This window comes from Schistocerca serialis, chromosome 4, assembly GCF_023864345.2.
Source record: "Schistocerca serialis cubense isolate TAMUIC-IGC-003099 chromosome 4, iqSchSeri2.2, whole genome shotgun sequence".
Taxonomy (NCBI): Eukaryota; Metazoa; Arthropoda; class Insecta; order Orthoptera; family Acrididae; genus Schistocerca; species Schistocerca serialis.
In genome coordinates this window covers 706,476,528-706,548,616 of record NC_064641.1, presented here as the reverse complement: position 1 = coordinate 706,548,616, position 72,089 = coordinate 706,476,528, and the positions used below count along the sequence as shown (strand labels likewise).

At 46.8% G+C, this 72,089-nt stretch overlaps 3 non-coding genes across 3 annotated transcripts; 1 reads left to right on the top strand and 2 right to left on the bottom strand.

The window, feature by feature from the left end:
• Positions 1-38,129: 38,129 nt before the first annotated feature.
• Positions 38,130-38,201, bottom strand: Trnaa-cgc (transfer RNA alanine (anticodon CGC)). The gene has a single exon. It is a non-coding gene; the product is annotated as a tRNA-Ala (tRNA).
• A 16,570-nt stretch (positions 38,202-54,771) lies between these two features.
• On the bottom strand, positions 54,772-54,843 carry Trnaa-cgc (transfer RNA alanine (anticodon CGC)). Its single transcript has one exon. It is a non-coding gene; the product is annotated as a tRNA-Ala (tRNA).
• A 120-nt stretch (positions 54,844-54,963) lies between these two features.
• Positions 54,964-55,035, top strand: Trnaw-cca (transfer RNA tryptophan (anticodon CCA)). Its single transcript has one exon. It is a non-coding gene; the product is annotated as a tRNA-Trp (tRNA).
• The last annotated feature ends 17,054 nt before the right edge of the window (positions 55,036-72,089 follow it).

Genomic DNA, 72,089 nt, shown 5'->3' with positions numbered 1-72,089 from the left:
TTGCCTTAGTCACACAAGCCAGAGATTTTGACACAGTAGAAAACCAGCTTACTGTTGCTCTCAAGGACCTATCTGAGTACTACAGAGTCAATAACTTAAGACCGAACCCTGCTAAAACTCAAGTTTGTGCTTTCCACTTACGCAATCGAGAGGCCTATAGAAAACTTACAGTGTTTTGGGAAGATCAAGAGCTTGAACATTGTTTCTACCCCAAATATCTGGGTGTCACCTTAGATCGAACGTTGACCTACAGAAAACACTGCACTAACACCAAGCAGAAAGTTGCTGCTCGTAACAACATCCTGCGGAAGCTCACTGGCAGCGTTTGGGGTGCAGATCCCAAACTACTAAGAACATCAGCCTTGGCCTTGTGTTATTCCGCAGCTGAATACGCATGTCCTGTATGGTACAAGTCATCTCATGCAAAGCAGGTTGATGTGGCCCTGAACGAAACCTGCAGGACAGTAACGGGATGCCTCAAAGCTACACCTATTGATAAACTCCATAAACTAGCAGGTATTGCTCCTCCAGACATAAGGCGTGAAGTCGCAGCCAAACTTGAGAGACATAAAGCAGATCATAACACCGATCACCTGCTACATGGATACCAGCTACCAATTAGTAGACTCAAATCTAGGAGGAGCTTCATGAGAACTACTACACCCCTCACCGGTCGGACTGGAGCAGCCAGACTATCTCAGTGGACAGCAAAATCTGACAGTAACGATTGGATGACTCCTTCTGAGACCCTTCCTCCTGGTGGAAATCAAGTCTGGACAGTGTGGAAGTCTCTAAATCGGCTCAGGAGTGGCGTCGGACGAACTAAGGACAATCTGTTTAAATGGGGCTTCATGAAGGAATCTTCCACCTTGTGTGACTGCGGAGAAGAACAGACAACCAAACATTTAATTAACTGTCCTAGATGTCCTGTATCATGTTCCACACAAGAGCTTGTTGATGTTTCAGACAATGCTGCTGCCGTTGCACAATTTTGGGCTAATACCGTTTAGTTTGTTCTTTTATGATTTGACCTGATTTGTTATATTGTATATATTGTAAATATTGTTGTAATGTTTTTGACTCGAAATAAATAAATAAATCGCTAATATCTAACCGAGAGGTAATGATTACGCAATATTTTGCTCGATTGGACGTGTTTAGCAAGTGTGAGTATAATATTTTTGGTTAAGTTATCGGAATAGAAAGATCGTGAAAGGGGTATAGCTCAGTCAGTTCCGCTTGAGACGTGGTAGAGTGAGGATCTTTCCGCGCGCTCCTAGTCGGTAGCATTTGTTTAAATCTTGTACGTTCTGTTCGTGATCTATATTTCTTCCGTGTGGTCTTGTCTGCGATTCGTTGTGTGCATCCGTGGGCGTCTGCTTCTCTTCAGCAATTAGCCCTTGGGGCTAATTCGTGTCTTGGTCCGCATGTTTCCCATGAAAAACACGCTGAAATTTGAATTTGACAAATAAACCCGATCTGTTCAACCGACTTCTCTCGATGTGCATGCTTGGATAGTGGATACTGCTGGAATGACGAGTGAGCAAGTAGATACCACCTACTGTGAGGTAGAACAGTATTGCTTTTTCGTTAAGCTGTAAAATCCTGTAATTATGGAACGGCTGGTTTTCAAATATGCCGGAGGTGTTGAATTCCGGCATCGAGATGGGACGGTGAATACAGTTCATATTTCCAGTGCATAAGTAGACTACAAAAATGTCCGTATTTTTAATCTACCGCCCGAGGTTGAAAACTCTTTTCTTAAAAGAAACGCTGCAATATGGTGATGTGAGGAATATTCGGCTTGAACGGTGGCCCACCCAGCATAACTTGCAGTAAAATGATGGCATCCGTACCGTCGAAATGCACGTTAAATTAAATATTCCCTGGCACATTGTGGTTAGTGGCTCTCGGGTGCAAGTAACACATTCCGGCCGAGTGTCTACCTGCTATATGTGTAATGCGAGTGGGCACTTGCGACAAGATTGTCCGAAACGTGTAACAGTACTCAAAACCACCTTCCAGCAACGCAAAAAGTTAACTTTAGCAGATGTGGTTGCTGACAATCCCTTAGTAGCCCTGACGCGTTCCGCTCCCGCTGTAACCGAAACTGGGAAGGGTCTCACTGTTGCTCCCGACTTCCAACTTCACCCCCCCCCCCCACGCCCTCCCCCCCCCCCCACCCCACTGCCTCACAATCCGGACATGTATCAGAACCCCTCCAAAGGTGTCGTACCGACCGCCACAAATACGAGACGCAAGACGTGCGACGGAAACGACACCGATGAACACGCACCTGAACCAGATCCGATTGTCAAGCCCGATCTGGTGACACCCATGACTGACGTCCAACTGCCTAGTGACACCATCCTGAATCCCACCTGCGTCAGTCACAGTTCACAATCCGCACAGCGTCTTGTCCAGTGTCCGACATCTTCGACCCTCAGTGCCATGAACCCAGCCAACCAGTACCAGTACCAGACCAGACCAGACCAGACCAGGCGTCAGTCGTAAACAGTTCCGCCGCGGAAGCGAGTGCTAGTCAACAACTTGTTGCATGGCAACGTCCGCTCGATGGCAAGCGTAACAACGATGATACTGTACATCCACCGTCTGCCGATGCCAGTGTTAGTAAACAATCTGAATACGATGATGTACACAAACTTACTCATTCTTTGAGTAAACATAGCGACACATCGGATGCACAACGCGATGGAGCGCGTGTTACAGACGCTGTGCGCGAGGCCACGAAAAGGGAAGCGGGTCCAGGTCTTCCATCGCCCCCCTGTGGCAGAAAAGGCGACTTCCGCGGCGCGGACTAAAAAGAAGGTAAATGTGCCGCGCTACAAGAATCGAAGCAAAGATCGCAACGACGACAACAACACAAACCAGGACATTTATTCCCCGTTCGAGACGACCGAGGACTGGTATAACGATAATGAAGGCCCATTCAGTTTAAAATAAGTTTCGTCCTTGCATGCTCCAAGCATATAAACTGCTGACTGTCAATGTTATTAAACTGAAATCTGAACTGAAACCTGTTTCGCTACGACAATTCGTCCGAGTCCGAGGCGGATATTTTATTATTGCTGGAAGTTGCCATCTCTAAAATTATCATCCCCGGCTTTCAATCTATCGGAAATGTTGCCCATGAACTGAATACAGCCATAGCGACATTGGTTCGGGAAGACATCCCTGTAGCCGACGTTGAAAAACTAGAATCCGGCCGTGGTATTTGTTGCAGTATCTTTGATGTTGCGGTAGTAAATGCGTATGCTCCCTCCGGGAGTAGTCCCAAAGCGGCAAGGACTGAATTTTTCAAGACTGATTGTGTATTTACTTCGAAAGGACCCGCCTAACGTCCTGATAGGAGGAGATTTTAATTCTGTTGTGCACCAGAAAGATCAGCGATCACACTGTAACTACTGTAAGGAGCTAAATGATCTTATTAAGCACACTCGGGTTAAAGATACGTGGGAATTATTTCACCCCACTGTTGTTAAATTTACATTTTTTACTCCCACTTCCAGTAGCCGTCTCTACAGATTTCATGTCTCGTCGCCCATGAGTGATCGCACGACTGCCGCTGACGTCATCCCTGCCGCCTTTACAGACCACTGCGCCTACGCTGTGCCGTTAAATTTAGATAAACAGACCACGAGAAGGTACAGAGGGGAAAGGATGCTCAATGTTCCTCACCTTCGAGATGCAGAGCTCGAAGATGTCATCAGAAACACGTGGACCTTTTTTTACGCTTTGTACACAGGCACAGGACTAAAATAGAATGGTGGACTCACGTAGCTAAACCAAAACTGCGGCAGTGCTGCACCTGCTCCAACGGCGGGGCAAGGAGGTGTCCTTCTGCTGGGTGCCTGGTCATGTAGGAATATGGGGCAATGAGCAGGCCGATCGGACTGCCAAGGAAGCCTGCAGAGAGCGGGATGTGGTCCAGGGTCATATTCCCTTGCAGTCTGTCCTTTCTGCACTCCACAAGAAGTGCATGGAGTTGTGGGAGGAAGAATGGCTGGCGGTGACGGCCAATAAACTGCGGTTGGTAAAGTCAACAACTCGGCTGTGGCGTTCCTCCAGCCGGTTGTTCAGGCGGGAAGAAGTGACCCTCACACGTCTTCGGATTGGGCACCGTCCTCTCACACACAGCTTTCTATTACGGTGGGAGGATCCCCCGTTTTGTGATGCTTGTGGTGTGCACGTCTCTGTCCGCCACATTTTAACAGGCTGCATTTTATACCGCGATGCAAAGGCAGAAGCACAAGTTGATGGGGGGTCTGCTCTGTGTTTTAGCTAATGAGGAGACGTGTGTGTCTAGGGATTTAAAGTTTTATGATGTGTCTGGACTCTGGTCTAAACTTTTAGGCTGTAGGTTTTAGTGTATTGCACATTGGCTGGCTCCTCCCTTTTTGATTGCGGTCAGCCAGCCACTTTCATCTGCCATATTGTTTGAGCTCCCTCTACCACTTTCTTCTTGTGTTGGCCATCTTTTACTAGTGACGGCATGCTTCGTCCGAAGTTTCGGTGTGAGTAGGCACATATTTTTCCAACCTTATTACCTGTGTCTGTCTTACTGTTCTGATTATTTTCTTGACACTCGTCTCAATCTGTTGCTGAGTGGGTGCTGAAGACCTTGCCGTCGTGTGCCCATACATCCCTCTCCATCCATCATCATCATCATCATTTCTTACTGTCGCCAGAAAGCGCATTACCAAAAAAGGACCACAGAATTTTATTACACTGTGTTAAGAGAATTAGACGACCAGTCCGACGGAACTCTCACCTCCACAGCCCGAATACGGCAGATTAAAGCAAAACTGCTTAGAATTAACGTCAGGAAATTGAAGGCCTCCGACGTAAGCCCAAAGTGAAGTTTGTTTCCGAAGGAGAGGAGGTGTCATCGTTCCATTTAATCAAACATCGTCACAACCGAGTACGTAATTTCATTGACGCACTAACTGCTGCAAATGGCGATCAGCTCACTGTACAAAAGGATGTCGTGCAGAAATTTTATCGCTATTATGACGAAATGTATACTGCAGATCCCCTTGACAACGACTGAACTCCTTCAGATATTAAGTAGTGACGTAGCCGCTGCCGATAATGATGACCTCTTGGACGATTTCGCTGTTTATGACGTTCTAGACTTAATTACCCACTCTCCAGCGAATAAATCCACTGGGCCGGACACGCTTCCTAAATAATTTTACACGAACTTTTTGTACGTCATTGGCCCGACTCTCACGCATCTGTTTAAAAATTTTGAGGGTGCACCCCTTCCCAGTTGAAATGGAAGAAGGTAAAATAGTCCTTGTATCCAAAAGGAGATATCACCACAGAACTGACAATTTTCGGCCTATCATGCTGTTAAATTTGGACGACAAGACTATAGACCGAGCTCTGAGTCGCCGGATGACTCCTATCGCCATGAAAGTTATCAAACAGCATCAGGCGTGTATCCAGGCCGAACCATCATGGCTACATTGGCAGGAAAACAGGGATGTTACCTCATTCACTGCTGTCACTAATACATCAAGTATCCTCCTCTTCATTGACTTCTCTAAGGCATTTGATAAAGTCAGTCATCAGTACATACTGCTGTTTAAGAGACGGATTAGTCTGAACGACACAGCGGTAAAAGCGGTCCAGAATTTCATTACAGGCATCACGGCCCGAATAGTAATTAATGGGCAACTGACGACACCAATCCACCTGAGGCGAGGGGTACCACAAGGGAATCCTCTTTCACTGCTGCTCTTTGCTTTTTCATTAGGACCCATTCTGAGGAAACTCGACTGTAACTTAATGGGTCTCTCTTTCGGGTGTAAAACTAGCAGTACGGGCATATGCTGATGATGTTTCAATAGCCATACGGATTGTAGATGAAACAAACGGTCAAAAAGGAGCTCGATTTGTGCTGTAAGGCGCCTGGAGCACAACTCACTGCAGAAAAACTCAACTAGTGAACTTGCGAGGTTTGGAGTATGTCATCATTCAATGGGCCCAGAAAGTGGACAAGGTGAGAATTCTTCAAGTAGTCATTGATAAATGCCCATTTAAAATAGCGGCAAAAAACTGGAAGGCGGTCACCAATAGTATTGAGGGTCTGATAGTAAAAAACACTTGGCGAGCTGTCACTCTACTAGAAGAAAAATCAAAATAGCCAACCTTTGTCTCTCTTCCAAAGCATACTATCTGGCGCAAGTATTCCCTATAATTAAACTACAAGCTGGGAAATTGATGCAACTGGTCAACAGATGTGTGTGGAAAGGCGAAGTTCTTTAAGTTGGACTATAAAACACCATATCAAGAACAAACGGTGGTCTGACGCTCGTTGACATCCAACGGAAAGCCACTGCCCATCCAACATACCATCACCGCAAATCTCTTCAGAGTCGTCTGTCCAGAAAGCACACAACCGCGAATAAATGTCAGTAAGATAAACTTCCATTTAAACCATATACGTGAATTTTACATCAACGCCAGTTACGTGGGCAACATTTTCCGCAACGCGTACTTCACAACTGGAGATATCCTACAGAAATGGTGTACAGAGGAATAAACCAGTTGTGGTGAAACTAGATACTCCGTTTATAATTGGAAGATCCTCCCCCCATGAACCATGGACCATGGACCTTGCCGTTAGTGGGGAGGCTTGCGTGCCTCAGCGATACAGATGGCCGTACCGTAGGTGCAACCACAACGGAGGGGTATCTGTTGGGAGGCCAGACAAACATGTGGTTCCTAAAGAGGGGCAGAAGCCTTTTCAGTAGTTGCGGGGGCAACAGTCTGGATGATTGACTGATCTGGCCTTGTAACATTAACCAAAACGGCCTTGCTGTGCTGATACTGCGAACGGCTGAAAGCAAGGGGAAACTACAGCCGTATTTTTTCCCGAGGACATGCAGCTTTACTGTATGATTAAATTATGATGGCGTCCTCTTGGGTAAAATATTCCGGAGGTAAAATAGTCCCCCATTCGGATCTCCGGGCGGGGACTACTCAAGAGAACGTCGTTATCAGGAGAAAGAAAACTGGCGTTCTACGGATCGGAGCGTGGAATGTCAGATCCCTTAATCGGGCAGGTAGGTTAGAAAATTTAAAAAGGGAAATGGATAGGTTAAAGTTAGATATAGTGGGAATTAGTGAAGTTCGGTGGCAGGAGGAACAAGACTTTTGGTCTGGTGATTACAGGGTTATAAATACAAAATCAAATAGGGGTAATGCAGGAGTAGGTTTAATAATGAATAAAAAAACAGGAGTGCGGGTTAGCTACTACAAACAGCATAGTGAACGCATTATTGTGGCCAAGATAGACACAAAGCCCATGCCTACTACTGTAGTACAAGTTTATATGCCAACTAGCTCTGCAGATGATGAAGAAATAGATGAAACGTATGACGAGATAAAACAAATTATTCAGGTAGTGAAGGGAGACGACAATTTAATAGTCATGGGTGACTGGAATTCGTCAGTAGGAAAAGGGAGAGAACATAGGTGAATATGGATTGGGGGGAAGAAATGAAAGAGGAAGCCGCCTTGTAGAATTTTGCACAGAGCATAACTTAATCATAGCTAACACTTCGTTCAAGAATCATAAAAGAAGGTTGTATACCTGGAAGAATCCTGGAGATACTAAAAGGTATCAGATAGATTATACAGGGTGGTCCCGAATTCATGGTACAAACTTTAATGGTAGGTACAGGACATTGTAACAAGGATTTATTGTATAGGAATGTATAGTCGCAGGTGACGCGGTGAGGCGTAAACAGGGGAAAGAGAAATGGAGTGATCGGTTGGTGTCACTGCCGGTAGAGGGCAGTAGATGAACATGATGTATCGCAGTAGGGACAAGCGCCATTCACAATTGTGCTGCCGTAGACGATGGGTGACTTTACGTATGCAGAAAAAGCAGACATGCATTACATGTACGGCCGTGCAAATGGTAACGCCAGAGCTGCGTTACGAATGTATCGCGCGGAGTATCCTAATCGACGAATGCCGGATCATAGAATTTTTCAACGGTTACATCGTCAACTTTGTGAAACAGGTACGTTCGACGTCAACAGACATGACGCTGGTCGATTAAGAGCTGTACGCACTCCAAGACTGGAAGAACGCATCTTGAACATAGTGGCTGATAGACCCGAGTCAAGCACAAGAACTGTTGCGCGTGACGTACATGTGAGTCATCAGACTGTATGCAGAGTGTTAAATGAAAATCGCTTACACCCCTTCCATTTTCAAAAAGTACAAGCATTGAATCCGGCAGATTATCCTCTTCGCGTGAACTTCTGCCAGTGGTTGTTGCAGCAATGTGCGTTGCAGCCGGATTTCGTAGGTCATGTGCTATTTACAGATGAAGCGACATTTTCACGCGAGGGTGTCTTTAATGCGCACAATTCCCATGTGTGGGCAACAGATAATCCACATGCAACGCGTCCACATGCGTATCAACAACGTTTCGGTATTAATGTGTGCGCTGGTATTGTGAACGACTTTTTGATTGGGCCATACTTACTACCCACGCGACTCTGTGGCGAAAGCTATCTTATTTTTCTGCAAGAAGTGTTACCAGAACTGCTGCAAGATGTTCCGCTCGCCATTCGTAACCGCATGTGGTTTCAGCACGATGGAGCGCCAGCACACTTCAGCACTGCTGTACGGAATTACCTGAATGCCACGTTTGGTGCTAGATGGATTGGGCGTGGTGGACCAGTCCCTTGGCCACCCCGATCTCCTGATTTCTCTTGCCTCGATTACTTTTTATGGGGACATCTTAAGAGTCTTGTTTATGAGACTCCAGTTGACTCAGATGAGGATCTCGTTGCTCGCATATCTGTAGCTGCTGCAGGTGTGCGTGAAATACCAGGCATCTTTGAACGTGTACGCCAATCGCTGCACCGACGCTGTCAAGCATGTATCGCTCATGGTGGACGCAATTTTGAACACTTACTGTAAACATGACACTTGTCAACAACGATTTCAATAAAATCTTTCGTTTTCCTTTCGGCCGTTATTTCCCCTGTTTACGCCTCACCGCGTCACCTGGGACTATACATTCCTATACAATATATCCTTGTTACAATGTCCTGCACCTACCATTAAAGTTTGTACCATGAATTCGGGACCACCCTGTATAATGGTAAGACAGAGATTTAGGAATCAGGTTTTAAATTTTAAGACATTTCCAGGGGCAGATGTGCATTCTGACCATAATCTATTGCTTATGAACTGCAGATTGAAACTGAAGAAACTGAAAAAAGGTGGAAATTTAAGGAGATGGGACCTGGATAAACTGAAAGAACCAGAGGTTGTAGAGAGTTTCAGGGAGAGCATAAGGGAACAATTGACAGGAATGGGGGAAAGAAATACAGTAGAAGAAGAATGGGTAGCTCTGAGGGATGAAGTAGTGAAGGCAGCAGACGATCAAGTAGGTAAAAAGACGAGGGCTAATAGAAATCCTTGGGTAACGAAAGAAATATTGAATTTAATTGATGAAATGAGAAAATATAGAAATGCAGTAAATGAAGCAGGCAAAAAGGAATACAAACGTCTCAAAAATGAGATCGAAGGGAAGTGCAAAATGGCTAAGCAGGGATGGCTAGAGGACAAATGTAAGGATATAGAGGCTTGTCTCACTAGGGGTAAGATAGATACTGCCTACAGGAAAATTAAAGAGACCTTTGGAGAGAAGAGAACCACTTGTATGAATATCAAGAGCTCAGATGGCAACCCAGTTCTAAGCAAAGAAGGGAAGGCAGAAAGGTGGAAGGAGTATATAGAGGGTTTATACAAGGGCGATGTACTTGAGGACAATATTATGGAAATGGAAGAGGATGTAGATGAAGACGAAATGGGAGATAAGATACTGCGTGAAGAGTTTGACAAGGCCCCGGGAGTAGACAACATTCCATTAGAACTACTGACGGCCTTGGGAGAGCCAGTCATGACAAAACTCTACCATCTGGTGAGCAAGATGTATGAGACAGGCGAAATACCCTCAGACTTCAAGAAGAATATAATAATTCCAATCCCAAAGAAAGCAGGTGTTGACAGATGTGAAAATTACCGAACTATCAATTTAATAAGTCACAGCTGCAAAATACTAACGCGAATTCTTTACAGACGAATGGAAAAACTGGTCGAAGCGGACCTCGGGGAAGATCAGTTTGGATTCCGTAGAAATGTTGGAACACGTGAGGCAATACTAACCTTACGACTGATCTTAGAAGAAAGATTAAGAAAAGACAAACCTACGTTTCTAGCATTTGTAGACTTGGAGAAAGCTTTTGACAATGTTAACTGGAATACTCTCTTTCAAATTCTGAAGGTGGCAGGGGTAAAATACAGGGAGCGAAAGGCTATTTATAATTTGTACAGGAACCAGATGGCAGTTATAAGAGTCGAGGGGCATGAAAGGGAAGCAGCCGTTGGGAAGGGAGTGAGACAGGGTTGTAGCCTCTCCCCGATGTTATTCAATCTGTATATTGAGCAAGCAGTAAAGGAAACAAAAGAAAAATTCGGAGTAGGTATTAAAATCCATGGAGAAGAAATAAAAACTTTGAGGTTCGCCGATGACATTGTAATTCTGTCAGAGACAGCAAAGGACTTGGAAGAGCAGTTGAACGGAATGGACAGTGTCTTGAAAGGAGGGTATAAGATGAACATCAACAAAAGCAAAACAAGGATAATGGAATGTAGTCAAATTAAATCGGGTGATGCTGAGGGAATTAGATAAGGAAATGAGACACTTAAAGTGGTAAAGGAGTTTTGCTATTTAGGGAGTAAAATAACTGATGATTGTCGAAGTAGAGAGGATATAAAATTTAGACTGGCAATGGCAAGGAAATCGTTTCTCAAGAAGAGAAATTTGTTAACATCGAGTATAGATTTAAATGTCAGGAAGTCGTTTCTGAAAGTAATTGTATGAAATGAAGCCATGTATGGAAGTGAAACATGGACGATAACCAGTTTGGACAAGAAGAGAATAGAAGCTTTCGAAATGTGGTGCTACAGAAGAATGCTGAAGATAAGGTGGGTAGATCACGTAACTAATGAGGAGATATTGAATAGGATTGGGGAGGAGAGAAGTTTGTGGCACAACTTGACTAAAAGAAGGGATCGGTTGGTAGGACATGTTTTGAGGCATCAAGGAATCACAAATTTTGCATTGGAGGCCAGCGTGGAGGGTAAAAATCGTAGAGGGAGACCAAGAGATGAATACACCAAGCAGATTCAGAAGAATGTAGGTTGCAGTAAGTACTGGGAGATGATGAAGCTTGCTCAGGATAGAGTAGCATGGAGAGCTGCATCAAAACAGTCTCAGGACTGAAGACCACAACAACAACAACAACAACAACAACAACAATTGGAAGATCAAATGGTGCAACCTAAGCCTGAACATCCATACCATGGAAGTGGCATCAACATGGTTTCACGTGGTAAATAACACAGTAGCTACTAATGAGAAATTATACAGAATAGGTTTACATCCCATTGATAAATGTCAGAAGGGCGGACTAGTCGACACTCTGCTGCACCGTTTCGCCTGTTGTGGACACCTACATAATTGGAGACGGTAAACGAAAAGCTTGCGCTCCTGTCCAGAAGCTCGGCAGCACGATACACGACAGAAATATTGGTTAAAAGCCAGACCCTAACTTGTACCAAACTTAAACAATAATACTGTGATGTGATTGTTAGCCAATTATGTAAATTACGTCATCACTCTACGTGGAGAAGACAACCTCGTTAATTTTCTCACATATATGCACACCGCATACTGGAGCATGAAACAGGCGGCGAATGTGTAAAATACATTTGGCAACATCGTCGATATTGTCTTCGAGAAGCAAAGCGTCAGCTTACTATGTAAGTCCCAAGACCACCTGATATGGTTTACGTAAGACACGACGTGTACTGAGAAGGAGTGATATACAAAGAAATGTCGTGAGAACTGAAATGGCATTTCAGATGAAGCTTATGTTTCGACGTATCCCTATGTTTTAATTTACATTTCAGTTAGTTCATCACAAGGGTCCACAATTGACTACGTCACAAGAAGAGCAATTTTCGCAGATTGCTTAATTATTATAAGAAAACACAATATCGCCGACCGACATATAGATTTATTCTAGCAACGCTGTGATGGCGATGAAGGCGCCAATCGGTGGGGGACATGGGAGGGGGGGGGGAGGGGGGGACATTGTGGCCAGGCCTCATGTTATTTGACCCCTGACCACTTTGTCCCTACCTGCCTAACACTGAGAAGCGCTTATAGCGCAATGAAGAAACACTCAAGAGCAACTAATTTAGAATGAACCATCTCATGAAGAGGAAAAAAAAAGAAGTGACGCAATTGGTTAGCGCACTGTACTTATAAGGTAGTAGCCTTGAGCAATGCCGGGATTGAGAGTTCGAGCCTCACCTGGTGCCTACTTTTATTTCGTTGCAGCTGTCTCTGAAAGCAACAGGAGGCTAGATTTGTGATTAATCGGAGAAATTTAAAGAATAAAAGAAATTGTAGAGCACTCGACTGCAGATCGAGAAGTCCACGGATCAATCCCGGGTGCCCCCTTCATTTTTCAGTATCTCTAAAATAAATGACGATTGTCGCTCTGAGTTTCAAATACATGTTTGTGAGTCACGGCATACCGAAGGCTTAGGAGCAACATTTCAAATAGGGGGGATCGCAGCCCAGGGTCTCGCAGGTCATGGTCCTCGTTGTGAGGTCGAACTGTACGAAATTGGAGGAAGACTCTTGTACGCTACATTTAATAGAATATGGTGATAATTTAAAGTTATCATGTACTGCTGCACGGAGAAACAAAAATTGGAGGAGGTGGAATTTGAACCGAGGATTTTCTGGATACGAAACAGACACACTGTCACTTTTTTTAAATCTGTGTTCTCGAGCGGAAACGGACCTGCCAGTATCCAGGAAGTGGAGCCAAAGTGAGCAGGAGTCAACCAATCTGAGGCCTGGCCACTATGTCTCCTTCCCTACCTGGCTGCAATTCGTTCCCTCACATTCTGTTAGCTATGGTTGACTTAAGCTGCTTTGTATTAGTATTTTTGTTGTATTTATTTTTATTTTGTTGCGTTGTGCGCTTTGTCGTCTTAGTTTGTTGAACATTAAACAAAATTATTTTCTTATTGAATGGGTTGACGCTTCGATGGTCTTTAGAAATAGCATAAAACAGTTACAAAGAGAAATAAATACTTGTTCCAGTAACAGAAGAAACTTCTGTCTGCATTAAAGATAAAAAATTTACCTAAGTAAATAAGTTACTAGCGAAAAAAGTTCTCCTTGTAAAAAAAAAATAAATAAAATAAAATGATTTCACAAAATTTTGTTGCACGATTAATTACATACAGCTTCTTTCTTTTTTTTCTCCTTGGAATTCACAACACTTTGATCAACTGTTAGGCAGACGATACACACTGAATTCAAACTGTTAATGTTGTCAGCATGCCATACAAAATCTTCCAAAGTATACACATTGTCTGAACGGTAAATGATGACAGCCAAAACAGTTGCAGGATAAAGATTTATTAACATACTTGACCACGGTTTCGGTATATCTAAATATACCTTCATCAGACGTAAAATACACCTGAACAGGAAGACACCTTCATTAGCAAAAAATTATCATCGGAACTGAGAAAGAAAAAGCACTATACTTTAAGTAACTGTAAAATTACCAGAGCATTACAGGCACAAAAACTTTTAGTCACTTGATTACTAGAACTTTTAAAGATTATTTTAACTTTCACGTAGATAGTATTTGGCATGGTGTTAATGAGTGGTTACAGAATCGTAGGAGTGAAATTCAGCTTAGGTACGATTTTAAACTTCAGAAGCTAGAAAATGCTATGTCTAAATCTAATGTTGTTCCTGCACAAAGAACTGTTGATAGTGAACACAAATTTTTTGACAGAGTACTAAATAAAACTTCCATACGCTTTACTCCTCAAGAAAGCGCCATGCTAGCAAGAAGTTTTAAATACAATTTCATGCCTAGTCTTAATGACCCTGAAGTGGTGGATAATTTTATTGTTGACCTTAAAGTTGATCTTGACTCTGTGACTAAAAGTTGTACGTGCCTGTAATACTCTGGTAATATTCCAGTTACTTAAACTATAGTGTTTTTTCTTTCTCAGTTCCAATTCTAAGATTTTGCTAATGAAGATGTCTTCCTGTTCAGGCGTATTTTACTCCTGATGAAGGTATATTTAGATATACCAAAACCGTGGTCAAGAATTTTAATAAATCTTTATCCAGCAACTGTTTTGATTGTCATTATTTACTGTGAAGAATTTCAACAGTTGCTGTTTCAGCCATGTTTAAAATCTTGACATTGTCTGAGCTTGGAAATAATATCTTCCTTTCCTTGCCTTTGAAATATTAGTTTCAACATTCTGCCATAATCGCTTTTGTGGTCTCTTCTTATATATGATTTAGAGAATTCAGGTACCATGTACAATTTGTACTCAACTGTGTCAGGTCCTCGTTTATTTATTACAGAGCCACATAATGGCGTTGTTCTTTTGTTTCGGGAAGTCGACAGAATCAGGTGTCACCAATTCGTCCGTTGTTAGATATTTCCCATCAGTTGTTCTTAGAAAAGCTACCTGGTCCTTTATATAAAACCACACTGTAGAATAACCTTGGCATGTAAAACGATGTATTGAAGTGTCCACTAATCCACACTTACGACAAAAGTTCATGTCACTCAGACGTATTGCATGCAATTTATCATTGTTAGGTATAATTTCATTAACTACTCTATATCACGTAGGCCTTAATTATGTCGACAGGACTTTGCCATTTATGTTGTTCCGGTCGTTCTTCCAATTTTTAGTTTTTTTTTGCCTCCATCCTGTTCCTCACTTTAGTTTGCGCAGATGTCTTATAGACAGATTCCTTAGTGATAGTTCCATTATTTTCACAGAATCTTTGAATATAGCTCACTTCCATAAAATAGGTTTTGAAATGCTTTAATTTAAAATGAATTGACGATACGTATATAGGTGGATCTAAGCTCTCTGGCACAGTTGTCTGAAATAATAACGGTCATGAGTCATAGCCACGGACAATTCTTCCATCAGTGCCAAAGTTCCTTGCTGTTTCTCCGTCGGACGAAGGTCAAGACTTCTCCACAGTCAACCGTTTCATTATTTAGAAGCGTGGACGACACTGTAGGTCCTGTAAAATCTTGTTCCCGATTGTGAAATGGCACCTTGTTGTTAGAAACAGTCAGTGCCCTCTAGGCTCAAAAATTGCTGCGAACGTCACTGCTACACACCTTCCATGTTCGGGTGGAAGCGCACCGCACTTTAAATTCATCACGTGGGGTGGTTTATACATGCTCCCTCGACGGATTGTCCGACGAGCAAATTCAAAACTACCCGTCTGACCAGGGCGTAACGGCTGTTCATCTAGTCGTATAAATGGTTGACAAGGACTTGGTTCCAACCCTTATTATCTTCTTGAAGAGTTCAACTTCCATCGAACATTAAATCGAACTGTTAGACAATTTCCGTTCGCCCTTACATCCCAAACCCTACACGGTGCTATCTATGTCAGTGGTTCAATCATACCATTCGGTCGTGTTCCAATCCGGCCAAATGCGTTAGGTGTGGCAAGGATGCCCATGAGCGTGCTTGTCCACCTCCATCCCCTCGCTGCATCAACTGTATGGTTGACCACGCTTCTTCCTCTAGAGATTGCCCCATTTTCAAAGATGAACGGCTTATTCAGGAAATTAGAGTGAAGGTGTCGACCTTTGCTGCTCGTAGGTTATTCGCCAGTCGAAAGCCCACTGTGCCTCTGGCAGGTAAATATAGCACTGTTCTTGCATCTCCTCGGCCTACTAAGGAGGCAGCCATGCAGACTTGCTACCTCACCTTTAGTGCCACGGTCGTCAGATCAGCGATCGGCCAGGGTAAAAACCGCCCATTCAACCTCCCCAGTATCACCTGCTCACTCTACGGCTTCCGCTAAACCACGAGCCCCAAAATCAGACATCCGGACTACCAAACAAGAGCCTACTTGCGAAGAACACCATCGCCATTCGCGCTGCTGCTGCCACACACGCAACTGCATTGGACGCTGCCAACATGTTGTATAGAAGGCGATGGAGACGCCGTTCAAAACAGACAGTATATAAGACTATTGAAGATGTTGAAATGTCAACGACCGCCGCCGACAAGAAGAAGAATACAATTAAATCTGTTGCCGCACAGACAGTATATAAGACTATTGAAGATGTTGAAATGTCAACGACCGCCGCCGACAAGAAGAAGAATACAATTAAATCTGTTGCCGCACACGCACGGCTGTTTCCAAGAAGGCTCATAAGAAACCAAGTTCCTGTCCTCCTCAGCCACGGCGTGTCTCATCTACAGCGCCACCTGGTGGTAACCGCCCTCGACTGTCTTCCGAGTCGCCAAGGCGCACTTCTCGCGGCCGATCTACCAGCCGGTCGCTGGTGGCAGGAGCTGTCCCCTAACAACCTATGGGTCAAGATCTGTCTTAGGCTGAATGCCATTCCACGCTGTCAGCCACCGGCTCTCAGCAGTGGTTGAGAGCAACCGTGGTTAGATTCTTCCCGTTGCTGTCCCCCCAATGTCAATTATACATTGGAATATCCGCAGCATTAGAGCCAATCGGGATGAATTGTCGATCCTATTACGATCCTACTCGCCAGTCATCTTCAATCTTCAGGAAACAAAGCTGCATCCCCACGATTGCTTTTTTCCCCTTATTTTCATTCAGTGCGGTTTGATTTCCCCTCTGTTGATGGCACTCCAGCACATGGAGGACTCGTGATTCTTCTCCATGATACTATCCAGCATCACCCAATCCCCTTAAATACTTCCTTCCAAGCTGTTGCTGTCCGTCTTTCCCTTGCTGGATACCCCACACTTTGTACTGTATACACTACATCGTCCACACCAATGGCAAGAGCTGATCTCCTTGATTTCCATGGTCAGCTCCCGCCCCCCCCCCCCCCCCCCTCTATTTGCTGGTTGGGGACTTCAATGCCCACCACTCGCTTCGGGGATCTCCGTGTCCTTGTCTGCAAGGCTCCCTATTGGTTGACGTCTTTCACCAAGTGGATCTTGTTTGCCTCAACACTGGGCAACCTACATTTTTGTCTGCTTCCACGACGAATGTCTCTCATTTGGACCTTTCGGTTGGTACTATTCAGCTAGCTTGGCGCTTTGAATGGTTCGCTCTTGCTGATACGCACTCGAATGACCATTTTCCATGGTTCCTTTGACTGCAGCCACGACTGCCATCTGCGCGCCCGAGACACTTGAAGTTTTCCCAAACCGATTGGACACTTTTTTCATCTCTCGCGAAATTCGATGACCGTCACTTTCCTACTGTCGATGATCAGGCTGCTCATGTTACAGAAGTCATTCTTACAGCTGCGGAACGTTCAATACCTCGCACCTCCGATTTGCCCTGGCGCACCCCAGTTCCTTGGTGGAACGAGGCGTGCCGTGACGCAATACGTGAGCGGCGGCGTGCTCTTCGCGTTTTCCGCCACTCTCCTACTTTGGCCAACTGTTTCCGCTATAAGCAGTTCCGTGCGCGATGCCGTCGCGTCATCCGTGATAGCAAGAAGGCAAGCTCAGACTTCTTTACTAGCTCCTTTAACACCTTCACTCCCTCCTCAGAAGTTTGGAGTCTCATTCGACGGTTATCTGGCGCGCCTCGTTTCTCCCCGATCTCTTTGCTCACTGTCGCGCATGATACCTTAGTGGACCCCATCGCAGTTTCTAACTCATTGGGTCAACACTTTGCTGAAATTTCGAGCTCTTCAAATTACCCACCAGCCTTTCTCCCGAAGAAACGTGGAGCGGAAGTGCGACCACTTGCTTTCTTCTCTCGCAATCGCGAAATCTATAATACTGTTTTCTCCATGTGGGAACTCCGAAATACACTCTCTTCTTCTCGCTCTTCCGCCCCAGGCCCGGATGGTGTCCACGTCCAAATGTTGCTTCATTTGTCACACCGTAGTCTGCGTTACCTCCTTTGCCTTTATAATCGAATTTGGATCCACAGTACTTTTCCCAGAAGATGGCGGGAAGCTATCGTCGTTCCTGTTCCGAAACCTGGAAAGGACGAACATCCCCCCTCTAGCTATCACCCTATTTCTCTCTTGAGCAGTGTGTGTAAGGTTTTGGAGCGTATGGTGAATTGCCGTTTAACCTGTTGGCTGGTGTCCCAAAGCCTATTAACACCTGCCCAATGCGGGTACCTAAAGCATCGTGCTGCCGTTGACCTTCTTGTTGCCCTCTCCACTTATATCACGAACAATTTTCTCAGGAAACTAGAAACGGTATCAATATATTTGATCCGCAGAGAGCATACGATATCTGTTGGAGGACAGGAATCCTCTGCACACTGCTCTCTTGCGGCTTTCGAGGTCGGCTACCCCTTTTTATTCGTGAATTTATGGCAGAGCACACATTTAAAGTGCGGGTGAAAACTACTCTCTCCCGTACTTTCTCCCAAGAGAACTGCGTACCCCAGAGCTTCGTGCTAGGTGTTGTACTGTTTGCCATCGCCATAAATCCAATTATGGATTGCCTCCTTCCTGATGTCTCGGGCTCCCTCTTTGTGGACGATTTTGCCATCTACTACTGTTCTGAACGGACCGGCCTTCTTGAACGACTTCTTCAAGGATGTCTCTATCGCCTCTACTCTTGGAGCATTTAAAGAAAGGCAGCATCTAAACAATATATGGGCCACCGTCATGTTTGTACCACAGCAACAATTAGGAGGGTACTCTCGACGCAGCAGATGACCATGCGTCAGCCAAGAGTGACCAATGCGGAGCCTACAGAGAACAACAGAATCCCTGTGAGAGGCCCGCATGGAGGAACCCCACACAGTCGTGGTCTCTCTTACTCGCCGCAGCTTGTTGGGTGCAGACAGAGTGCGCCATTCGTCTCGTCTCTCCACATCCCTAAGACCCGACGGCGCAACACCGATCGGATATCAGTTCCCGGAAGACCGATCTCCAGAGTCAGTTTGCGGGTAGCCTCCTTGGCTAACTTGTCGGCGGGTTCGTTTCCCGCTATCCCAAAAAGTCCCGGGGTCCATATGAACACCACGCTGTTCAAGAGCGTGAACGGACTTCTGGATGGCAACAACAATGGGATGTCGTGGGTAGCACTGTCACTGCAAATGACGGATGACTCTCCAGTGCTGGTACGAATACGCTCAAGGGCACGAAAAATGGCTGTTAGCTCTGCGGTGTAAACACTGCAGCCTTCCGTCAAGGAGCGCTGGTCTACATAGTCCGCATAAGCATAAGACACATGGCCATCAACCATCGAGCCATCGGTATACATAACCTCCGAGTCACCGGATGCGTGTAGGAGAGCAAGAAATTGGCGGCGCAAGACTGTAGGAGGAACTGAATATTTTTGCCATCTTGAGAGTTCCAGCCGAAGCTGCGGCCACGAATACACCAAGGTAGTGTATGTGGGTGGACCTGGAAAGCAGATGGAGGAGGCAAAGACTCGATTTCACTAGGGAGTGACCAAACACGGATCCCAATTGTATGGCCTGATCGCGGCCGCCTGTGTGGGATATGGACTGCCGCATTAGCGAAAAGGAGACGATAGTGAGGGTGACGGGGCGAACAACAGACGTGTGCAGCATAGTTAGCTAAGAGTTGTCGACGCCGGACGCGAAGTGGAGGAACCCCAGCCTCAGCAAGTAGGTTATTAACAGGGCTGATGCGGAATGCTCCTGTCGCCTGTCTAACCCCACAGTGGTGAACGGAGTCCAGCAGTTGCAACGCTGACGGCGGCGCTGAGCCGTACGCGACACCCATAATCGAGTAGGGACAGCACGAGGGCATTGTAGAGCCGCAGCAGCGTATTACGATCTGCAACCCCCCCCCCCCCCCCCCAAGTTGTGTTGCCGACGCAGCAGAGGGTATTCAGATGCTGCCAGCAGTGATGCTTGAGCTGACCAATATGTGGAAGCCACGTAAGCCGGGCATCGAACAGCAAATCCCAGAAAACGGTAAGTGTCAACAACCCCGAGCATGGCATCCTGAAGATGGAGCACAGGGTGGGGATGGACAGTTCGACGCCGACAAAAGTGCGTATCAAGGCTTCGCAGGAGAAAAGTGAAACCCATGGGCGAGGGCCCACGCCTGCACCTTGCGTATAGCTCCCTGCGTTTTACAACACTAATGGTGGAGTATCTGAAAAAGATACAGAAATCGCCAGCATATAACGTGAGTGGAACAGACGATCCTACTGCTGCTGCAAGGGCATTAATGGCCACAAGGAAAAGTGGCACGTTCAATACAGAGCCCTCTGATACGCCGTTTTCCTAGACATGAAGTGAGCTATGTGTCAAGTAAAACGCGGTATGTCCGAACAGATAAAAGATTCTGAATAAAAATGGGGAGAGCCGCGGAGACCCCACCTGTGCAACGTGGCGATAATATGGTGCCGCCACATCGTGTCATATGCTCTGGAGAGGTCGAAACAGACGGAGACGAGGTGTTCGCGCCTGGAAAAAGCAGTGCGGATTGCACACTCAAGGAAGGCCAAAGTATCGGTGGTGGAACGGCCCTGACGGAAGCCGCTCTGGCACGGAACCAGGAGACTCCGAGACTCGAGCAGCCAACACACCCGTCGACTCACCATATGTTCCAGTAGCTTGCACAGAGCGTTTGTTAAGCTGATGGGCCGATAGCTATCCACATTAAGCGGGTCCTTACCAGGCTTCAGCACCGGAACGATGGTGCTGTCTCGCCACTACGACGGAAAGACACCATCGCCCCATATGCGGTTGAAGATGGCAAGAACACACCGCTGACAGTCCGCGGACAGGTGTTTGAGCATCTGATTGTGGATGCCATCTGGCCCAGATGCTGTATCGGTGCACCGTGCCAGGGCGCTTTGGAGTTCCCACGAACTAAACGAGGCGTTATACGCCTCAGGGTGGCGAGAAGCAAAAGAAAGTCGTATGCCTTCCTCCCGGCGTTTTAGCGCACGAAACGCGGGCGGGTAATTCCCCGACACTGAGGCCCGAACATAGTGCTGAGCGAAATGCTCGGCGATTGCACTGGCATCGGTGCATAGCGCCCCGTTGATGGAAAGCCCTGGGACACCTGTGGAGTGCTGAAATCCAAAGATGCGCCGAATTTTCATCCACATCTGGGAGGGTGAAGTACGGGAACCAATGGTGGAAACGTACCTCTCCCAGCACTCCCCTTTCCGCCTTTTGATGAGCCGCCGGGCCTGAGCACGGAGACGTTTGAATAAAATGAGGGTCTCCAAAGACGAGTGCCGCTGATGTCACTGAAGAGCTCGCCGACGCTCTCAAATGGCTGCAGCGACCTCCGGCGACCACAAAGGCACTGACTTTCGCCGGGGGCACCCTAACGAACGAGGAATGGTACGGTCCGCAGCAGAAACAATCGCTGCAGTCAGTGTCTCAACCGCCACGTCGATGGTACCGTGGGGCAGCAGAGGAGAACACTTCCCAGTTTGCCTTGCTAAATACCCATCTGGGCAAGCGTTCATGGGAGCGACGCTGGGGTAGTGAAAGGAAGATAGGGAAATGGTCACTACCAGTCAAGTCGTCATGGAATCTCCAGTGGACCAATGACACAAGCCCTGGGTTGCACAACGACAGATCTTTGGCCGAGAACGTGCCAGGCGCCACACTGAAATGTGTGGCGGCGCCAGTGTTTAAGAGGCAGAGGTCGAGGTAGAGTTGGGAGATGAGGTTCCCGACATCTCTGCCTCGGCCAGTAACCTTCGTTCCACCCCACAGGGTATTGTGGGCGTTAAAATCCCCCAGGAGAAGAAAAGACGTGGGGAGTTGGGTGACAAGTGCAGCCAACTCTGTCAGGGGAGACTGTACCACCTGGAGGGAGATAGACACTGCAGATTGTGATGTCCTGGGTAGTCCTTACTCTGACAGCCACAGCTTCCAATGATGGTTGAAGGGGCACAGGAGCACTATATACAGAGGTAAGGACATACATGCAGGCTCCACTTGACACACTATTGTAAGTGCTTATTGTAAGTGCTACGGTTATAGTAACAGCCCCTGTACCCACGAAGGTCAGGGGTCCGCATTGCCAGAAACCAGGTTTCCTAGAGGGCAATGCAGAAAGCAGGTGTCGTGCTTAGAAGCTGACATAGCTCAGGTAAATGGCTAAAATAACCGCCACAATTCCACTGGAGGATTGTACAAAGCGTGTCCTGTAGGGGCATGAAGGCACTGAAAAGGCGAATTACTTCGCAGGGTCACATGCTGCCACCAACTGAGTGACTGACGTCGCAACTTCCATCGTTTCTGAGGAGACTGCGAGATCCAGGTCATCAGAGGACGCAAAGAGCTCGACCTCATACTCAGAGGCTGAGCTGACAGGAAGCGGTGACACGGCGAACCACTGGGTCCTTATTCTTCTTAGAGAGCTTCCTCTTCTCTCTCGTCTTTGGGAGGAGGGTTCGCATGCTGGGAGGGCTCTCCTGACGTATTGTCAGGAGCAGAGGAAGAGCGTGAAGTCCTTCGACCAGCAACTGGTGGCTTCTTCAGCCACTGGCTAGTGTCTTGTAAGACACTGGTAAAGTCCTTGGAAGGGATTCCCCCACCCTTCCGAACGAGTGAGGCCGGAGAAGGCTGTCGCTTTTCTGGCTGAGAGGTGGGGACTGACATCTCCAGTTGTTCGGGGCGCACTGCTCCCAAACTGGGTGTTTCGTGAGTAGGGGAAGGGAGAGTCCCTTACCAGCGGTGAGGCAGGCGTAACTTGATTGATCTGTGGGCCAACTGAGAAGGGAGTCTTTGCAGGAACTGGTGGCAGTAGTGTGACGGTAGCATAACTCCTAAACATAGGTGTGGGGTTGAGTCATTCTAGCTTCTTCTTTGCCTCTTGTTAAGTTAAACGGTCCAGGGTCTTAATTTCTTGTATCTTCCGCTCTCGTTGGTAGACTGCACAGTCTGGCGAGCAGGGAGAATGATGCTCCCCACAGCTAACGCAGGTGGGAGGCGGAGCACATGGAGCATTGGGATGCGGATGTCGGTCACAATCTCGACACGTGGGGATGGCAGTGCATTTGGAGGACATGTGTCCGAATTTCCAGCACTGGAAGCATCGCATAGAGGGCGGGACATAGGGCTTGACATCGCACCGGTAGACCTTCTCAGGCAGGCAGTCGCTCTCAAAGGCCAGGATGAAGGTACCGGTAGCGATCCTATTATCCCTAGGCCCCGTAAAGACACGACGGACAAAGTGTACACCTTGTTGTTCCAGGTTCTCCCGTAGCTCATCATCAGACTGTAGCAGAAGATCTTTATGAAAGATAATCCCCTGAACCAAATTTAAGAACTTATGGGGAGTGACGTTAACGGGGATGTCACCGAGCTTCTCATAGGCGAGTAATGCCCGTGACTGTGCAGACATAGCTGCTTGTATTGGGCTATGGTCGCAGGTTCGAATCCTGCCTCGGGCATGGATGTGTGTGATGTCCTTAGGTTATTTAGGTTTAATTAGTTCTAAGTTCTAGTGGACTGATGACCTCAGAAGTTTAGTCGCATAGTGCTCAGAGCTATTTAAACCATTTTTGCTTGTATTGGGGCGGCCCCGCTCCTGATTTTGGAAAGAGACGCCACTTCCCCAAACTTATGTTCAAGATTGTTCACAAAGAAGAGACGCTTTGTCCCCAAAAACGAATCCCCATCGGTTCTGCTGCACAAAAGGTATTGCAGTGAATACAGCTCCTGTATGTCTGGAGCCCTACGTCCCTCCCATGGCGTGGCTAGGGAAGCGAACGATTCGGGGTTATATGTCACAGCGTTAAATTCTACCTTACCGTGATTAGGTCGTGCGACCACCGGATTGAGACTTCACCCGGTTCATTGCGGGGAATCCGCCCCGATGCCACCCACTCCGACCAAGGGCTCTCCCCACAGGCGCCACCCAGCCGCAGCAAAGGCCACCTGGCAGGATGGCCGTTGTCGGGAGTCCCGATGCCCTAGAGAGACGGGGATCTACTCCTTGGCTTACGTGGGGAGGTGTCAGCTCAGGCAGCGGCAGTACGATCCCTGTGTTGTCAGGGGGATACAACCAAGAGGGTATATGACAACCCCACCACAACGGGCTGGCTGCTGTGCTGGATTTTGGGTGCCATGGTAAGTCCATAGTTATCGTGCGTGCAGATGGTGACGCACTAAGGGTGTAACTTACGGAACCCATCAGGTGTGCATGCCCAAAATGAGGGATAGAGGGTGCAGTCACGATGCCAAGACGATGGAGAGTGCCAAGGTTTTAGTGCACAGAGGACTGATCGTGCACCACGTCAGGTGTCCTTCCCCCCAAAAGGCTCGTACTTCTGTTGAATTTGGAAGAGTGGAGGTCAAACACTAATGGGGACCATCACATTAAAGGCCGAAACAGTTGAGACTTCTTAGTCGCCTCTTACGACAGGCAGGAATACCGCGGGCCTATTCTTACCCCCGAACCCGCAGGGGGGGGGGGGGGGGGGGAGGGGGGGAGTTACACTCAATGGTTCCTTCCTCAACAACGTGGTAATGCGCTTGATGTACAAGGCCGTACACTTTCTGTCGATGTCGCGTAAGTTGAGTCCTCCAGCTTTCCTCGACAGGGTCAGTGTGGTGTATTTCGGTTTAAATACATTCCCTTTCCAGACAAAACGGTTGGAGATTTTCGTAAGTCGTTTCGCCTGTAACTTTGTAATTGGAAAAAGTTGGGCCATGTAGTAGGCATTACTGAAAATGTAAGTGTCGAGGAGACGAACACGTTGAAGCAGGTTGATAGACCGTCTGTTGTTTTCGCGAATGGCTCGTTGCAAGTTATCGGTGATACGCCGCCAATTTTCGGCGAACATTCTCAGTGGACATCTATCGACAATCATACCTAAGGTTTTGTGGTTTTCCGCAGTTTGTGCCCACGGGACAGTTACGTTCTCCAGTCCACGGATGTTGACGAATCTGCATTTATCGGCGTTAATTTGTGCTCCAGAGGCGCGGCAGTAGTCGTCAATGGCGGATTTATGGATGGGTATTTCCTCTTCGGCCCGTATTAAAACCCCGACATCATCGGCGTAAGCGCGAACCAAAAGAAGTACCGGCCGTGGTCAGGCCGGTCAGTTCATCGTCGGTGGATCGTAGTAGTGGTTCAAGCGCCAGTACGAACAATAGCATGGAGAGGGGGGCTCCCCTGAGGCACCACTCTTTGAATGTCGATAGGCTGCGAGAGCTGTTCATTGACGCTAACCTTCGTTCTGACTCCAGTATCAAGTGTCGTACGACAGCAATGACGCTGTCGTTCAGTCCACAGTGCTGCAGGAAGTGTATGAGGTAGTCACGACGCACGCGATCGAACGCTTTACAAAAGTCGACAAATAGGAGTGCACAGTTCACGTTAGTGACCGATGCTATTGATATAATGTGTCTAAATTCCGAGATGGGTGTCGTAATGGACTGACCAGGGAGACAGGATCGATGATTTTTGACCACCTTTTTCGCCACCGTCGTCAGTCTGCTATTTAGTGCTCTGGCAAAAGTTTTATAATCGAAGTTCAGTAAAGTTATCGGACGATAATGATCAAGCTTCTTTCGGCGTTTATGTTTGGGAACCAAGACAATTCTGCCTTCCTTGAGGCCTGCCGGCAAGTTAGTCCCTCTCATCACCTCGTTGAGGACTGCTCTAAAGGCTTGTCCAATGAGAGGCCAGAAGCGCACATAGAATTCTTTTGGCAGCCCATCAGGGCCACGGTGTTTGTGTGACGCGGAACCAGTGATCAGGTCCAGGACTTCATATGCATCAAAATCTCTCAAGATCGCACAGTTATCGGCGTGCGCGACTACTGAAGGGGGAGTACAGAAAATCTCAGTGGCAGCACTCCCACGGGTAGCACATTGCGAGTACAGTTGAGTAAAATATTCGTGAATTGCCCGAAGGATATCCCTCTGATGAGTGAGGGGGACCCTATCATCGGTCTCAAGTTGTTCAATAAACATTTTATGGCGATTCGCACGGTGCTTTATAAGATGGTACAGGGACGTGACTTCGTCTTCTTTGAGTGATTTGGTTTTAGCTTTGGTCTGCAGCCCTGGAAGTTGTGTACGATTTATGACTAGTAGTTTGGCTTTGATTTTCTTGATTCCTTCGAAGTTCGTATTCGTTACGGTTACTTTTGCATACAACTTCCGCAATACCACTGGTATCCTGGACTCGTTGCCAGCCATAGTTTTTCAGAGTTTGTCTCATCCTCCGGTTGACTACCTGATTCCACCAGGCGATATTGGTAGCGTACTTACAACGTCGCTTGGGACAGTCCGTCCACGTTGTATGAATAACATCTTGTTTGTATGTATCCGTCAGGACAGAAACATTGAAGCTCCATTGATTCTGGAATCGTCGAGTCCGTTGTTTGTCTGAACAGATCGTTACTGAAAGAACGCAATGGTCTGAAAAACTTGCTGGAATGACATCTGTGTCTAGAACACGGTGGCAGAAATTGTCCGTAACGTACATCCGATCAAGGCGGCTGCATGCCGTCGAAGTCAAGTATGTAAATTTGACCTTAGTGGGATGCTTTAGTTCCCATGCATCCTTCACTCGCAGATGACTCACTAAATCGTGCAATTCTCGACAGTAATTGAAATTCGGAGACTGATCTTTTCTACTGAGGACACAATGGACGTCTCCAATAAGTATTAGTTGCGATGGGTTCCGTCGCAACAAATATATGTTTTTTTTATAAAATTTGGCTCTTTCAGATTTGTGAGTCGAACTAGATGGAGCGTAGATGTTCACTATGGTGACGTCAAAAATTTGACATGCAATACCTCTACCACACTCGAGTATTTCAATGCTTCGAACAGGGACGCCTTCGCGCAATAAAATGGCTGTGCCTGTGCCCATGTCTTACGTGGTATTAGCTATCGTATGAAAACCAGGAACGGCGAGGCTTAGTATAGACACTTCCTGTAAGAGTACGACATCGGCTTCAGAGTCGTAGATAAACTGTCGCAACATCGCTGGTTTCAAAGCTGATGTGATCTTGTTAATATTAAGAGACAAATTTATATGCCTGGGTAGTGCCCATCGGAGGAAGGAGAATGCTGCACTGCATTAGCGGCCCAGTCCATCGCAAAGTCAGACTGCGAAGTTACAGTGCCAGGTTCGCGTCCAGATTCCGCGGCTCCTTTATTCGGAGTCTTCCTTCGGGCTGCGTAGACATTTGGTTTGGGTTTAGTCTTCCGTCGCCCACAAGCCGGGAGTTCCATGGCAGAAGGCGGGGTGGGCGCATCATGACTGAAATCGGCAGTCGGTGTGTCGGCTTCCTCCACTGCAGCTAACGCGTTCGAAATCGCGGCTTCGGAAGGCAAGGTGTTTTTGTTTGTATCCACACAGTCTGTTAGTGAACTGTCTTCCGGCTTCTCAGGTTGGTTGTGTTCGTTGAGGGGCAGGTTGGTGTCTACAACAGTCTCCAGACCAACTTCCTCGTCGTGTGTCTGTAGAGCCGACATCGGTTGGTCGTCCTCTTGTTGTGCGTCCAAGTCGTGTTGTGGCGTGCCGGCCGGCGGCGTCACAACAGTCAGCGGTAAACACTGGTCGGCACTGTTGTTTACCGATGCCGCCGTGGAAGCAGCGGCGTCGGAGCCCTCATCTATGCTGTCCACAGCAAGGGTTTCCTGCGAGGGAGGATTCGCGTCCGTTGCGGTGATCTGGTCGTTGGTCGACAACTGTTCATCAGTTCCATTATCGTCACAGGTGCGGCGTCGTTTGTTACCGACCGATAATGTTGTGCTGACAGTAAGTGGAAGCTTCTCGCTCTTTTGCGCTAAAGGCGGGAAAGACTCTTTGCTAAGATGAGGTTCAACTGCCTCTGATGTACTGGGTTGCAATGTTGTCTCCCCCAAATTCTGATGTTGGGTCATAATATCGGCTAGTGTCAACCTCCGGCGTTTTTGTAAGGTGTTTTTAAGCACGAAAACTCGCCGAGGACAACCACTGCGTAAGTGTCCGCTCTCGCTACAAACATATCAAGTTTCTACTTGCCCTCTATAACCGACATGTGCTTTATATCCACAGACCACGATAGTCGAGGGTATATTAACATTAATACTCATATCAGCAGAACGAAGCGCACTATAGCATTGCAATGTGTTGACTCTACCATTTTTCTATTCTGATTTTCCGAATATCACCGTATTTTACAAGAACATCTTTCAACAGGTAGTTATCAACTTCGTGTGGCAAATTGAAAACCCGAACCTATTTATACTCCACACCGGCATTTGTGATTATCACTGTAGTCACCGACTGGTCTCGATGATGGAATTCCGCCTTTCCTCCTGTTTCTGCAAGTTGTAATGGATTGGGAGAGATGATAAAGAAGCAGTAATCCGCCGTATCATAGTACGCTGTGTAGACCTGGTCTGAAGTTATCCCAGTGATATCAACAATCCAATCATGAATTTCCATGGAGCTGGGTTGCACACGACGCGAAGCCTTGTCAAACACAAAACAATGTATTCTTACAAGGAACCAATATAGCCATAACTGTAACGATAAGCGGTGAAGACCGCTAATGAGAAAGGCACGACGAGTAGAAAAAATTCAAAATTAACACGAGAAACAGCGGAATCAAAGTCATAAGAAACAACGTAAACACAGCTTACGGCGCTACGACGGCACGGAAGTAAAGCCACGTCCGATGGTCATGATACAGACGTAAACAGCCACGACTCCGTGGCGCAACGGTAGCGCGACTGACTCCAGATCAGAAGGTTCCGTCTTCAAATCACGTCGACGTCACACTGAGATTTTCGTTTACGAAAACCATAGGCGAGTATGTCAATTTAATCCGATTCCAAACGATTAGAGAGAACGGACAAATAGATCCTGCTGGAAAAGGGCTACTAGTGCAATTTTGGCTTTCTGACATTGAGATGAAGGCGCCGACTCGCACTTTCTCCAGGCGCTAAGCATGTAGTATTTTTGTTATTTATATCGTTTAACTCTAATATCTAACAGAGACAATGATTATCCAATATTTTGCTCGATTAGACGTCCTTAGCAAGGCTGAGTGTAATATTTTTCTTTACATTATCGGAATAAAAAGATCGTGAAAGGGGGTTTAGCTCAGTCGTAGAGCATTCGACTGCAGCTCGAGAGGTACCGATCCCGGGTGCCCCATTCATTTTCCAATATCTCGGAAAAAAAAATTATTATTGTCGCTATGAGTTGCAAACATACGTTTGTGATGTACTCGGCACGCCATAGCTCAGTCGTGACATTGGGAGTCAGCCGCGGTGCGGGAGCGATATGAGGCCACACCGCTGGCGTCTGCGAGTAAACAACGGCTGTGTCGCTGCTTTGATGTTAGTTTAAAGCGCTTCGCTTGTGATTGTGGATTTGTTTAGTACTAATTCGAAAATGGAATGAACACGAATTATATGATGAGAAAAGATAAGGTCAAATTTACTTTCGATAGGAGTTTTGTCAGACCGAAATCTTTTTAAGTTAAAATGTGGTTGATGGAGAGAGTTCAGATCACTGTGAATGACATATATGGTGTAAATTTATCCTTTGTCTCGAACGCTGCCTTTGTGAAACTAGATAACCCCGAATATACAGTCAGATAGTAGAAAAATTTTGTGGATTTCTGAAGTTTAACCATTCTTCTTCACTTTGTAATTCCCCCGATCACATCAGAAATGAGTGTAGCAAACGGGGAGCCCCGCAGTTACTGAGTGGAGAGGTTGCTGTTGCAGGTCCGGCAGTTAGCTTGAAGTTGACGTACGCTGCCTCCGCATACGTTCGTAACCCCTCACCACCGTCAACATCAGGGCAGGGGAAAGCGACTGCCGCGACGACGGAACCCGCTACGAACACAGAGCCGACATGTAGCGAGTCCGTACTGCCCGACGATGCAAGTGTTCCCACTGCGAACGCAAGCGAAATTACAGGTGAGACTGAAAATCATTCAGAGAGGCAGACGCCGGAAAAGGTTGCTCCAGCGACTGAAAATGAACAGCGCCCTTTGGATGTGTAACACGTAGAATTCTAGTCTTTGACAACGTCCGTAGTGGCCACTGACGCGAAATTAGACACCCCCTCAGACATACGCCGCGATCAGCAGGGAGATGGATCGGAGAGAAGGAAACAAGTAATGACATTGGAAAAAACGGACGACAGGAAGGCGACACTTGTCAGGAACCTGTCCGAGGACTACAATTAAACGTCGGGACGAACAATGGCGTCCGTCACGCCGAATATGATGAAAAGAGAGTGACAAAGCAGAGAAATCACCAGATTTGACCCCAGGCGGATCCCCAGCGAGGAAGAAGGAATCTAAAAAGCGCAGATTGGCTCATCAAGCTGCTGAGATGTTGGCCCCTGCTTTACGGTAGAAACTGCAAACTTTACAGGACAGGGACAAACAGAAAGAAAAATTGGTAATGGACAGTACCACCTGACATGTTGTTGAAGATAGGGGCCATGAAGTGTTGGAGATTGCTTAACAACTGTCAACGAAAGGGATTGCATACCAAACTGAGGGTAGCGGTGATGCTTTCTTACCTAAAAAAAAAGTTCAAATGGCTCTGAGCACTATGGGACTTAACATCTAAGGTCATCAGTCCCCTAGAACTACTTAAACCGAACTAACCTAAGAACATCACACACATACATGCCCGAGGCAGGATTCGAACCTGCGACCGTAGCGGTCACGCGGTTCCTGACTGTAGCGCCTAGAACCGCTCGGCCACTCCGGCCGGCTTTCCTTACTCAGTCAACGTACTTCAGAGGTGGGTGTATTGTGGTCTGACGATAAAGAAGAACGGTCAGATGATGACAAAGCAGACGGATCTATGCAAGAAGGTATTTTCTATTAATGCAATTCGAATGATAATTATGCAACATCCTATACGACGTTGAACGGAAGTGGACACTGAGAAGAAAGCTGTTTCTTGTCCTCCACTCGATCTTGCAACTCCGAACGAATACATCATTTAAATGATACATCATAAAACGGAAAAAACGGAGAACAAAACTGAAAAGAGAGAACTATGTTGTCCTTACTCTAGATTATTGGCACTTCCTGATGGAACAAACTTATAATGTGACGAACCTTAAACATCAACAAAATCCAAAATGACGTTAAAGTCGCCGTTCTCAAAGACTTCTTATATCGGACAGACACTGACATAGCGTTGTTGCAAGAAGTAGCTATTAGGGGTCTCCATGTCCCCGGCTACAAAGTCACTCTAAACAACTGTGGGACGGCAATCCTCCTCAGAGACGGAATTGAGACCAAAGGTACCTTTTTTTTGTTTTAGACTCGGGGGGGGGGGGGGGGGGGGATTAGAAGCAAAATTTTTAATACATCTGTTATAAATATTTATGCACCGTCTGTTAATAATACAGGAGAAGGTAAGGCACGTTTTATAAACGTGACCTGCTAGTTTTATTCAAAGATAATCCTATCGATGTTTTGATTGGTCGGGACTGGAACTGCGTGCTGAACGGAAAGGACCAACGGCCCAACTATAATAAATCCAATGATCTTGAGGGACTAGTAAAACAATATAAAATGGAAAGACGCATGAGAGCTAAAGTATCCCACTACAGTCAGATATATCTATGTTAGTAGCAGATCGCAAAGTAGGATCGGCAGAAATTGTGTGTCGCCACCGTTGCCGGAATTAACTTCATACCTACCACCTTCTCCGACCACCTCGGGGTACGACGCAGCGTCGTCTTGATGAAACAGAAGACATACTGGGGCAGGCTTGTCTGGAAATTAAACTTGAATATGTTACTTGAGCACGCCCTGACCACAGCAACAGAAGAGAAGTGGCAGGTCTCTCTAAGACAGCGTCCTAAATATCGATCCAACAGAGACTGGTGGACGTTGCAAAGAAGAAGTTACGAACAACTGTTATAGCATATTGTGAAGAGAGAGCGAGGTGGATCCATCGTACCGTCGAATTCCATTATGCATGGTTGCGCGATCTCTATGAGCAACCGTTGACGCAAGGAGTTTTAATGCATATCAACAGGAGCAAAGCTAAGATTACGAGTATTAAGAGGTCACAACTGGAGGGTTTAAAAATAAAATCACACTCCCAGTCGGTTATGGAGGAGAACACCTCAGTCTACCACCTTATACGACATGAACAATTTAGGCGCAGAAATTTTATTGAGTGTTTCCGGGGACAACAGACTCTTGACCAATCAAAAAGAAATTCTAAGTGAGGCTCACCGCTTTTATCAAGCACTTTATAGTGGAAACCAGATGAACGAAAATGCGGCGAGAGATATTTTATCCATGTCTGGATTGGGGTGTACGATAACAGAAGAGGATAATAGGAATTTTAATGCAGTAGTTACGGAAGACAATGTGCTGGACTTAAACAAGTCATTGCCCTCTCAAAAATCACCTGGCCCGGACGGATTACCCACAGAGTTTTATCGAACGTACTGGCCGATAATAGGACACAGATTTACTGCATTGATAAATGGAATCCTGATTGGAGAGGCTGTCCCTTCGGATATAACCAAACTGAAACCCATCAGTTTGATTACTCTGGCTACAATTTTATAGTCAGAGTTCAATAAAGGGAGATTGCGGGCTATCCTCGGAAAGATATTCAAGACCATCGGCGAATAGAGGGATATAGTTTCCATTTTTGCTCACTTAACAGCAACTGGCGGACTAGCATTTATTGATTCTTCAAAACATTGACGTGCATGGGCTTAAATGACTATAATGTGGAATTTCTAACAAATATTGTAAAGGGTATTGCCCCTACGATAACTATTAATGGCCATCGCACTAAGGACATTTTGGTTGCCAATGTGGTTCCTCAAGGGAGTCCATTGTCAATGTTGCTGTATTTGGTCGCCTTGGTATCTCTTTTGCGTAGGTTGGATGACGTACTGGAAGGCATATCAGTGTAACTTTATATAGCTGCCCCCTCCGCACAGTTGCCTCCAACAGGAGGGCGGTACTGGACAAGATTCGCGGTACTCTAATATTGCACCGAAAGAGAGGCCTCAATGCCAAGCAAGAAATTAAAATAATCAACTGCGTCATTATGTCGAAAGCGTCATGCATAGGGCAGCTTTTGCCAATACCTAAAGAACTGGCGTTATCTATTATGACAACTGTATGCAGATATACAGGGTGAGTCACCTAACGTTACCGCTAGATATATTTCGTAAACCACATCAAATACTGACGAACCGATTCCACAGATCGAACGTGAGGGGAGGGGCTAGTGTAATTGTTTAACACAAACCATAAAAAAATGCACGGAAATATGTTTTTTAACACAAACCTACGTTTTTTTAAATGGAACCACGTTAGTTTTGTTAGCACATCTGAACATATAAACAAATACGTAATCAGTGCTGTTTGTTGCATTGTAAAATGTTAATTACATCCGGAGATATTGTAACCTGAAGTTGACGCCTGAAACCTCCGACGTTCAGTTGTGTGTTGTAACAAACACGGGCCACGGTCGGCGAGCAGCATCTGCAGGGACATGTTTACGATGACGACCGTGTTTACGAGTGTGGCTGTAGTGCACTGTTCTGGTTTGGTCTAGCTGTCGCAGTGTCCGCATGTAGCGCTTGCTGCTATTCTTATTCTGCATTCGTCTCCGCACGCAGACCAACTGCAGTACACAGTGTTACCAGACGTCTGTGATAGTGTAGTGTTGTAGGAACTGTGATCATGGTGTATTCGAACTCTGAAAAGGCGTAGATGATACTCATCTATGGCGAGTGTCGACGAAATGCAGCTGAAGCCTGCAGGGTGTATGCAGAACGGTACCCGGACAGAGAGCATCCAACGTGCCGCACTTTGCAAAACATCTACCGCCAACTGTATGCAACAGGTATGGTCGTAGCACGCAAACGGGTCCGTAACAGGCCCGTCACAGGAGAAGCGTGTGCAGTTGGTGTGTTAGCCGCTGTTGCCATGAACCCACACATGAGTACACGGGACATTGCGAGAGCCGGTCGACTGAGCCAAAGTATTGTCATGCGCATACTGCATCGTCACCGCTTTCATGTGTTGCTACATCAGCAATTACATGGTGATGACTTTAATCATCGAGTGCAATTCTGTCAATGGGCATTATCAGAGAATGCGTTGCAGTTCTACCTGTTTACCGATGAAGCGGGTTTCACAAACCACGGGGCAGTGAATCTACCGAACATGCATTACTGGTCCGTGGACAATCCTCGCTGGCTCAGACAGGTAGAGCGACAGCGACCGTGGACTGTGAATGTATGGTGCGGAATCATTGGCGACCACCTCATTGGCCCTCACTTAATTACAGGGGCCCAAACAGCTGCAACATACATCGCGTTTCTACAGAATGATTTGCCAACGTTGCTCGAAAATGTCCCACTGGAAACGCGTCGACGTATGTGGTATCAGCATGATGGTGCACCTGCACATTCCGCAATTAATACTAGGCTGACCCTTGACAGGATGTTCGACGGGCGTTTCATAGGACGTGGAGGACGCATAAATTGACCAGCCATTTCTCCTCATCTTACACTTCTGGACTTCTTTCTGTGGGGCACGTTAAACGAGAATGTGTACCGTGATGTGCCTACAACCCCAGAGGATATGAAACAACGTATTGTGGCAGCCTGCGGCGACATTACACCAGATGTACTGCGGCGTGTACGACGTTCATTACGCCAGAGATTGCAATTGTGTGCACCAAATGATGGCCACCACATTGAGCATCTATTGGCCTGACATGCCGGGACCCATTCTATTCCACTCCGTAATTGAAAACGGAAACCACGTATGTACGTGTACCTCACCCCTCATGGTAATGTACATGTGCGTCAGTGAAAAAGACAAATAAAAAGGTGTTAGCATGTGGACGTAATGTGCTGTTCCAGTCTCTTCTGTACGTAAGGTCCATCACCGTTCCCTTTGGATTCCTACGTAATTCGGTGCTCTCCGATACACACGATCGAACAGCGGAGGAGTGGTACTCAAGCGTCAACTTTAGATTACAATATCTCCGGATGTAATTAACATTTTACACTGCAACAAACGGCACTGATTACGAATTTGTTTATATGTTCAGATGTGCTAACAAAATTAACGGGGTTCCATTTAAAAAAACGTAGGTTTGTGTTAAAAAACATACTTCCGTGCTTATTTATGGTTTGTATTAACCAATTACACCAGCCCCTCTCCTCACGTTCGGTCTGTGGAATCGATTCGTCAGTATTTGATGTGGTTTACGAAATATATCCAGCGGTAATGTTAGGTCACTCACCCTGTATATGGCAAGGCAACATTTTAGGGTGTCTTTAGAAACAACAACTTTAGCACCAGGAGAGGGTGGACTCATCTGACTGACATTCAGCGGAAAACCACTGCCTTATTTATCAAGAGGACTCTACAACTCATAGAAAGTGACCCAGACAGTATAACAACAAAATTATTCGAATTTTTCAAACCTGATAGCCTGCAGCCACAAGTAAATATAAGCACTATTAACTGTAAGTTGAAGCACATTAAATTTTATTATCTAGAATTAAGCTACATGCAAATTATAGTGCAGTATCAAAACAAGAGAAAATGTCGCTATATAATCAACAGACTGAAGTAGGACAACAATTACAATAAAACTGAGGTAAACAACCGCAGTAGGAACTGGACAAACATTTGGAAAAACATAAATAATAACACACTTCCAACAGACACACAATCCGCATGGTACAGGATTGAGAATAATAGTATTAGTACTAACGGTAGATTATATTCCATCGGCTTGAGCGACGTATCCACATGTTTAAAATGCCATGCCATGGACAAATCATCGCTTTGTTTGTCGAGGCTACAGAGACCTCTGGCAAGAGACTAAAAGGCGAATAGCTTTTCTGACAAGGAGCGATGGGAGAGAAATCAATCTAACACTCCTATTCTTCCCGGAACAGGTTTACTTCGCTGCACAGAAAAACAACACCATAACGTGACTGCTTGGACAGTATGTTAACTATGTAATACGTAAGAGGGTAATTGACACTTTACTGGAGTACGAAGAATATTTGCGAGGAGAATATTACAAAACGCATCCCAAAAAAGATCATACAAAGAACTTTGGGAATATGCTGAAAATTGTGTTGCAGAAGAAGGGAGTAGAGTAGACGTTCGAAATCATGACGACAAATTATGAATCTCAGCATGTTGAACTAGAGGATTGCTGTTGAGGGCGAAGTACGGTGGAGACTTCGTGGGCCCCGAGGCCGCTACGGTAGCCGAGAAGGCTACGACAGAACCCCGAAACGACATGCTACATGAAGGAGGGGTAGTATGTGGCGACACGACTGGAATTCTGTAATGGTTTGTTTCATACTATCCAGAAGTGATTTCTTCAGTTCATACTACTCTGCTGACAACTACTTACTTTATACATCCCTCGCTTTGGGACAAGGTCTAGAAATAGCATAATTAAAAAAGAATAAAAATACAAAAAATTTAAAAACTAAAGGTACTGACGACGCCCAATACGGTGTAGTTGCGGCGATCGGTCAAGAGCCTGTGCTTTTTTTGTGAAATTGGGTATTTCTTTTTTTACTATTGAAAACGCAATCATGACATCGAAATTTCGTCGGAAGGAAAATAAGATAGATTTCTTCATTTTGGATGTTACATCATGAATACGCGAAGGCACTGAATAATTGACATCCAGTATACTCCAATGCATGGATTGAAGAGACATATTTCTTTTTTTTTTTTCTTTGATTTTGGTTTGCATCGACCACGGGTTCGGATGGGTCGGTGATAGTGTTTGCGCTACAGAAGAAATATTTCATTTTATCTCCAAGAAGTGACTAAAATTTATTTTCTTTTTATTTCTTTATTTTATGACCTCTGAGTGAGTTGTGATTTTGTCTTCTAAAAGCGCAGATCGTTCTCCATGAACGGCAATGGACCTTTTCCTGTTTTAAAGAAACACTTTCACAAGATTTTTGTTGCTCGTCGCCTATGGCTTCTTTTAGAACTTTAGAATTTGGATATTTTACTTTGAAGAACTACAGTCTTTTTCTTTACATGGAATGCTTTGATTTTTCTGAAAAAGCTCCGATCTTTTATTTCTTTTAATAGCACGATTCAAGAGAGAAGCCATCAGTGACAAGCGTCTGCCACAAAAAAAAGGTTGGTCCAGGGGTATGATTCCGGCTTTGGGTAAAGGAGGTCCCGGGTTCATATCCTGGACGAGCCCTCCCTTTTTGACCGTGCTGAAGAGTAGGTGGAACTCAGCCCCGTTTGCAGCTCCGCAATGAATACACGCCTGGTGCAGCACGTGGTGGACACATGCACACTATGGTCGTGAAAGTACCAGTGGATATCAAAAGAATCCGGCACCAGTAACGTACCTAGGTAGAATTCGGTAGAAACGCCGACGGTAACTTTGCATGCAACGGAAAACAAAGGCAGTCTTTGTGGAGTATGTGCACCGTGAGTGGAGAGGCAGTTTAATCGTCCAACAGTCTACCCTCATCTTATTAGCGACGGCAACAACCGAGGGGTGGGGAGTACGATTGAGCGTAGCTGAGAGTTTCTCATTATTAGTTAGCTTCACACTTTGACAGAGCTGTGACAAGGCGAGTGCAGTGAGCTCAGGAAAGCCAGTAGCAAGCGCACTTGAAATGGCGCAGAAGAAACGGATAATAAATTTTGCCAGCCATAATGGAGCTAGGGGCGTTCTCAGTTACCAAATACCGGTGCACTATGAGAGCAAGGGCATTTGACAGTAAAAAAAGGTCGTATAGCATTCGACTGCAGATCGAGGTGTCCCCGGTTCAGTCCCGGGTGCACCCTTCATTTTTCAGTACTCCGCACGCCATACCAAGGCTTTGGAGCAACATTTCAAAGGGAGGGTCGCAGCCCAGGGTCTTGCAGGTCATCGTCCTCTCGCTATGAGGTCGAACTGTACGAAATCCGCTTGCTTGGAGCAAGAATCTTGTACGCTACATTTTACAGAATATGGTGATAAGCAGAAGTTTTCATGTACTGCTACACAGAGAAACAAAAATTGGAGGAGTTGGGATTTGAACCAAGGACTTTCTGCATGCGAAGCAGACACTCTACCACTGAGTTACACCCCCGCCAGAGCAAGTACATCTGAGACGAGTGTCTCGTGGATCCTGCTGTCACCATTTCTTAGGTTTGAACGGTAACGGTACCGCTTCTGACTCCAGATCAAAAGGCTGCGTGTTCAAATCACGTCGGGGTCATAATAATATTTTCGTTTACTGAAGCTATAGGAGAGTGTGTCAGTTTAATCAGTTACCAATCGATTACACAGAACGGACGAACAGATCCTGCTTGAAAAAGGCTAGTAGCACAATTTTCGCATTCTAACATTAATGTAAGTCGCCGACTCTCACTTGTCCTGGCACGAAGCGTCTAGTATTTTTGCTATTTGTATCGCTTACCGCAAATATGTAACTGAGAGATGATGATTACTTATTATTTTGCTCGATTAGACGCCTTTAGCAAGGCTGAGTATAATATTTTTCGCTAAGTTATCGGAATACAAATATTGTGAAAAGGAGTATAGCTCAATCGTCAGTCAGCCGGCAGCGGCCGTGGCGGTCGGACGCAAGTTGTTTACGCTCTCGCTCGAGGCGGTCGCGTGCTGTTTGATAACTATGCGCTTTGCTGCGTTGTTGTAGTGTGGAGTGATGAATTTTAGACGACCATAGTGGATCAACCTATACGAAAAGATGCTGAAACTGATCTTTGACCCGACCTATGTACGACCCCAAGTCATTTGAAGTTGAGCTATTTATTAGAGACACCATGAAAATCACTATTGATGATATGGTTGGCATTCACTTCTCGATTGTCAGTAGTACGGTGTACCTAAAATTGTTGAGACCCGAAAAATGCGAGCAGGTAGTTGAAACGTGTGCAGGGGTTTTAAAGTTCAAATTGAGGGAACACGGGACGGTCACCAGCAATATCGCAGAAAAGTGGTCGAATATGCACATCTTCCCGGTGTTAAACAGGATCAGGCAGTGAAGATTGACATGTTGAAGCACATTCCGTCCTACATCACCGCGTGTGGATACAGGGCCATAGTGATCTATGATGGACAACCGAGAACTTGCGCGGGACGTGGTTCCACAGAACATGCCCGCGCTCAATGCGTACAACGGCGCGTGGCGCTAATAGCGACTGGTGAGCGTGAGCAGCATGACCCGACGTCTACGTTGCGTATACCCTACGTCGCCGCCGCCCGGGCTAACGTCACCTCTGAACCACCAGGGTTTGCACGACGTGCAGGAAGAAGTCAGACCAATGGAAACGAACTTCGTACAGAATATTCTTTCTTCACACAACCAGAAGGCAGAGGCAACTACTCATTCGGGGCAGGGGCAACAACAGAACACCGAAGACAATCCGGCAAGAATACCAGTGGGGGAGGACAAGTCAGCCGTGGACGATGTGGAGACGAAAGAGACGGCTTGTCACCAACCCCCGCGGTCTTCCAAATCACAGAAGAAACGTCGGTTGGCGCATAAAGGGGCAGAAGAAAAAGCGCCAATATTGCGCGAAAAAGCAAACCACGTACGGCAGAAATTGACTGAAGTGACGGTACCACCGTTGTCGGCGAACATCCAAACGACAAAAAAATCCCGGACCGACGAATGAGACACTGATCACGGACGATTGCCCTCAGGAAACCCCGCGATGACGGATACAATGGATCAGAACCCTGTGCCTGTATGTTCCACACTAACGGACTGCGATTTGCAAGCAGACAAGTTCGTGAGTGATTGGTCGGATGACATTGAAGAAGGCGGTCGAAAGGAGCGGCCGCATATAGATGGTCCGTCGTCAGAAGCTCAAGAAGAAGTGTCCCACCAGTTACAAAGGGCTACCGCCGGCGTCAGCGCAGTGGCTGATGACGTAGACCTCTTTTAGATGACGTTCGCCATTAACATTAATAACAGGCATATTGTCACCCAGACCTCTGTTCTCATGACGTCCTTGCAAGCTTGCCGAATTACGACACTGAACATCAACAAGATCAGTAGCCCACTAAACTTAAAAAATCTTAAAGATTTTCTCTATGCTGCTGATATTGATCAGATCATGCTGCAAGAAGTGACCAATATTAACCTTGACCGTATCACAGGCTACAATGCCATCGTTAATCCTGGTAATGGCAATGAACTAGGGACCGCGATCATGGCTAAGGATGGGATAGTGATGTCACATATCGAACGCCTGGCGAATATCAGAGGTATAGCCACTACTATCAGTAATACTAGATTTATCAATCTATACGCCCCTTCCGGTTCAGGGAGACGACGACAGAGAGAGTTTTTTGAAGACGACATTGTACCACTTTTTACACCACCTTCAGAACAACTTATATTCGCTGGTGACTTTAACTGTGTACTCAGTCCCAAAGACCAGACACCAAACGTCAATCCGTCCGCCGAGCTTCGAACTCTCATTGAAGAGTTAAATTTAATAGACACATGGGAGCTTAGACACGGCGACAGGCCCGGATTCACATTCGTTACTGACCACTCAGCTAGCCGCATCGATAGAACTACGCATCATCAAATATGAGGGAACATGTTTTGCAGCCAGAGCTATGGCCTACTGTCTTTACAGAGCATGCGGCATATATATGTACCGTCAATTTAGCCAAACAAGGGACGTACAGGGCAAGGGGACCCTGGAAACTGAATGTATCGCATTTAACAGAACCGGGGTGTCATACAGTCTTCCGGAACACGTGGGCAGAATGTGAAAGAAAGTTTCCCGCGTACCATTCTGCCATTACGTGGTGGGTAAAATGTGCGAAACCCGCCTTAACAAAAGCGATGAATTATTGCAGAGATAGGTGTGCCTGGCAGAGGCAAACTATCTAATTTTACTTTCAGTGAGAGATTTATATCGAGAAAATGCAACAGTAATAGCAAATCGTACGCACATTAAAAGAATACAGCCTACGATTTTAACACTCAAACGGAAGCAACTAGAAGGCTGCCAAGTACGGCCGCTCTGCGAAACGCCGTCCAGGACGAAACGACGTCAGTGTTCTATGTTATTCGAGAACAGAGAAGGGGACACAGAAAGATAATGACGGAATTAAAAGCTGCAGACGGTCGGCTCTCAAACCAACAGCGCGACATACGAGAAGAGCTTTATGAACATTTTACAGCACTGTTAACGTAAAACCCAGTGGGTATAGCGGCGCAGCAAGCCTTTATGGCACGGCGTTTTCCGACATTGAGCACGGCAGAAGCAGACAGCCTCGCCGCAGTGATAACTGGAGATGAAGTAGCAGACGCCATTCGAGGGAGCCCCAAGAGTAAATCGCCTGGCCCCCATGGTTTGCCGGCTGAGTGCTATCAAACCTTTCGCCAACATTTACTTACAAAGACGACCTTAGTCTGTAATCACATTCTCAATGCCGAAAATGATATCTTATGAGAATACTGTGGAAGTATAGTGGTGTTGGTACCCAAAACCCCAGGGGGAAAAAAAGTCGACAATCTCCGACCGATTACGTTACTTAATACTGATAACATTTACGCACGCGTCATGATGTAGCGATTCAATTTGGTAGCCAGAACTGTCACGGGGGCCTACCAAACGAGCGCTGGGAAGCATCGAACAATACACCAGACATTAAGCAAATATAGAGATATCATAGCCACAGCCGCCGCTTGAGACATTTGATGCGCTTTGGTCTCGCTTGACTTTGAAAAAGCCTTCGATAAAGGCTATCATTCACATCTTCTGCGCACGATGGCAGCAACTAATTTTCCGCGGAAAGTTATTGACACAGTTCAACTGGTGCTGAGCAACGGCACATCCACGATCTGACTTAACGGACAACTAAGTAAACCAATTAACATCACTAGTCCAGTACGACAAGGTTTCCCCATGTCAATGGCCTTGTTTGCAGTAGCTCTTCAACCCTTGCTGTTCTCCCTGACGCAAGACCTTCCGGGACTACACATACATAGCCAGAACATCGTATGTCAGGCCTTTGCGAATGACGTCAGTGTCGTGGTGACGAAAGATAAAGACATAAAATGAACGATTCAGCTGATAACCAATTACGAAGCAGCATCTGAAGCGGAAGTAAACTATAAAAGGTCGGGAATTATGGAACTTAGCAGCAGGGTACTAGAACACGGCAATGGCCGCTCACTAAAAAGAATAGAAATATTTAAATGTCTCGGCGTTGAATACACGCGCAACATCCGCCGCACGGCTGCTCTTAACTACAGAAAATCATTAGTACAAATTCGAGCCAGCATAGGACATCATCATCTGCAAAATCTCAATGCCATACAAAGAGTTCTTTTAGTCAATACTTACGTTGTTTCTGAAGTGAATTATGTCGCTCTAATCCTGCCAATACTAAAGATCATAGCACCACGAATGCTTGCAGCGCTCGGACACTTTGTCAGTAGGGGACAAATTTTCAAGGTCCAATACGAAACCTTGACGCTACCCATGGGTAGAGGCGGCCTAAATCTGATTGACGTTTACCACAAAGCCAAAGCATAATGTATCAGCAAAATGTATAAACAATGGCAACGGTCACCAAACTCTTTAACGGCCCACCTTCTCAATGAAATTACACCGGCCAGCATGGACCCTCCTGTAAACGTAAACCACATCCCGACCGCACTTTGCCACTTCAGTCATTTTTTCCTAGAATACAGTTATATTCAAAGAAACACTCCTGAGAATGTTCGCTACAGGGTCAAAGCTCTCTACAACTGCCTGACGGATAACAAACCGAGAAACAGAATAGAAGTATAAAGATTGCAACTGGGCGAAAATATGGGAAAACATTCATGGCGCCCACTTACCATCACAGGTGTAGTTCACATGGTACATGGCAGTCAATAGGACCATACCGACAAATTCAAGGCTACACATGATTCACTTGGCAGACACTTCGAATTGCATTCAGTCAAATTTAGTCGATACTATCGAATATCGCTTTCTATGTGACAATGTGACGGACATCTGGATCCTCTTTACACGGAAGCACCCAAGTATGCTGCGTACTGCACCTCGAATGATTACTCCAGCTGGACTCCTCACTCCAGATGCCGTTCCATACCCCGGCGCAAAAAGACTAGCAGTCAACTGGCTTCAAGGTCGGACGGTGTACTATATATTTTCGGCGCCAGAAAAAAAATAAAGAATACTATTGGCTCTATCTAATAACTCAACACCAGAAACTTCAACGAATGGAAAAATATAGAGGAAAGTATGCTTCCTTTTTACTCCGAACATTACCGTAGAGAGGTATTCCTCAAGGGCGACGTTGCAGAGCTGAAATACTGCTGAGTGGCCCCTTCAGAGTTTTGAGAAGCTGCACATAGGATTTCGGATTGAGAAAATAGAACGACCACGAATATGCATCGGCCCAACGAGACGATTTTTTTTTGTTTTTTTTGTTTGGGGTTTAAGGGCGCTCAACTACTGAGGTCATTAGCGCCCAGTCACAATTGTTAGAGCACAGAGAATCTAGTAAAACTCAAGGGGGGGGGGGGGACACCAGAAAGTTCTTACAAAGATGCAGATAAAGTAAGTGAAGGAGTTAGATGTCTTTAGACAAGCCAGTCAAAGTAATGAAACGAAGAACACGAGCAGCTGCTCGAGCGTCATCAGCTAAAATATCCTGTAAAGTAGATGGCAGAGACAGGACAACACGAGATTGACTAAAACGGGGACACGACAATAAAACATGGCGCACTTTTAATGCATGACCACAAGGGCATTGCAGGGCTGGGTCACCGGAGAGCGGGTAGCGGTGGCTAAAACGGCAATGCCCAATCCGCAATCTGGTCAGAAGGACCTCTTCTCGCCGAGATGGTCGGGAGGAGATTGTCCAAGCAGTTGGGAACGGTTTTACTGCCCGGAGCTTGTTTCCTGGAAGTGATGACCAAGTATCCCACCACAAAGACACAAGCCTCCTACAAACAACCCCACTCATGTCCGATGACGGGACACAATGGGAGGCTGGCCGAGGCAGGAGGACTGCAGCCTTGGCTGCAGCATCAGCAGCCTCATTCCCAGGCACTCCTACATGGCCGGGAACCCACAGAAAGCTGACAGGAGAGCCATCAGCAGCAGAAGAATGGAGGGACTGCTGGATCCGTTGCACCAAGGGATGGACCGGATATGGAGCTCCAAGGCTCTGAAGAGCACTGAGTGAATCAGAGCAGAGTACATACGATGAGTGGCGGTGGCGGCGGGCATACTGAACGGCCTGATGGAGAGCAAAAAGATCGGCCATAAAGCTGGAACACTGGTCGAGGAGCCGGTATTTAAAGGTGCCGGCCCCAACGACAAAGGCACAGCCGACACCATCGTCAGTTTTGGAGCCATCAGTGTAAATAAAGGTGTGACTGGCAAGTCGCGCACGAAGTTCGACAAACCGTGAGCAATACACTGCAGCCGGAGTACCCTCCTTCGGGAGCGAGCTGAGGTCGGGATAAACATGAACCGGAGCCTGGAGCCACGGTGGTGTCGGGCTCTCACCCTCTCTGAAGGTGGTAGGGAGGGCAAAATCCAATTGTCGAAGCAGGCGACGAAAGCGGACTCCAGGGTGCAGCAGGGCAGACGCATACAACCCATACTGACGGTCGAGAGAATCGGCGAAGAAGGACTGGTAAGAGGGGTGTACGGGCATACACAATAGCCGGCAGGCATACCGACACAGCAGTACGTCGCGCCGGTAGGTCAATGGTAATTCGGCACTTCAGCATAAAGACTCTCGACGGGACTAGTGTAGAATGCTCCGGTCGCAAGACGTAACCCCCAATGGTGGATGGAGTAGAGACGGCGTAATAGGGATGGCCGAGGAGACGAGTAGACGAGGCTCCCATAACAAGCTTGGATCGGACTATGGACCGATACAAGCGAAGCAGGACAGTGCGATCCGCTCCTCAAGATGAACCACTAAGAACTCTGAGGACATTAAAGGAACGTGTACAACGGGCAGCCAAATAAGAGACGTGCAGAGACCAACAAAGTTTCCTGTCTAGTGTGAGCCCTAGAAACTTTGTTGTTTCCACGAATGGGGGAACAACGGGACCGAGATGTAAGAATGGCGGGAGGAACGCTTTATATCGCCAAAAGTTGATGCAAACCGTCTTCTCTTCAGAGAACCGGAAGCCATTTGCCACACTCCATGAGTATAGGCTGTCAAGACAACGCTGAAGGCAGCGCTCCAGGAGGCATGTTCTCTGGGCACTGCAGTAGATCGCGAAGTCATCGACAAAAAGAGAGCATGAGACATTAGGTGGAATACAATCCATAATTGGATTTCGGTCTGTTAAAAAGGAATCAATAAAAAGGGGCAGGCGACCGCGTAGATCACACCTGTGCATAGTGCGGAGGATACCTCCTCTCCAACAGGTATCATAAGCCTTCTCCAAATCGAAGAACACGGCTACCGTTTGGCGCTTTCGCAAAAAGTTGTTCATGATGAATGTCGACAAGGTCACAAGGTGGTCAACAGCGGAGCGGCGGCGACGAAAGCCGCATTACCATTGGTAAGTAGCCGTCGAGATTCAAGAATTCAAACTAACCGAGTGTTAACCATGCGCTCCATCACCTTACAGACACAGCTTGTAAGAGAAATGGGGCGGTAACTAGAAGGAAGGTGTCTATCCTTCCCGGGTTTGGGTATAGGAACAACGACAGCGTCACGCCAACGCATGGGGACTTGACCTTTGGTCCAGACGTGATTGTAGGTACGAAGAAGGAAGCTTTTGCCTGCCGGAGAAAGGTGGGCCAGCATCTGAACGCGAATGGCATCTGCCCCCAGAGCAGAGGACCGGGACAGTGCAAGTGCACGTTCGAGTTCCCGCATAGTAAAGGGGGCATTATAATTTTCCAGATTCAACGAGTGGAAGGAAGGTCGCCGAGCCTCTTCTGCCGCTTCCCTGGGAAGGAAGGCAGGGTGGTAATGGGCGGAGCTTGAAACCTCCGCGAAAAAGCGACCGAAGGCGTTGGAGATATCCACAGGATCAACAAGGTCCTCAGTACCTGAAGTCAGGCCAGGTACCGAGGAGTGGGCCTTAATGCCCGACAGCCGGCGCAGGCCACCCCAGACGACAGAAGACGGAGTAAAACTGTTAAAGGAGCTGGTGAAAGAGGCCCAGCAGGCTTTTATGCTGTCTTTGATGACTCTACGGCACTGCGCTCGGAGTCGTTTGTATCCAATACAGTTCGCCAACATAGGATGGCGGCGAAAGGTGCGTAAAGCACGTCGTCGAGCACGGATAGCGTCTCTACAAGCCTCTTTCCACCAGGGGACAGAAACGCGACGTGAAGGAGAGGTAGTATGAGGAACGGAATGTTCGGCAGCATTGATGATGACAGCCGTGAGGTATTCGACCTTACCGTCACAACTGAGAAAATCTTGGTCCGGAAAGGTAGCCAGGGAGGAGTAAAGTCCTCAGTCAGCTTTCGGTTTGTTCCAGCTCGAAGGACATGGGGATGGGGTGTGGTGTAGGAGACGAACGACACAGGGGATGTGGTCGCTCGAATAGGTGTCAGAAAGGACATACCACTCGAACCGACGGGCAAGAGTGGTTGAACAGATCGAGAGGTCCAAGTGGGAGTAGGTATGAGTAGAGTCCGAGAGGAAAGTCGGGGCGCCGGTATTGAGGCAGACAAGATTGAGATGGTTGAAGACATCCGCCAAGAGGGAGCCTCTCTGACAGGATGCAGGAGAGCCCCAAAGGGGGTGATGGGCATTGAAGTCGCCAAACAATAAAAACGGCGGAGGAAGGTGAACAAGCAGGTGCATCAAGTCAGCCCGACTAACTGTGGATGACGATGGAGCGTAGACGGTACAAACGGAAAAAGTAAAGGCAGAGAGAGTAATACGGACAGCTATTGCTTGGAGTGGGGTGGGGTGGTCAATGGGTTGGGATGGTAATAGACATCGTCCCGAACGAGCAACATGACCCCACCATGAGCTGGAATACCGTCCACAGGGGTGAGGTCAGACCGCTCCGAGGTACAGTGGGTAAAAGCAAGACGGTCAGTTGGGAGCAACTTGGTTTCCTGGAGACCAAGGACGAGCGGACAGTGCAGGCAGAGGAGCAGTTGTAATTCCTCCCGATTAGATCGAATACCTCTTATGTTCCAATGTAACAAAGCCATCGCTAGTCAGAAAAAAAGGGGGAACGAAACGGGTGAAGAGCTGGTCACCCCGACGGCCGCGGAGGGCCAGGTTTCGAGGGAACAACGCTACAACCGGCGGGAGGCGGATCCTGTTCCATCGAGTCGTCATCAGCTGCGGCCGCTTTCCCGGGTTGCGTAGGAGGGGCAGCATCATTCGCCAACAAGAGGCCGGCTGAGCGCCTGGCAGCAGAGCGTCCCGGCGAAACTGAGGACGGCCGGGAGCAGCGACTCACGGATGGAGCGTCAGATGAAACGCGCCAGGGTGGAGAGGGGGGATGAAGACTTCTTCTTGAAGGCCTTCTGGGAAGTCCGATGAGGCACGGGGATCGTGGGCTAGAGCCGAAGAAGGTCCTCACGCGCGGGGTCCGTTTTGGAATGCTGGACCTCTGAAGCCGGGGTCCGGAACGTTTCCCCGATGGACGCCTGAGAAGAAGATCGCTTCTCAGGCGGCAGAGGGGGAGGAGGAGGAGGAGGAGGAGGAGGACAGGTGGCCCCTGGGGCAAAGGGGGCAGGGGCCGCGAGGGTGTAGGATTTGGAAGGGAGGGATTTGGGAGGCGAAGGCATAGACCCCGGACGGGGTGAGGAGGTGGAGGGGGGACAGGATAGGGGTGAGGATACTGTGGAAGGAGCAGACATGACTGCGGCAAACAAAGTTGTCAACGTCACAGGATGGAGGCGGTCATACTTTTTCCTCGCCTCAGAATAAGAGAGGCGATCCAAAGTTTTTAATTCTTCGATCTTCTTCTCCATCTGATACGCGGGGCAGTCTAAAGATCTAGGCGAGTGGATGCCAGGACAATTGACGCACCAAGGTGGTGGGGTGCATGTATGTTCCTCATGAAGAGGATGTCCACAATCACCACAAAGGGGCTCAGCCTCACACCGTGACGACATGTGCCCGAAGTGCAAACACCGAAAGCAGCGCATAGGAGGCGGGACGTAAGGTCTCACATCGCACCGGCAGCACATCACCTTTACCTTCTCTGGGAGGACATCCCTCTCGAAGCCTACATCTACATCTACATTGATACTCCGCAAGCCACCCAACGGTGTGTGGCAGAGGGCACTTTACGTGCCACTGTCATTACCTCCCTTTCCTGTTCCAGACGCGTATGGTTCGCGGGAAGAACGACTGTCTGAAAGCCTCCGTGCGCGCTCTAATCTCTCTAATTTTACATTCGTGATCTCCTCGGGAGGTATAAGTAGGGGGAAGCAATATATTCGATACCTCATCCAGAAACGCACCCTCTCGAAACCTGGCGAGCAAGCTACACCGCGATGCAGAGCGCCTCTCTTGCAGAGTCTGCCACTTGAGTTTATTAAACATCTCCGTAACGCTATCACGGTTACCAAATAACCCAGTGACGAAACGCGCCGCTCTTCTTTGGATCTTCTCAATCTCTTCCGTCAACCCGACCTGGTACGGATCCCACACTGACGAGCAATACTCAAGTATAGGTCGAACGAGTGTTTTGTAAGCCACCTCCTTTGTTGATGGACTACATTTTCTAAGCACTCTCCCAATGAATCTCAACCTGGTACCCGCCTTACCAACAATTAGTTTTATATGATCATTCCACTTCAAATCGTTCCGTACGCATACTCCCAGATATTTTACAGAAGTAACTGCTACCAGTGTTTGTTCCGCTATCATATAATCATACAATAAAGGATCCTTCTTTCTATGTATTCGCAATACATTACATTTGTCTATGTTAAGGGTCAGTTGCCACTCCCTGCACCAAGTGCCTATCCGCTGCAGATCTTCCTGTATTTCGCTACAATTTTCTAATGCAGCAACTTCTCTGTATACTACAGCATCATCCGCGAAAAGCCGCATGGAACTTCCGACACTATCTACTAAGTCATTTATATATATTGTGAAAAGCAATGGTCCCATAACACTCCCCTGTGGCACGCCAGAGGTTACTTTAACGTCTGTAGACGTCTCTCCATTGATAACAACATGGTGTGTTCTGTTTGCTAAAAACTCTTCAATCCAGCCACACAGCTGGTCTGATATTCCGTAGGCTCTTACTTTGCTTATCAGGCGACAGTGCGGAACTGTATCGAACGCCTTCCGGAAGTCAAGAAAAATAGCATCTACCTGGGAGCCTGTATCTAATATTTTCTGGGTCTCATGAACAAATAAGGCGAGTTGGGTCTCACACGATCGCTGTTTCCGGAATCCATGTTGATTCCTACATAGTAGATTCTGGGTTTCCAGAAATGACATGATACGCGAGCAAAAAACATGTTCTAAAATTCTACAAGAGATCGACGTAAGAGATATAGGTCTATAGTTTTGCGCATCTGCTCGACGACCCTTCTTGAAGACTGGGACTATCTGTGCTCTTTTCCAATCATTTGGAACCCTCCGTTCCTCTAGAGACTTGCGGTACACGGCTGTTAGAAGGGGGGCAAGTTCTTTCGCGTACTCTGTGTAGAATCGAATTGGTATCCCGTCAGGTCCAGTGGACTTTCCTCTATTGAGTGATTCCAGTTGCTTTTCTATTCCTTGGACACTTATTTCGATGTCAGCCATTTTTTCGTTTGTGCGAGGATTTAGAGAAGGAACTGCAGTGCGGTCTTCCTCTGTGAAACAGCTTTGGAAAAAGGTGTTTAGTATTTCAGCTTTACGCGTGTCATCCTCTGTTTCAAAGCCATCATCATCCCGTAGTGTCTGGATATGCTGTTTCGAGCCACTTACTGATTTAACGTAAGACCAGAACTTCCTAGGATTTTCTGTCAAGTCGGTACATAGAATTTTACTTTCGAATTCAATGAACGCTTCACGCATAGCCCTCCTTACGCTAACTTTGACATCGTTTAGCTTCAGTTTGTCTGAGAGGTTTTGGCTGAGTTTAAACTTGGAGTGGAGCTCTCTTTGCTTTCGCAGTAGTTTCCTAACTTTGTTGTTGTACCACGGTGGGTTTTTCCCGTCCCTCACAGTTTTACTCGGCACGTACCTGTCTAAAACGCATTTTACGATTGCCTTGAACTTTTTCCATAAACACTCAACATTGTCAGTGTCGGAACAGAAATTTTCGTTTTGATCTGTTAGGTAGTCTGAAATCTGCCTTCTATTACTCTTGCTAAACAGATAAACCTTCCTCCCTTTTTTTATATTCCTATTAACTTCCATATTCAGGGATGCTGCAACGGCCTTATGATCACTGATTCCCTGTTCTGTACATACAGATTCGAAAAGTTCGGGTCTGTTTGTTATCAGTAGGTCCAAGATGTTATCTCCACGAGTCGGTTCTCTGTTTAATTGCTCGAGGTAATTTTCGGATAGTGCACTCAGTATAATGTCACTCGATGCTCTGTCCCTACCACCCGTCCTGAACATCTGAGTGTCCCAGTCTATATCTGGTAAATTGAAATCTCCACCTAAGACTATAACATGCTGAGAAAATTTATGTGAAATGTATTCCAAATTTTCTCTCAGTTGTTCTGCCACTAATGCTGCTGAGTCGGGAGGTCGGTAAAAGGAGCCAATTATTAACCTAGTTCGGTTGTTTAGTGTAACCTCCACCCATAATAATTCACAGGAACTATCCACTTCTACTTCACTACAGGATAAACTACTACTAACAGCGATGAACACTCCACCACCGGTTGCATGCAATCTATCCTTTCTAAACACCGTGTGTACCTTTGTAAAAATTTCGGCAGAATTTATCTCTGGCTTAAGCCAGCTTTCTGTACCTATAACGATTTCAGCTTCGGTGCTTTCTATCAGCGCTTGAAGTTCCGGTACTTTACCAACGCAGCTTCGACAGTTGACAATTACAATACCGATTGCTGCTTGGTCCCCGCATGTCCTGACTTTGCCCCGCACCCGTTGAGGCTGTTGCCCTTTCTGTACTTGCCCAAGGCCATCTAACCTAAAAAACCGCCCAGCCCACGCCACACAACCCCTGCTACCCGTGTAGCCGCTTGTTGCGTGTAGTGGACTCCTGACCTATCCAGCGGAACCCGAAACCCCACCACCCTATGGCGCAAGTCGTGGAATCCGCAGCCCACACGGTGGCAGAACCGTCTCAGCCTCTGATTCAGACCCTCCACTCGGCTCTGTACCAAAGGTCCGCAGTCAGTCCTGTCGACGATGCTGCAGATGGTGAGCTCTGCTTTCATCCCGCTAGCGAGACTGGCAGTCTTCACCAAATCAGATAGCCGCCGGAAGCCAGAGAGGATTTCCTCCGATCCATAGCGACACACATCATTGGTGCCGACATGAGCGACCACCTGCAGATGGGTGCACCCTGTACCCTTCATGGCATCCGGAAGGACCCTTTCCACATCTGGAATGACTCCCCCCGGTATGCACACGGAGTGCACATTGGTTTTCTTCCCCTCTCTTGCTGCCATTTCCCTAAGGGGCCCCATTACGCGCCTGACGTTGGAGCTCCCAACTACCAGTAAGCCCACCTTCTGCGACTGCCCGGATCTTGCAGACTGAGGGGCAACCTCTGGAACAGGACAAGCAGCCATGTCAGGCCGAAGATCAGTATCAGCCTGAGACAGAGCCTGAAACCGGTTCGTCAGACAAACTGGAGAGGCTTTCCGTTCAGCCCTCCGGAATGTCTTTCGCCCCCTGCCACACCTTGAAACGACCTCCCACTCTACCACAGGTGAGGGATCAGCCTCAATGCGGGCAGTATCCCGGGCAACCACAGTCGTAGTCCGATCAGGGGATGCGTGGGACGAGCTGGCCGTCCCCGACAAACCCCCATCCCGACCCCCACAGTGATGCCCATTGGCAACAGCCTCAAGCTGTGTGACCGAAGCCAACACTGCCTGAAGCTGGGAGCGAAGGGATGCCAACTCAGCCTGCATCCGAACACAGCAGTTGCAGTCCCTATCCATGCTAAAAACTGTTTTGCTAAAAACGTCTGAACTAATCTACAGAGAGCGCAAACAAATCGACAAAATTTAAACGGTTATTAAAATACAAGATTGCCTAGTAAATGCAGTAATGCTGCTACTTGCGCACTGCTGACACTGCTCGGCGGCGGAAGGAGACTAGGCGAAATTACACTATTCAGGTACTAAAACACGATGCTACACTCTCAAATACTATAATACGCCCGAAATTTATGAATTAAACAATGCAAGAACCAAAAACACGCAAAGAAATTAAGAGTTAAACTATGTAACAAATGAGTGAGCTAGGAGTATACGACTTGCTGCTCAGCTGCTTATCCAACGGCGGCAGGGAGCACACTGACTGCGACCAACCGACACTGGCCGTTCAAAACGAAACAGTAGACAAACGACTACGCGAATTTACACTATTCAGGTACTAAAACGCGATGCTACAACTCTCAAATACTATAACACGCTCGAAATTTATGAATTAAACAATGCAAGTACCAAAAACACGCAAAGAAATTAAGAATTAAACTATGTAACAAATGAGTGAGCTAGGAATATACGACTTGCTGCTGCAGCTGCTCATCCAACGGCGGCAGGGAGCCGAGGATAAAAGCCCCATTGTCGACGCGAATGGCCTTCGGGGCTGCGCTGGACTCGCCAGACGGAACACACGCCACGGCGCTCCAGGTTGGCCCTGAGCTCCTCATCAGATTGCAGCAGGAGATCCCGATGAAAAATAACCTCCTGCGTCCTATTCAGTGCCAGATGCGGGACAATGGACACTGGAATGTCCCCTAGTCGGTCGCACGCCTGGAGCGCCGCCGACTGAGTGGTCTTTATAAGAACGGACCCCGAACGCATTTTACTGAGAGCCTCGATTTCCCCGAAGATGTCCTCGATGTGCTGGACAAAGAACATGGGCTTGGAGGTGGCGAACGTCCCCCCATCGGTCCGAGAACAGACTAAATAGTGGGGGAAGTTCTTCGCCCCAAGCCGGCAGGCCTGTCCTTCCTCCCAGGGAGTGGCCAAGGGGGAAGGGGCAGGAGAACCAGAACCAGAGACAGTACCTTTCTTTTTAAAAGACTCAGCTGCAGAGCGACCCGATACATGTTGACGTTTCATCTGCGAAACGTCCGCCCCGATACCACCCACTCCGACCAGGGGCTCTCCCCACGGGCGCTACCCAGCCTCAGGAAGGGCCACCTGGCAGGGTTACCGTTGCTGGGAGTGCTGATGCCCCAAGCAGACGGGCATCTACTCCTTGGCCGACGTGGGGAGGGTGCATCTCAGGTATCGGCAGTACGATCCCTGTGTTGTCAGGGGGCTACAACCTAGAGGGTACAAGACGACCCCACCACAACGGGCTGGCTACCGTGCTGGATTTTGGGTGCCATGGAAAGTCCATCATGATCGTAGGAGCAGATGGGGACGAACTATGGGCGTAACTTGTGCAACCCATCAGGCGTTTAGGCCCAATTTGAGGAATAGCAGGTGTGGTTACAACGCCGTTACAATGCTGAGTGCCAAGGTCTTAGTGCACTGAGGACCAGTGAGACACCACGTAAGGCGTACTTCCCCAAAAGGCTCGTACTTCTGTAGAATTTTGAAAAATGGAGGTCAAAACCCAAGGGGGACCATCACATGGAAGGCAGAAACGGTTGAAACTCCTTTTAGTCGCCTCTTACGACAGGCAGGAATACCTCGGGCCTATTCTTACCCTGGACCCGCAAGGGGGGGGGGGACCAACCAGACGATGATGACACTTCGCGAGAAGACTACTCTGATGCCGCCAGCAATCCGAGGCTGTTTTACAGGAACCCAATGGAATTTCGCAAATCAGATACTGAAAATATTTTTCTTAAGTAGACTAGTTAACTTGTAAGGAAGGCAGTTATCTGTTATGTTTGCTTTTAACATGTAAGTGGAAGCAAAGGTTTTATTTACTCTTGATGCAGAAGAATACAGCATCCCCAGTTTGTTTATCACCCGTCTGTCTTCCCTGGCAAGAGACGTGCTTATGACTTTAAAGAAATTAAATTTTCTGAGTTTATTACCACAACATATATAATGATGCACTTATTACCAAATGGATACTGAAGATTGACCAACTGACACACAGATAATTTTTTGTTTCCACAGAGAATTTTTAATGGCAGAGATGCCGAGCCATTGAGGGAAATTTTGGCGATCGCACGGGCGGGCTAGAGGGGTGGATTGAGGCCCGACAAAAAAATGGAACAATAAGTTAAAGAAGTTAAAAAAATAAAAGTCGTAGAGCATTCGACTGCAGATCGAGAGGTCTCCGCTTCAATCCCGGGGGCCCGCTTCATTTTTCACTATCTCGAAAAAAAATGAGACCATTGTCGCTATGAGTTGCAAATACATGTTTATGATGTATTCCGCACGCCATATTGAAGGCTTTGGAGCAACGTTTCAATGGGGGGATGGTAGCCCAGGGTCTTGCAGGTCACCGTCCTCTCGCCATGAGGTCTAACTGTACGAAATCCACTTGCTTGGGGGAAGAATCTTGTACACTGAATTTTATAGAATATGGTGATAGGCAAAAGTTTTCATGTACTGCTGCACGGAGAAACAAAAAGGAGAAGCTGGGATTTGAACCCAGGACTTTCTGCATGCGAAGCAGACACACTACCACTGAGTTACACCCCCGCGAAAGAGCAAGTACATCTGGGACGAGTCTCTCGTGGATCCTACTGTCATTATTTCTTAGGTTTGAACGGTACAGTACGTGTTGGAGGAACCTATTCATGGCAAGACCTAAGCAGCGTCGAATCCGTGGCGCAACGGTAGCGCGTCTGACTCCAGATCAGAAGGTTGCGTGTTCAAATCACGTCGGGGTCATAATGAGATTTTCGTTTACGAAAGCCGTAGGCGGGTATGTCAATTTAATCAGATACCAAACGATTATACAGAACGGACAAACAAAACCTGCTTGAAAAAGTCTTTTAGTGCGATTTTCGCATTCTGACATTGACGTGTAAGAGGCCGACTTGCACTTTCTCCATGAGCGAAGCGTCTAATATTTTTGTTATTTATATCGTTTAACGCTAATATCTGAGAGATGATGATTACACAATATTTAGCTCGATTAGACGTCTTTAGCAAGGCTGGGTACAATATTTACCGCTAAGGTGTAGGGGGATAAAGCACAGTCGTCATTTGAATTGCACCCGCGGTGCAGGACGGACGTGTGGCAGCCCTGCCGGACGTGTCGTCATCATCAAGGCTCTTTACCTGCGAGCGAGGCTACTCGCTGCTGCAAGTGCGTATTCTTCTTTAAGCATTCACACTAAAGATAGCGGTCGCGCGGTTCCATATGTGCTTCAATTGTTGAAAAGTGTGAGGGCATAATGAAGTTGAATCATTCAGATGGCACTGTTAGTGACATTATGTCTCTTGCTGCGGTGGGCATCAAAACAGTCAGAGTTTTCCAACTTCCCTGTGAGATACCGGCTGAGGAAATTTACCGCGTCCTTAGGGCTAATGGTAGGATCTTATCAAACATTGCCGAAAAATGGTCAGAAGCCTACATATTCTCTGTATTTAATAGAGTCAGCCAGATCATAATAGAACTTCATATACACATCCCATCTTTTGACAATATCTGTGGACATCGCGCCTTGGTCATGTATGACAGTCAGCCGAGGAAGTGCGCTTTGTGCAATTCAACAGAGCACATTCGAGCTCAATGCAGAAGGAGGGTTCCACAGTTATCACGTGATGAAGGTACAAATGTAGGGCCGTTTGTCCAATGGAAGTCACTTATGCAACTGCCGCTTCTCCTGCTCGATCTACTGATCAAAATCTAATAGTGCAGCAAGACACTTCTTCGTTGCAGGGAGTTGCTGCCAGCAAAGACATCAAATGACGAAAACGACTTGCAAAATGATTTAGATAAGATATCTGTATGGTGCGAGAAGTGGCAATTGACCCTGAATAAAGAGAAGTGCGAAGTTATTCACATGAGTACTAAAAGAGATCAGCTAAATTTCGATCACGCGATAAGTCACACAAATCTGATGGCTGTAAATTCAACTAAATACTTAGGTTTCACCAACTGCGACATAATCGCGTATACAACCAGTGATCCAATACTGTAAAATTCTTTTTTATTCCAGTCACTGATCACAATATGAATTCTTCATCCGGCAATAACTCAGACTGTTCTTAGCCAAATTCCGACTCTCGCGGAGGCAGATGAGATCCCAACATATGTACATCACGCAGATGACGACACAGTTCGTGCCGCTTCCCATTCACAGATGGATGGATGGATGGAGAAGCTACCACACCAAATGTGGGGAGCACTCAGCTGTCAGCTGACAGTGAACAGCGTGCAGTCACTCCAGTACTTCCGACAAATACTGGAGCTCGTGAATGTGGAGAAGACGAAAATGTCATACGTGCCGCTGATCATGTCGCCAAATTGTATCTACCGACAACATAACATGGAAACAACACCAGGACTGACAGGACGACGGAGAAAGAAACTACTACTTCCACATCAGCTACTTCCAATCACGGATCGCACCCCAGGCAAGGACTGGCAAGCGACAGTCGCCATTCTCGTAGTCAACAACAAACTTTAAATTTGAATTGGCGGAATTACCTGAGAAATCGCCAGATTGGTCTCAAGAGCGGTCGATTTCGCCCAGAATATCCCGCAAACGTAACAAAAAGTGGAGGCTGGCACTTCACGCTGCAGAAATCTTGGCTCCACTAATAACGGAGAAGCTAAGAAATATGAAAGAAGACGCAAAGGTGAAAGAACAAGAAGTGAGGGAACGAGCTGACGGAAATTTGCATACGAGTGTCCACAAGATTACTGCTGACGATACGAGGAGCAACGGGCCGGCAGCCCTTGATGGGCCGGACAGGAAGGAAGAACATGAATCAAAGCCGACACACTGCTCAAGACGGGTTTCGATTGGGCAGACCTCGAAGATACCGACAATCTCCCAATGACAGACACACATGACATGGAATATTGAAATGTGCAAAGGTGACGGTCAAAGACAGGACTTCGAAACGGCAAGATTAAACGGTCTTGATTTCTCCCTCGACGGTCATCTCATTACTGGAATAGACCCTTAAAGAGGACCCAACATACAATATCACAACGCGAAATATCAGTACGATACAGAGCGAGGCAAAATCTGCCGCTCTTTAAGACTTCCTTTATCAGTCTGAGACGGATATTGCGTTATTGCAAGAAGTCCGCTTTCAGAGCTTACGTATTGCGGGATACAAAGCCGTTTTAAATGTGGCCCCAGAACGAGCTTGTCGCAATGCGATCCTCGTCCAAGATGGAAGAGAGGAGCTTGTGGCAATGCGATCCTCGTCAGAGATGGAATAGAGATCACAGATGTGAGTTTGTTTTAGAGCCCGGAAGGGGCATCAGGTGCAAACTTCTAAATGTTACTCTTGTGAACGTTTACGTCCCTTCTGGCAACAATGCTCGTCAGGATAGGGCCAACTTTTTCAAAAATGACAGTGTTTTTACTCAAAGACAATCCTGCCGAAGTTATCATTGGCGGAGACTGGAACTGCGTCATAAACAGGAAAGTCCAACACCAAAATTTTACTCGCTCCATAGAACTAGATAGGTTAGTGAACAATACGCAATGGAGAGACGTATGGGAAATAAAATATCCCGTGTCTGCTAGGTATACTCACTTCAGCACTACAGCGCAGGGCAGGATAGACCGAATATATGTAACTTCACACGTAGCACATAAAATCAGAGCCGTTGAACTGGTACCCACCATTTTTTCTGACCATCTTGCAGTGAGGTGCAGTTTTGGCCTTCCGAAGCAGAAGACGTACTGGGGCCGCCCCTTCTGGATATTAAATATTGATATGCTCCGTGACAATACTCTCTTTGCACACGTTGGAGCTTCTTGGCAGGCTTCCTTACGACAACGCCACAAATGCCGATCCACAATAGATTGGTGGACTCACTGCGCCAAGAAGAAATTTCGCTCAACTCTCAATGCTTATGGAAGGGAAAGAGCGAATTGGTTATGGCGTACTGTGGAATATCACTACATTTGTCTACGGGAATTGTATCATCAGCCCATATCCGAGAAAGGATAGAAATTAACAAAATTAAGACTCAATAGGTTAACCTTAAAAGGAGACAGCTGGAAGGTTTGAAAATAAAATCGCATGTTGTAACAACAGCAGAGGAAGAACACACATCACTATACCATTTAATTCAACACGAAAAAAACAGAAGGAGAAATTTCATAGACAAACTGCGTGCTGAAGACCACAGTATTCTGACACAACAGAAAGACGTGTTGCAGGAAGCCTGTAGATGTTATGAATTTTTATACAGTGCTCAACAATATATACCTTTCTCTATTCGGGAAATCCTGCGAACCAGTGGTTTAGCTAATACTGTTACCAAACAACAAAACAGGGGTCTCCATAGTGAAATACGGTCCGCTGACGTTCTAGATATAATGAAATGCGCGGTGCTTGAAAAGTCACCAGGAACCGATGGTTTACCCTTAGAATTTTATCTTAAGTACTGGACCATAATAGGTAATCAGTTTACAGACGTCATTAACGAATCTGTGAATGGAGTGCAAATACCTGAAGCACTAAAAGAGTGTGTTACTGTGTTAATTCCTAAAGGAAGACATCAGCAGTTAAAGCAAATAACTAAAATGAAGCCTATAAAGTTAAAGAACTGTGGTTATAAAGTAATACCAGAGTAGTAAAGGACCGACTCAGACATATACTGGATACAATAATTGGCTCTCATCAAACATGTCTCCCGGACATAATCTCTTTACAATCATAGGCGAATACAGAGATGATACTGGAATATTCTCGGCTGCGTCAGAAAAAGCCGGTCTCGCTTTTACTGGTTTTTCATAAGCATTTGATAGGGTGAATCACAAATATTTATTTCAAACAATGGCATACATGGGTTTTACTCGACTTTTCCTCGTTCTAAAAAATCTCCTGCACGGCATCAAAACAAAAATTTTAACAAATGGCCACTGCACAAGACCTATAGAGATAAAAAATCATATCCCGCAAGAAAGACCACTCTCCATGCTTTTCTACATTGTGCCTTTAGAACCATTATTGCGTAGACTGAACACTGAGCTGGAGGGTGTAACGGTATATGGTGCAAGTCGTTCTACTAACGCTTATGCCGACGATGTCGGAGTGCTTGTTATAAGTCCTGAGGACATACGATGGCTGACTACACTCGTCCGGCTTTACTGCAGTGCTACAGGAGCTCAAATAAATAGTACTGAAAGCTCATCTCTTTAAATCTCAACGGCTTTCGAAATGTCAACTTAGACTGGGTGAAATATGTGGCGCAACACACTGCACTAGCCGTGACCTTTCTTAGACATCCATTCAAAACAACCATCTTCAATTGGCGCAAAATTCTCGCAAATATTGGAGGAACCTTAATTCTGAATCGGCTTCGGGATTTAAACCTGATACAAAAAGTTAGAGTAATTAACTGTGCCGTGCAAATATTGCCCATGACGAAAGGAATAGCGACCCATCATGACGATAATCTATAAATACATCTGGCAGGGGGGGGGGGGGGGGGATTTTCCGAATAATGTAATAGTATGGCTACTTGGCATTTATGTCAACTATGTCATTAACAACAAGAGTGCCGGCAATCTATTGGAATACGACCAGTATTTACAGATGCAGCACTACCAAGTGCGTAGCAAAAAGAATTATCGCAAATCTTTTGGGAACTTGCTACAGCCGTTATTCGAGAAAAAGGGGATTGCCTAACGTGATCTAGGTTACAATTGCAGGCATGCTGAAGCAGGGGATTGCTGCTGGGGGTGACGTAAGGTGGGGACTTCTTGTGCCCCGGGGCCGCTACGGTAGCCGTGAAGCCCCAACAGAACCCTGAACAAGTATTGCTTGCTTAATTCAAGGAGAATGTTTCACTTTGTGTGAGGGTACCAGGACCTGTGTGTTGCGTGGCGTTTATATCCTTATATTTTTAATTGCAGTACTTCTTTCAAGATCCAAATCAGTTTTTACTCGATTAATCCCTTATGAACTAATGTTTCATATATTTCTTATTTATGAATTAATTTAATTCCTGTGACAGACTACTCTGGAATCACGGATAGTGATACTGTTGCAAGAACACTTAGCCAGAAGAGGCTATTCATCATTTTCTTTAAGTTTCAATTTCGCAACTCAAAAAATAAGGATGTTTTCTTTTTCATTTAAACTACACACAAAAAATGATACAGATCTACAAATCATTAGTAGCTTCTTCGTCTCACCCAACTGTGGTAATTAATTATTATACATTGTTGAACAGAGCTAACAATTTTCGCTGCAAAGGCAGAAGAGATTTGATTTCTGCCACAATAGGTGTCCGTTCACTTCAGACACGTAGCTATGATCTAATGGAGGTGAAGCGTCTTCCTTAAAAAAAAATCTTAGAGCATTCGACTGCAGATCGAAAGGTCCCCGGTTCAATCCTGGTGCCCCTCCATTTTTCAGTGATGATGATGATGAGGTCCCATACTCTGAGAAGCGTAGGGGACGATGCTGGAGACCCGCACCGCCGTACTAGGCAAGATCCTAGCGGAGGTGGTTTGCCATTGCCTTCCTCCGACCGCAACGGGGATGAATGACAATGAAGAAGACGACACAACACCACCCAGTCATCTCGAGGCATGGGAAGTCCCTGATCCCGGCGGGAATCGAACCTGCGACCCCGTGAGCGGGAAGCGAGAACGCTACCACAAGACCACGAGCTGCGGACTATTTTTTGGTATCTTAGGGACTATCGTCATTTTTTCCCCTTGAGTTGCTAATACATGTTTGTGATGTACTCCGCACGCCATACCGAAGGCTTTGGGGCAACATTTCAATTGGGGGGGATCGCAGTCCAGGGTCCTGCAGGTCTTCGTCCTCTCGCTATGAGGTTGAAATCCGCTTGCTTGGAGAAGACTCTTTTACGCTGGATTTTATAGAATATGTTGATAAGTAGAACTTTTCCACGTACTGCTTCACGGAGAAACAAGAATTGGACGAACTGGGATTTGAACCAAGGACTTTCTGCATGCGAAGCTCACAGTCTACCATTGAGTTACTACCCCGCCAGAGCAGGTACATCTGGGACGAGTATCTCGTGGATCCCGCTGTCCATATTTCTTAAGTTTTAACGGTACAGTAAGTGTTCGAGGAACCTATTCATGACAAGACTTAAGCAGCGTCGACTCCGTGGCGCAACGGTAGCGCATCTGACTCCACATCGGAAGGTTGCGTGTTCATAACACGTCGGGGTCACAATCAAATTTTCGTTTACGAAAGCCATAGGCGAGTATGTCAATCAGATACCAAATGATTACAGAGAACGGACGAACAGATCCTGCTTGAAAAAGGCTATTAGTGCAATTTTCGCATTGTGACATTAAGGTGAAGGCGCCGACTCGCCCTTTCTCCAGGCGTGAAGCGTGTAGTGTTTTTGTTTTTTATATCGTTTATGAAACGTGGGACTTAGGGACAGCAGGTGTGGACGGGGCCGAATCAGTTACCGTTGATTGCACAGGAAACACACACACTTAATTTTTAAAAAACAAAACTCTCAACAATCTTTTTTTATAGATTTTACTACACTGGCGGCAGAAAGCCTTATTAGAAGAATTGCGAGTTACTGTCGGCTGAACGGCACAAGCAATGTTACAAACAATTAGCGGCTGAACGCCGGAATTACGAGTGGGGAAGGCAATAACATGTTTAAATATTAGGGTACATTTTAAACATTTGTGACAACTTGTCCAATTAAGACGGAGTGATCCACAGACAGTGCTCCCTGGACCGACCTGACGAAGGTGGCTACAGCTGTGTAAGCGGTGAGACAGGCAGCCAGGAGTTGTGCTCACGTACAAAATTTCCGTCAACGACGAGGAAACGTACACTGCCGGAAAGTACACAAACCTCTAGGGCAGGTAACTGGGGCGTTAGCGGCCACAAGGCAGAAAATATCGCTGGTTGCACTTCACTAATAAAAATATTACTAAATCCAAACTAACATCAAGGAGTAGAAGGCGGCTAATAGCTTCCGCCAACCTGAAAGACTCCACTTGAGGCAGTTGGTCTCAACGACCCTGGGAGCAGCAACACACAAACAACAGCGAGATCTCAAACACTGGAGGTTTCAGTACTGGACACGGTTGACTCAACTTCAAACGTCCTGGGTTCGGTCCTTGGCTACAGCCCCTCGGTCCGACATTGCCTGCAGCACCGCCAGCAGTCCAGGCTTGCGCTGTGGACCCCCTCGCTGCTCCCGTCCGAAGCAGAACTGCCTGACACACACGACCACCCAGAACGCAGACAGCATATAATTAACTGCACATTAAAAACCACACAAGATACACGTGGTATCGACGAAGACGATTCCACAATGTCTCAAATAATACTAAAACCAGTGGCTGTGAAACAACACGGACGAATCATAAGTCGGCACAAACACAGAGAACACCGAAAATCAAATGCACGTCGTCCGCTGCGACGACCGACCGAACAAACAACCAACGAACCAACCAACCAACCAACCGTCGTCCCACTTGAGTCACGCGCACACACACACACACACACACACACACACACGGGGGGAGATGGGGGGGGGGAGGGAGAGAGAGAGAGAGAGAGAGAGAGAGAGAGAGAGAGAGAGAGAGAGAGAGAGAGAGAGAGAGAGAGAGAGAGAGAGAGAGGGGGGGGGGGGGGGGAGGGGGGGGAGGGGGGGGGGGAGATGAAAGTTGCACTACTCGAATATCACGGTCCTTTCAACCAAAACTCGCTGAATCCGGTCCTTGACGTGGTCGTGCACTCTGGCGGCCACATCCTTCCGTCGGGCAGTGCATGTGTCGGGCGCGAGTACTGGCTGTCCGACCCTCACTGCTGCTTCGTCCCAACTTAACTCCCTGGACACACAACGACCCGGAAATACTAGAGACTGCTCCAAAGATGGTACTACAAAACTCACTATCGATAAGCGCTGCTGCTGCTGCTGCTGCTGCTGCCGCCACTAACGGCCAGACAAGGCGAGCAAACGTAGTGGCGCCAGTAAACACACGAAGAAAATGAGACGCCACTATCGCTATTACAAGATGCCAAGCTATGAACGGCATCAACCCGAGTCGCAGAGCCGCACACACCTCAGTTTAGCGCTAATATCTAACAGAGATAATAATTACACAATATTTTGCTCTATTACAAGTCTTCAGCAAGGCTGAGAATAATATTTTTCCTTAAGTTATCGCAATGTAAAGATTGTGAAAGAGGGTGTAGCTCAATCAGTCTGCTTTCGGCGGGCGAGCTGTGCGGACGCTGTGTCAACGGCCTCGCCGCTGCTGGCCGGTACTGTTGTGGTGAGTGCTACGCCGCTGAGCGTACTTGTTTCCTTTTAACAACGATTCATGGTTATGAATTTGTAATGTCACAATCACCAAGAAGAGACACGTAGAAGTTGACGTTTTACCAGTCCTTAGTATGAGCGACATCCTATAAAGTAGAGAACTTTGTAAAGGAATTTTTGAAATTGGATATGGACGATTTTATTGGAATGCACAGTTTATCTTAAGCTGCAAAATGATGCCAGGTGTGATAAAATTGTCGAATCATGTGGAGGGCCCCTGAAATTTTAACATTCAGATGGTACTATTGGAGAGGTCCAAGTTACTCAAGCTTAGGACCGTTAGAATTTTCGCACTGCCATTCGAAATTACAGCTGAGCAAATTAACTCCGTGATAAAACCTTACGGTACTGTTATCACTAATGTCGCGGAAAAATGGTCTAATATACATAAATTTCCGGTGTTGAATGGTATTCGTCAAATCAAAATTGATTTACAAAAGCATATGCCATCGTATATCAATGTCTGCGGGTACGGAACAATAGTTACGTACGACGGGCAGCCGATGAAGTGCGCAGCATGCGGTTCTCCCGGACATGTCCGCACTGACTGTCCCCAACGACGAGTGACGCAAATATCGGTAGGTGAGGCGGAAGTGAAAATCAATATGTCGAAACTGACGGAGAGGTATGCAGCGGTATTCCGTGGACCCCCGACCATCAAGACCACTAAGGAGGACGACAATATTGCCACTGGTGCTCTATTACAGCGTGAAGTACTGGTACATACCCCCCATCCAGCAGTGCCGGCAACTGTCGATAAGGTATGGGAAGTCTGATGCACCGAGGTGACAAAGGTGGACGGTGGCTCACAAAGAGATAATGTGATCCAGACACACGAAGAGGATAAGACGGACTTGCCGGACACTGAAATGATAGAGACCAATGGGAATACCTCAGAGATGGTGTCCCAGGACACCAAGAAGCGCAGAATTACCCATGAAGGAGCGAAAACATGTGCACCACAGTCGAGAGAAAAGGCGACGCAGGTTAGTCATAAAATGCATGATACGTCATCGGAAAACCGCCAACAGAGCCAGAAGACGCTCAAGAAATCACGGGAGGGGGACGTGCCTGACCGTGCACCGGACACTCTGGTAGCATCTGGCTCTACAGGTTTGGGAACACCCCCTCCAAAGGAGGAGGATAAACAATCAGTGGACATGGTCGAGGAGAAGAGAAGCACACGCAGGGACCATTCCTTGCTGGACTGGGCCCAGGAGATGGAAGACGATGTTGAGGACTGGGGACGTGCACGCACAGCTGCTACGATACAGGGAAGAACCGACGCCGAGGTAAACCGAGGAGATCGCTTCTCACGGAAAAAGGGTAAGGACGATTCGGAACTTTACTAACTCGTGCAGTGCAGATGAAGAATGGGCGTACAACATACTGGATCAGACACCCCAACATGTGAACTTCCGGACGTCAGGGAATGGTGGCCCACCAACATGCCGGCCAACTGGTGCAGCTTGCTAATGATACGATTTGCAGTACGCGTTGACAAGAGGAAAGGAAAAATACTAAAATCAATCTACCAATTAAACATAAAGAAACAAACACATAAAAGGGTCGTCTTCCCTTGAATGTCACATCTGCAAACATAAAATAGCCACATTGAACATAAATAAAATCACGTCAGTACAAAGGCTGATAGTCTCAGGGATTACATATATAGTGCTGACGTTGATATTGCTATGTTACAAGAGGTTAGCAGTGGGTTCCAGAACAATATTGCAGGTTATGAAGTCGTCTTAAACACAACGTTACGTGGCGCATCTGGCACCGCAATCTTATTTAAGGATGGAATAGTAGCATCTGACGTTCAACGGCTGGATAATGGCCGAGGAATATGTTGTTTAATCAATGGGTTTCGATTTGTAAATACCTGTGCTCCCCTCTGGACTCCAAAATCGGGTGGAAAGGTCTCGTTTTTTACGACGAAGGCTTATTGTATTTGATCGGAGGAGCCAGAGAGGGAACGGTTTTAGTCGATGATTTCAATTGCGTGCTTAAGCCGATAGATCAACATCCGTATTGTGATACAAGTGCGGAGTTGCTCCGCCTAGTACGATTGACTGACACCCCTAGTTGCGATTGACTGACGCATGGGAAGTCATTAATGGAGACACGCCGCTGCTTCACGTTCCATACTTCTACATCGTCCGGTTGACTTGATAGGATGCATGTCACACATTGTTTACGTGCACATGTCAGTGGAACTGAAACGTGGCCAGTGTACTTCTCTGACCATCTCGGCCATCACTGTCTACTGAAAATGACAGAACATCTTTGGTAGCAGAAACGTGTGGAAGATGAACGTCGCTATTCTTCAAGAAAATGATTTGAGAACACGAACGGACGACGTGTGGAACGCCTGCAACACACGACGGAACTTCCCCTGTACCATACAAAGGTGGTACAAGTGTGCGAAACAAACACATCAGTTGTTTATAAACGTGGTTATGAACGAAACCGCGACGAAAAGAGTGTTCGAATTTTACTTCAGATGCCTTCGGGAATTATATGAAAGCAACTGTCCAACGCAAGACACCTTTTTACGAATTAAAGAAAGTCAAGGTGAAATTAACGGCATTGATGGGGAAACGAATGGACGGTATTGTGATCCGCTCCAGCACCATCATAGCACGGCGGCGGTAATGCCCTCGGTATATCACCTTGTGATAGAGAAGCGCCGCGCACATCGCAAAATGATCTATAGTCTCAGAACAGAGGACGGTAATCAGGAGAATGATCAAGGCGACAAAGACCATAAGCTTTATGCCATGGAACTCACGGACGAAGAGTCTGTTATACGTATGCAAACTAGCCTATCTGGAAGACTGGACACACAAGATGTACACCTATTGGTGGCGGACGTGACCCCACAAGAACTCAAATCAGCGCTCCAAAAGGCGCAGGGAACTAAATCTTCTGGCGCAGGTGGGCTACCCGTCCTATTTTACAAACGGTTTTGGTATTTACTACAAAGGCGTTGAGCCGTGCAAGGCTCGTGTTCAGCCCGTTTATTGTCTGTTATCTTCTCTTACAGTACTACCAGCTCGTTTCCCTATTTCATTTACTGGCGTCACTAACTTCCTGCCTTACCCACCCGTGAATGGCAGCAGCAGCCCTTATAGATGAGAGCACTGTCGTACCATCTCTGGAGCAATCGATGGTATTTACAGGTCGTCTTGTGTCGAGAGTTCAGTTGGGAGTTGAGTCGGGACGCAGCAGCAGTGAAATCAGGGACAGAGTGCCGCTGATGCGTGGACAGCCAGTGCTCGCCGACCGCTGGCGCCACACTTGAACTGTCCGACGGAAGGAGACTGGAGTGGGAACGACCGTTGGTTGGTCGTTCGTTCGGTCGTTTCATCGGCCAACGCGTATTTGGTTCTTAGACAGTTTCCAGGCTTAGGTAGTCGGTCAGTTGGTGCAGAGCAGCGAGGAAGTCTCCGTGGCACATGGTCAGGCTGGAGCCGCTGGCTGCGTGCACGCACGGTTGAAGTTGGTATCAAAACCAGCCAAGTCAGAATAAACGCCAAAAACCACCAACAACAACTCAGCTGTCGAACTACACGCTGTGCTGGACAACACCAACACGATGAGTAAAATACACTGCTGAAAACTACGTGAATGACCACTGCAGGTAAACGGAACGTCAACGGCCACAAGGCACAAGATACCGCTGATACACTTCATTAATGAAGGAATGAATTAAGTTAAACATCACACAGGAAGACGGCTGCAATTGTAGCCGACTTCAATGCACACACATTGTTTATCAAGGGAATCTTCCAGAAAGCGACAATCAGGATTAAACGAAGAGATGTAATAGCAGTGGAGGCTTGATAATAGGTTAAGTGAGCACTCAACTGTAGTGTCCAGTATGGGTGGGCGACGAACGTCACAATCCTCCCAAGAAGCGCCTCAACTCCAACCGTGCGTGCACGCTGCCAGCGGCTCCAGCCTCACTACTCGCCCCGGAGACTTCCTCGCTGCTCTGCACCAACCGACTGACTGACTGACTGACTGACTGCCTGCCTAGGCCCGTTAACGGTCAAAGGACCAAACACACGTCAGCCGATAATAAGCCCGACCAAACGACCAACCAAAGGTCGTTCCAGCTCCAGTCTCCTTCCATCGGACAGTTCAAGCGTGCCGCCAGCGGTCGTTTTGCTAGTCGGGTGGAGCGAAAGTGATCTTGCTGGTTGGTTGCCTATCGGTTGGGTTGCCTTTCGATAAGAGGTTGTCGATCTGGCTACTTGCCTCAGCTGAAATGTGCGTTAGTGTTACCTTCCCAGGCCGATCCTTGGAACCTTCTGAGCGCCACTCCTTGTGTTTTACGTAGTGATTTCCTTTTTAGTCTCAAGTAATCTTTGTGGCCTTCAGCCGAGTATTGGCTTATTAAAATTGCAAGGCTTCTTTTCTTAGGCCTTGAGCGGTAAAAATAAAGTTTCTTGTTTGGTATGCGGCCTTAAACCGAGTTTTAAGTGAAGCATTTTAGGATAAAGCCTTTAGTCTACTTCAGTTGAAATTTAGAAGCTCTTCTCTTCAGGCCCTAAGCCGTAAAATTGTGTGGCCTTCAGCCGAGTTTTAATCTCTCTTAAATTAAAAATTCAAAAGCCTTGTCTTGCCCTTAAGTCATAGGGTTGTTGTTCTTTAGTACGAGGTCTTCAGCCGAGTTTTACACGAAATATTTTCAAATAAGGCCTTCAGCCTATTTATATTGAAGAAAAAAGTTTTTTTCTAAAGAAGTGAAACCTCCAGAAGAACTCCTGTACTCAATTCCTTGCTTAGACCTTGTGCCTTTGATTTTCGGTGTGGCCGTCAGCGAATTTAAATTAAATCAAATGAGGTGTTTCGTCAAAACCTTGAGAGTTTTTTATTCTTGCTTGTGTGATTGTGTGTATTAACAAATAAAGTTTGTATGTTGAGTGCAAGTTACAGTAACTTATTTTGGCCCCTTTCTACAAATACAACCGCATCCGCTCTGTCCTGCTAGCCTAGTCCTTCGTCGTTTTGGATTTTAGTCCGGCCGCTAAAAAAACGAAAGGCATGTCATGAATGTTTCCAAGGAAGTCTACCCTGCTCTTCGAATTCGACAGGCTTCACGACCTGTGCAACCCAGTTCTTTAGAGGTTCACGAGTGAATTGTTGACGTCATTGGCATTACATCATACCAAGTCCACACCGCTTATTATGACACTGAGCAGTACTGTTTCTTTGTTAAACTGCTGTACAAGGTGCTTCTAGGCAGGATGCTCCTCAAAACACGAGGGAAAACAGAATATCGCCATTGCGATGCAACTGTAAGCATCATTATTACCAACGCTGATGTAGAATATAAGAATGTGCGCGTGTTTAACTTACTCCAGGTAGAGAACTATTACTTGAAGGAAGTGTTGAGTACATGTGCGTTGTATTCGTAACGAGCGATGTTCCAGTCAGTACAAGTTACAATGCTACAGTGGGATCAGATCAGTTTAAATGCACGTTAAAGGCAATATCCGGTCCTACATTATCGTGTGCGGATACAAGGCCCATTTACGTACAGCGGTCAGGGATTGACATGCCGTTTCTGCAACGAAAGTGGACACCTGCGGCAAAATTGCCCTCGCAAAGTGTTCGTGCTGAGGAGTAACTTGCAACAGCGTAAAAAGCTGACGCTGGCGGATATAATAGCTGACACCCAGATGCTGGTGAGCGGGGAGCCACTCCCGGTTGAGGATGCCCAGGATAAAAAACAGGTTTCCAGGGAAGAATTCCCGCCCCTTGTTGGTAAACGTACTGTCGCACAGACAGCAGTAGCAAGTCCTCTAATTGCAAATAAGCGGTGACGGTGGTCCGGACGAAAATGATGGGGAGACTCAAAAGGTACTGCGAACGGCAATTCTGTCTGTTTTACTGGTGTCAGATGCTTTGGATGCTGCGAAAGACATTGCTACCACTCTCCTGCCGATTACTGAACGGGGCTCTGACTGTACAACTTCCGGCACGCAGCAGGCAGAGGCGCCATTGCCAGCCAGCCAGCCTGCCAGGCGGTGTACAGGTATCACAGCACACCGCACCGCGGAAGGCCAAGTCCGACTGTAAACGGAACCGGGAAGATAGCAGCTCAGACTGTAAACATGTCGTCCCGCCTCGTAGTCATCCCTGACAAGTAAAATAGTAAACATCAACATCTCGAGCTGCCTCGCTCGGAAGACAACATACAGGACAAGACAGGGAAGTTAGTGATACCAGGTCAAAGAAAACTGAAGGTCGGAGTGCCGATCTTCCGGAGTGCGCATTGGAGGTTGATATGCAGGCATTACAGGCGCGGGAAACGGTTTCACAACTGTCAGATCCCAGCGTGCGCAAGGACCCTCCCATTTCCCCCGTCTCCCGAAACTTATGCTAATAGCATGCGGCGCAGATTTAAAGTGAAACCCAGTGTCAATGTGGGGCGTAAAAAGAACAAGAGGCAGGACTACAAAGATCAACATAATGATAGTGAAGCGTCTGACTGTCAGGCAGGTACGACGATGGAGTGGACACAGACTGTAACTGTTCAAGGACCATCAGCAGTCATATGATACGAAACAGGAATACAACGTCCGCTAAATGATACAAACATATAAAATCATGTCGCTCAATGTTAACAGGATTCAGTCAGATTTAAAACTTGCTTCCTTGCGGCGGTTTATTTACGCATCAGAAGCTGATGTGGTTTTGTTACACGAAGTCGTAAGTGGTGATGTGACAGTCGCTGGCTTCAAACCATACTAAATGTACCTCCCGACACTAGTCCAGGAACCGCTTTCTTGGTACGTGAAGGTATCCCTATCGAGGAAATTCGAACATTGGAATGCGGACGAGGTCTAGGGTGCCAAATTTACGATACAACCATTGTGAATATATATGCCCCGTCGGGAAATACAAAAAAAGGGCGAAAGAAGCTTGTTTTATACAGAAAGTCTTATTTATCTGCTACGACGAGACCCAAAGCATCTGCTGTTAGCCGGTGATATTAACTATATTTCACACAAAGAAGACCAAGTTACCAATATTAAGTATTGAAAGCACCTCATGACCCAGTCAAACACATGAACCTCAAAGATGCTTGGGGGTTGAAATATCCCAAACAAGTCAAATACACATTCTATCCAACTGCTACAAGAACTATCGGAGAAAAACGTGTATCTCCGAGAATATTAGAGAAAGATTTCTCGACGTAGATGTCATCCCTGCCAGTTTAACAGACCACTGTGCCTTAGCAGTTACTGGTAACCTACCGAAACAGTCCACCAAGCTTTACAGGAATCAGTGGATATTAAATGCGTCCCACTTACAAGATGAGGACCTTGATGAGGCCATTCTCGACGCATGGACGCTCTGCCTTCGGTCGCTCAATAGGTACCGCTATACTATTGAGTGGTGGAAACGCAAACTCAGACAGTGCCTCATGAACTACGGCAGACTAAAAGCTAGAGATGACAGGCTGACCGCTGAATTTTATTATACCCTACTGCGACAGCTTTATGGACAGCCGAGGTTGACGAACACCGCATGCAGGAAATTAAAAAAAGCAAAGCCAAACTGTTAAGGCTCAATCGAGAACAGTTAGAGGCTCTACAGAAATCTATGGTTCAATCACTGGCTGACGATGAGGCGACATCCCTATACCACTTACTTCAACACCGTTCAAACCGTAAACGCGCCTTCATAGATGTCCTCGAAACAGCAGATAGTAGATTGCTCTCGATCCAACGTGATATAGTACACGAAATCGTCCTCGAAACAGCAGATAGTAGATTGCTCTCGATCCAACGTGATATAGTACACGAAATCCAAACATCATTCGAAAAGCTATATTCGCCAGGTGACACTGATGGAGACTCGATAGCTGACGTAGTTCAAGCACTGGTCACTGCCATCACGAATGACGATAACTGTGAGCTCTTGACTGATTTCAGTGTAGCTTAATCTCTCAGCCGCCGAACAACAAATCGCCTTGACCAGATGGCCTCCCCGAAGAGTTTTACCGCAAATATTGGCATAATGTGAGGCCGTAGTTTACTCAGATGGTCAATGAAACACTGCAAAGGGCGGATGTACTACCGGACTTCAGTGAAGAGGAAACAGTCGTAATGCCAAAAAACAGACAAAAGGAGACAATAGGTAACTTCAGACATACCACACGTTTAAATTTTGATTAAAAAACTATAGGGAGAGCGATCAAAAGTAGACTGGCCCCGCTTCTCAAGAAAATAATTGCTCCACATCAGTCGTGTGTTCCAGGCAGGTCCATCGGTCGACTCTGAATATCGAGATGAAGCAGCGATAGCCTCAGTGACCAATATCCGGTGCGGCCTACTTTTTATTGAATTTTGTAAAGCGTTCGACAGTGTCAACTACAGATACATGAAACAAATTCTGATCACGCTTGGATTTCAAGAAACGGTTTTAAGTGTAATTC